The 72,089-nt window shown below is 44.4% G+C and overlaps 1 protein-coding gene across 2 annotated transcripts; it reads left to right on the forward strand.

Annotated features, from left to right (window-relative positions):
• Window positions 1-18,747: 18,747 nt before the first annotated feature.
• Window positions 18,748-50,282, forward strand: LOC138302086 (mannose-binding protein C-like). Of its 2 annotated transcripts, none has more exons than XM_069242468.1 (5): window positions 18,748-19,111; window positions 27,172-27,386; window positions 28,106-28,222; window positions 47,572-47,655; window positions 49,824-50,282. In XM_069242468.1, exons 2-5 carry the CDS (start codon window positions 27,188-27,190, stop codon window positions 50,201-50,203), a joined length of 780 nt encoding a protein of 259 aa, XP_069098569.1. In that variant the 5' UTR covers window positions 18,748-19,111; window positions 27,172-27,187; the 3' UTR covers window positions 50,204-50,282. The 2 variants fall into 2 exon arrangements, with proteins under 2 accessions (XP_069098569.1, XP_069098570.1); XM_069242469.1 differs by having other exon boundaries at window positions 27,219-27,386.
• The last annotated feature ends 21,807 nt before the right edge of the window (window positions 50,283-72,089 follow it).

Raw genomic sequence — 72,089 nt, forward strand, 5'->3', positions numbered from 1 at the left:
TGCGACGGGTGCAGTAGCACCCGTCGCGAATTTCAGTGTCTGCTAAGCAGACACTGAAATTCAAAGTGGGGCCCTCTTACGGGGGCCCCTGCAGTGCCCATGCCATTGGCCATTGGCATGGGCACTGCAGGGGCCCCCAGGGGCCCCATGACACCCCTCACCGCCATCCTGTTCCTGGCGGGGATTCCTCAGGGCAGCGGAAAACCGGCGGGACACCGCCGGTTTTCCGGTTCTGACCGCGGCCATACCGCCGCGGTCAGAATGCCCTCAGGAGCACCGCCAGCCTGTTGGCGGTGCTCCCGCCGACCCCGGCTACCGCCGGGGTCGGAATGACCCCCAAAGTCTCTTTCAAGCACAAAGTACCTGGTTGGGAGTGGAAAATCTCCGCAGAGGGCCGCAGAAGAAGAGATACGTGGAAAAATGGTGTGTGCGTCGATTTCTCCCCAGCACACAAGGACTTGCATCGTTATATTTCACGCGGGGGAGTCGTGCGTCGTTTTCCGGCGTGCGGACAGTCTCTTTTTGTGGATCGTGGTGATTACCAGATGTCCCAGGTCCCGGCGCAGCGTCGATTTCTCCTCTGGAGGTCTAGCGGCGTTGTCCATGCGAGGCCGTGCGTCAAAGTTCCGGTCATCCCAAAGGCATCGCGTCGATCAGCGTCAGTGTGCGGAGTTTTTCTCGCCTCAGAACAAGCTGTGAGTCGAAAACTTCGGCGCACGAAGCGTCCAAGAGAAAAAGAGAAGTCTTTTTGGTCCTGAGACTTCAGGGAACAGGAGGCAAGCTCTATCCAAGCCGTTGGAGAGCACTTTCACAGCTAGACAAGAGTTCAGCAAGGCAGCAAGCCAACAGCAAGGCAGCAGTCCTTTGTAGAAAGCAGACAGGTGAGTCCTTTTAGCAGCCAGGCAGTTCTTCTTGGCAGGATGCAGGTTCTGGTTCAGGTTTATACTAAAATGTGCCTTTGAAGTGGGGGAGACTTCAAAGAAGGGCCTAGAAGTGCACCAGGTCCCCTTTCAGTTCAATCCTGTCTACCAAGGTCCCAGTCGGGGGTGTGTCAGTCCTTTGTGTGAGGGCAGGCCCTCCACCCTCCCATCCCAGGAAGACCCATTCAAAAAGCAGTTGTATGCAAGTGAGGCTGAGTACCCTGTGTTTGGGGTGTGTCTGAGTGAATGCACAAGGAGCAGTCAACTAAACCTAGCCAGACGTGGATTGTAAGGCACAGAAAGATTTAAGTGCAGAGAAATGCTCACTTTCTAAAAGTGGCATTTCAAAAATAGTAATATTAAATCCAACTTCACCAGTCAGCAGGATTTTGTATTACTATTCTGGCAATACTAAATATGACCTTCCTACTCCTTTCAGATCAGCAGCTACCACTTCAACAATATAGGAGGGCAGCCCCAATGCTAGCCTATGAAGGGAGCAGGCCTCACAGTAGTGTAAAAACGAATTTAGGAGTTTTACACTACCAGGACATATAAACTGCACAGGTACATGTCCTGCCTTTTACCCACACAGCACCCTGCTCTAGGGGTTACCTAGGGCACACATTAGGGGTGACTTATATGTAGAAAAAGGTGGAGTTTCAGGCTTGGCAAGTACTTTTAAATGCCAAGTCGAGATGGCAGTGAAACTGCACACACAGGCCTTGCAATGGCAGGCCTGAGACAAGGTTAAGGGGCTACTTAAGTGAGTGGCACAACCAGTGCTGCAGGCCCACTAGTAGCATTTAATCTACAGGCCCTAGGCACAGATAGTGCACTCTACTAGGGTCTTACAAGTAAATCAAATAGCCAATCATGGATAAACCAATCAACAGTACAATTTACACGGAGAGCATATGCACTTTAGCACTGGTTAGCAGTGGTAACGTGCCCAGAGTTCAAAAGCCAACAACAACAGATCAGAAAAAATATGAGAAAGGAGGCACAAAGTTTGGGGATGACCCTGTAAAAAGGCCAGGTCCAACATGACCCCCCACCAGCCTAAAGCCAGGGGAGAACAATCACTATCCTGATGTACTTCCCTGTTTGAGGCGATAGAACAAGGACCCAGGCCCACAACAGCAGGGACATGTTCCAGTTCTTCGCCTTCCTGACTCCAATTGGATCCCTCTGTCCATACTCTCAGGGTCCACTAAGCCAACCCATGGGGAACCTTTCTCCGTACCTGCGGATACCATCTGTGCAGCACCTAACCTTACTTTGCTCACAGATGTATCCCAGGGGCCGGATAGTACCACCAGGACCAACACAGTGGTGTTGCCCACTCTACCCCCGGGGTGTGACTCTTGTCCCCTCCCCAGGGGTAACTCTGTCCACCTGGACAGCAAGCCACAGTGGTCACTGACAGCTGTCAGGGATGAGAGCCAGGCCCCAGGCCTCTCAAAGCTCCCTAACCACTGTCACTGTAGAGAGTGGGGGGCGGTAGCCCCAGGTGCTGGGCACCCTTTGACCACTCTCCCTTCCACCAGGTCAGGGATGACAGCCTGAACTTGGTCCTCCCCTCTGGGGCTCTGTACCCTCCCTCCTGGAGCGGCACCCCAGAGTCCAACATGGTCAGGGTGCTTATAAAAGCAGCCCTGCACCATTCTTACACCAGTGCAGGGCTGTTAACCTGCAACTGGTCCTCCAACCTGGGGTCTGTACCTTCAGGTTGGACTAGTGCCCGGGGTGAGGCTTCCTTCCCCCTGACCTCCATTCTGGGGTCCAGCACCCTCCAACTAGGAGTGGCCTCCTCAGAAGACAACATGGTAGGGGCACTGTTATCAGTAGCCCCTTCCTCCAGGTCAGGGGGGACACCCTGAACCTGGTCTTCCAGCCCAGGGTCTGTACCCTCAGACTGGATCACTGCCAAACCAGGACTTTCTGGGGAGCACGCTCACCCCCCACAAGGGACACACCGTCCCCAAGGGCCACACAAGAGTCTGGCTGGCGCAGGTCTCCTGACCTCTGCCCATCTGGCAGAGTCTGGATCTCCCCAAAACCAGTAACGGTTTCACCTGGGTCCTTCCTGGGGGGCTCAGCTCTCAGAGCTGACCCCTGACTCTCCAGGACCTCCACTGGGGTCAGCAGCCCCCTCTCAACCCTCTGCCTGGACTTCTGCACCCCCTCACTAGGAGTGGTACTGCCAGACACCAAAACTGGTGGGATGCTGGCTACAGTCACCCCCAAAGTTCTTTTGACACTGCTGGGTCTCCCTCAACAGGTGGCCCTATGGTACCGGCTAGGCTTCCCTCATGGCATTCCCTCATGGAACCCTCTAGGACCTTGGACCTACCTGGGACACTACAATCCTCTCCCACCTCACTTGGTTGGGAAACACCTAGACCACTCCCTTCAGGAGCACCCCCAAATGCCTCTTCAGACTTTCTGGTACTTAACATGGGAAACCCAACTTTTTTGATACCCCACCTTTTCCTTGGCCCCCTCTTGATGGAGCACCTCAAAACTTTCAGTGCGCAACAAGAATCACTGGGGACCTTTTTTTCGGAACATTTTGTGAAGATTTGTCAAAAGGTGCCAAAGATATAGGCAAGTCAAAAAATGCATTTTCTATGGAAACATGCTCTTAACCGTATCTACCTAGTGGTGACCACCATTAACATATATATATATATATATATATATATATATATATATATATATATATATATACTGGAAGATGCAGGATCACAAGAAAACAACAGCCAGCCAGGGCAAAAATCTGGATCCCAAAGGATACAAAGAGCCACAAGAAAATGTAATATCCAAGAAAGAAGTGACTCAAACAGATGATCTCATTAAAGAACAAAAATATATTTCTACTACAACGTTTCAGCTTCCGCCTTCCTCAGGTAGTACAAGATGGTTTGCTCAGTGGCTGCACAGCTGACCATGTTAGAACTCGCAAGTATGTAGTCCTCCAGTTTTCCCATGAAGATATTTGCATAGGAAGGAGCCATCCGAGTGCCCATTGATGTCCCTTGTATCTGCAAATAGTGTTTACCATTGAAGGTAAAATTGTTGGATTTAAGGATAACTCTTGCAAAGTTGGTAAGCACATTTGTTGATGGTTTTTTCACAGTTCTTTTATTAAGAGCTTCAGATAATGCCATAAGCCCATCATCATGTGGTATATTGGTGTATAATGATGTAACATCAAATGTAGCCAGAAGAGTTTCATCATCAAATGTATAGGTTTGGTTTAATTTTTCAATAATCTGAAGAAAGTGACTGGTGTCCTTAACAAATGATGGAAGTTGTTGGACAATGGGCTGGAGGTGCAGGTCAACAAATAAAGATAGTCTCTCAGTGGCCGTATCATTGCCAGAGATGATGGGGCGGCCAGGATTGTTCATTTTGTGAATTTTGGGAAGCATATAAAATCTTCCAGGTCTTGGTTTGGGGTGGACAAGTATATCTGCTGTATCATCAATGAGGTTTAAGCTCCTGTACTTTGCAACCATGTTCTTGATTTCTCTGTTCAAGTCTTCTGGGACACAGCAGGTAGTGGAAAAAGGTCTGAACAGTTGTTAAGAATCTGATGATACCTACCCACTACAAAATTAAGCCAACAAATGAGAATGGGTTCAGGCATATCCTCCAGGCTTTGGATTCCAATGGGCCTAAAGCAGGACATGTTCCCTTCCTCTTCGCCCTTGTTGTTTAACACCTGTGTTGTCACTGTGCTGGGGTTAGAATACCATCATAAGGATCTGAGCAATAATTTGCCGTCTGCTTTTCCCTTTTTTTAAATTATAAAGTATTTTGGAAATGGGTTATATGGTGCCTAGTAGCAAGTATAACAGATGGCCCAGTCCTCCTGGCATTTCATAGTATAGACAGGTGCAGGAAGATCTTTTTCATTTTATTTTACTTTATTTTTTTCTCTGTATGTTAACATAAAAGAAAGGCTGTAGTGTAAATTATATTTTCACATTCTAAAATAAGAAATAAGACCCAGGTACAATTTTCTTTAACAAGTTTTTGATTAAGGGCCTGATTACGATCTTGGCGGACGGGGTTACTCTATCACAAACGTGACAGATATCCTGTCTGCCGCATTACGATTCCTTATATCCTATGGAGATTTTAACGTGGACGGAATATTCTTCACAATTGTGACTCAGTATTCCATCCACCAAGATCATAATCGGATGTATGATGGAGCAACAAATGTGTTTACAACGCATACTTTTACAATGCGGTCTTTACAACGACCATGTCTTTACCACGCATGCCTTTACAACAAATTTAGTTATAAAAGCATGTTTGGTAAACTAACATGCATGGTAAATTCTCCCCTTCTTCCCCCTAAACCTGACATCATACTCTGCCTGCCCAAGCCCTTAAAACTGCCTCTTCCAACCCTGCCCAGAGCCCTAACCCCCGGCCTACCCTGCCCTGTCCTAAAACCTGTCACAAATTTTCCCTGACCGAGAAGTGCAGTTTAGAGGTGGGAGTGTTTCCGGGAAATATGGCGCCCAGCTAATGTGCGGTCGGAATGCCCGCTCGAGAAAGTCCACTGCACCACGTCACAGGCGAAGTAATGCACATCGCTAGCTTTCCTGGCAAGCGGCGTGCCGGATGAGGGTTTTTTCCCTCTTCTTACCTTCTGCTCCTGCTGCGCTGTCGTCGATGGTGGCCCCAGAGATCTTGGCCTGGAGCTCAGTGGTGAGCGCGCTCTGGAGGCAGCGTCTTGCTAGGTGAAGACCTTGTCGGGAGCAAGAGGGGCAGAGTCAGCACAAGAAGAAAGTGCCGATTTTCAGCAGAATTGAATGCTGTAACAAAGGAAAATGCTGAGGGCAGTGCGATGAGGCAGATGAATGGGGTAGGTGGTTAATGGAGAATGCTAGACAAAAATTAGGCAGTGAGTTGGCTCAATGGGCATAGAGAGACTGTGGGTCTCAATGTATAAAACTTATGAAGCAGGGCAGTGTGGCAAGCTATTCTTTGAGGTCAATTAGACCTCGTAATGAGCTGGAGGGCAGTAATAACTCTAACACTGATGCTGAACAGATGAAGACAAGTGTTTCGGCAAGGACAGATAAATCCTGCTTCAAGAACACTTTAATTAAGTCCCCCTACTCTAAAAACCCTTCTAAAACGAGAGCGGCAGCAGGAAAAATCTTGTTTGAGGACACAAGAGTGCTAGATAGGAACCCTAAGAGAATCACGCCCTCTTTAAAGTCCTACTTCAAAATTCAGTCTGATACAAGTGACGGCCTCATGGTGGAAAGAGGGAACATTTAGCCCCAATTGAACAAAGTCACAAAGTAAGAGGGATGGATACTGAAGGGGTGGTTTCCACTGAAAAATCTATTATTGACCCCCCTTCTATCTTAATAGAGTTGATTACTCATAAAAGCTAAGCAGGTTTGGGGAAGGTTGCTCTTGATATCATTGAGAGGAAGATGTGTGGTGGTGGAAGCGAAGAACAGCCAGGATCCCAAGAGGCCAGGGAATTAGAGAAATTGGGTATGCAGGAGTGTGAACCCAGGTGCTGGGAGGTGGTGCAGTCGACCCTGGCCAAACTGTCCAAAGAAATTAAAGAAGGTTTTGCAATTTCGGAGTCTAATCAGACTGGGATTTAGGCCACCTGTTCTAGCCTAGAAGATAAAGTTGAGAATTTAGCTCAATATACACAGGATTTAGAGGAGGGGTTTCAGGCGCTTCAAGTGGTGGTGCAGGAAAACTCCCAAGAGGTTTTGCTTCTTAAATTTAAACTTGAAAGACTTGAAAATAATGCTAGACGGAACAACATTAGGATGCTAGGGGTGAAAGAGGGCCTGGAAGGGTCGGATATTAAAACATTTGTGGTGAATCTTCTGAGAAATGCTTTTCCGCAGGACTGCTGGATGGACAAATTAGAGGGAGAAATTCAGTGTGTGCATAGAGACCCTGGGCGGAAGAGTCCCTGCATGATTTTGGTTAATTTCTCTCATACTCTGTGAAGGAGAAGCTGTTGGGTTTAGCCTCAAAATCTGGGACCATACAAGAATTAGGGTCCTCAATTAGGATTAGATCCGATATCTCTAAGGAGATTGCTGGCAGGCAGTGGTAGTTGGGGAAGAGGCTGGAGGAGTTAAGGATGCTGGGTGCTACTGCCCAACTGAGATGTCCCGCCATTATGAAGGTTATGTGGGGAAACAAGATGTATAACTTCATGGAACCAGCGGATTTGGATATTTTTATTTCTCGGATAACGAAGGCAGAGGACCCGGGCAGTAGTTAGTATAATGAAGCGGTGCAGGCTTTCCCATGGGAGCGGGTGGAATGGGCATCATTATATGCTTAGTTTTAGATAGGAGTGTTCCCAGGGGAGGGACACTTGTGGTAGGGAGCAGTGGGAAAAAAAGAAGAAAAAAATTAAGGTCCTCAATCATAGCCAAGTGGTCTGATAGAATAACCAGTAAGGTAACTAGGAGATGGAAGGAAACAATAACCACCCCAGTTGGGTTAGGGCGCAATAGAAATCCGTCCAGAATAGATGGCTCTGGGTGAGGGTGCGGGTGAGGAAAACACAGTGAAGTCTTTGTCGATCCTCTGCTGAAATGTAAATGGGCTTCGGGTTGTCAAAAGGGGACGTGTGGTCTTACAATATTTAAAGGATAGTAAAGCTCAGGTACTGATGCTGCAGGAGACTCACTCATTGAGACAGGAATGCAATGATATATTTTCTAGGCAAAGGTGGGTGGGAACTATGCTAGCAATGGATCAGCAATATTGCTCTAAAGGAGTGGCTCTGGTTCTGAAAACAAACCCAGGGGTTAGTTTAGTAAGATATAAGGCTGATACAGAAGGGTGCTGGATAATAGCAGAAATAAAGTTTTTTAACACTGTATCTACGTTGGTAAGCTATTATGGGCCAAATGAGGATGATATTTCCGCAAGATCTCAGCTCTTTCACAATTTGCTTGCTTTTAAAGCCCCAATTATTTTAGGAGGGGATTATAACATATTGGTGGATAATGTTTTGGATAGATCCTCTGAAAGAATACAAATTAAGTCCCCAAAAATAAGAGCTTACCTCCTAGATATGATGGATAATTTTGATTTATGTGATGTTTTGTGAAAATTGAGAGGGAATAGTAGGAAGTACTCCTTTTAAAGCAAGAAGAATGGCCACCATTCTAGGTGGGATTACTTCCTTATTGAGAAGAAACAGATGGAGAGTGTTATCGAACTAGAATACATGCCCATCCATTTATAGGACCATGCAGCTTAAATTATAAAAATTCTGCAGAAGCAGGCATGGGGAGAAAGGAGGTGGACAATGGATAGAAGAATGATGGGTCGCCCAGAGTTTGTTGACAGGATATTATAACAGTTGAAAGAATTTTTATTTCCAGAATCACGCATCTGCGCCAAAACATGTGATATGGGATGCATATAAGGCTTGGTTAAGGGGGAGATAACTAGCATAACGATTCACAGGGCAAGGCATGAAAAATTGCAATAGGTTGATTTGGAGGGGGAGTTGGCAGGGTAGAAGAGATGTTAAAAGCAAACACATTAAGTGAGGTAGGAAAGGGGTAGTGTTAGAACACCTACAAGAATTGCAGTTAAAATATCGGGTTATGATGGAGGGAAAGGTAGCACAGAAGTGGGGAGCCAGCAGGATGCTCAATATTATACGTGGTGAAAACTTTGGCACGCTAATGGCCTGGAAAGCCAGACTGAAAGGGCATCAGAATAAAATTAAGAAAATTATGGATGATACTACAGGTCTGGTGGTTGAAGACACCTCCAGGATGATAGCGGCGTTTAAATCCTTTTTTCAAGAATTGGATAAGGAAGATTTAAACCCGGATCAGGGGGCAATTGAAGTGTGGCGTGGACAGAAGTACTTGCCAAGACTAGCGAGTGAGCACAATCAGTTTCTTTGTCAAGAAATATCTGGTAGTGAGATTTTAGGCGCTATCAGGAAAGCAAAGAAAGGGAAATCTGCCTGCCCTGATGGGATCCTGAGTGAGCTGTATGCATTGTTGGAGGAGGTTATTATTCCAGTATGGGTGCATCTGTTCAATGCTATATTGCTGAAGGGCTCTCCTATTCCGAATTCTTGGAACAAAGCAGCGGTCTCCTTAATATTGAAGCCCGGTAAGAACCCTTTACACTGTCAATCCTATCGTCCAATATCATTACTTAATTGTGATTATAAGGTGTTTACTAGTATTATAACAGATCGATTGAATAAAGTTGCTGGACAGTTGATACATCTAGGTCAGCAGGGATTTCTAACGGGCAGGAAAATGAAAGGTCTTAATCAAGCCCTAATTGGTTCTAGTGATCTGGCCACAACATTAGATATTCCTCTGGCGGTTATAACGGTAGATGCCGCTCAAGCATTTGATCGTGTGAATTGGAAATACCTTATGAAGGTTTTGGCTCATTTCGGAGTGGGTAAACCCTTAACTGATGTGTTGGAAAACATTTATAGTGCACCTTCTGCAAGAATTCTTGTTAATGGTGTATTATCTTCAAAAGTTGAGATAGAAAGAGGAACTAAACAAGGCTGTCCCCTCTCCCCAATACTATTCAATTTATATATTGAGCCTCTCGCAGAAAGTCTGAGGTTAAATGACCGTATAAGATCATTTGTGGTTAGGACTTTTATAGGAAAATAGCTGTATATGCCGATGACTTGATGGTGTATACTTCTGATGTTTCATCTGCTATTACGAATCTTATAAAGGAAGCAACTATTTTTTCACATCTAGCCGCTACTAGGTGAATGAGGGAAAAACAGAGATTATGGCATGGAATCAAAATTGTGAAGACCCCAGAAAGGTTGCAGAACTGAGATATCTGGGTGTAAGGATTACACATAACTTGGGTAAGTTAGCCAGTAGGAACTTAGAAAAGGTAACCGCTAAGATTGCGACAATCTTTGAAAAATGGGGAAAACTGCCGCTAACTATATATGGGCGAGTTAACTTGGTTAAGATACCTATTCTACCAAAAATCACTTTCCTATTTGATAATATTTTGTTACATTTTGATAAAAGAGCTATTTTAAGCCTGCAGGTGAAGATCACCTCTTTTATCTGGGATAGTAAAGGTAATCGCTTATCATGGAAAAAATTGAGGAGGCTGGGGGTTGTCGGATTGGCCCTTCCTGATTTACAGATTTATTGTTGGTCTTACCAATTAAAAAACAACAGGATGTTGCTATTGACTCCAGATGATTCATTAATGAGTATTATGTTTAGGGTAATGCTAATTTTCTTATAAATTTGGGGCCCCGAAATCTTTCAAAAAAGTTAGGTTGAAGTACCTACAAGCAGTAGCTTCTAGTTGGTTCGAGATTAGATCTTTTCTAGGTATCGGCTATTATAGTAAATTAGCTCCTATTTGGGACTTGCCTGGGACTCCGGAGTGCTTATTGAATAGCCCAACCTTGCCAACAAAGTGGTGTGACTAGATGGGGGCCAGCTGGTTGACGAGGGACAAAGACTGTTGTGGAAGTTCTGGAACAACATGACAGGTGGGACTATATCCAGCTTTAAGGTCTTTCTGGTGAATGGGTGGCTCAAGAGTCAGGGGGCGGTCTGGACCCGGAATCAGCTCGAACGGAACTGGACCTACACTCAATCCGGGACACAAAGAAAGAAGTTTCTAGCTGGTATCATTACCTTCTAAAAAGAGAGGAGAAAGTAATGCAACCTCTACATAGGAATTGGAGTGGATACTTGCCGGAGGAGAAGCTGGTGCATTTATGGAAAGTATCCTTTGCTGTTTTATATTCTGTGGTTAAATCAACTACCATAAGAAAGAACCATCTTTTTACTCTTCAAAGAATATATTGGAACTCCCTCGAAATTGGCAAAGATAAGAAGCACTCCAACTTCTGAGTGGAAACGATGCAGCTGCCCAGAAGCGGATGATGTTCATATGTTTGCTACCTGCCCGAAAATTGAGAAATTCTTGTCGGCGGTGGATAAGACTATCTCTGACTCTTAGGGTTCCTCAGTGGAAGTGAGTCCCAACTTAATTATGTTTGGGATACTTCCCCTGGATTCTGTCTCTATCCCTCTTAATGTATATCAGAAAGGTTTGGTGTTTTACCTGGTGTTACTTGCAAGAAGGGAAATTTGTAGAAGTTAGACTCAAACCTCCCCTCCTAACTGGCAAGAAAGGAGGCAATCTGTTCTTTTATTCAGTGAAGTAGATAAAAGAGAAGCAGAGAAGATGGCTAATGGGATCTGGGACCTTTGAAAGTTGTGAGTTGCTCCTGTCTGATGATTACATGCCCTGGCCTGGCTAGGCAGGGTGCTGGTCACACCAGATTACCTATGACCTATGGGGGTCCTTCCATGAGCTCAGCTGGCTGGAGGCACCTCAATAAGAACTTATTGGTGAAAGTGTATGAGGACAAAATATAAAAAATAAACTACCCTGACCCCCACCCCGCCCTAAACTCTAAAACCTACACTGGCCTAAAAACGTCCCTATCTGTCCTAAAAACAACTCCGACCCCTGCCCTAAACCGTAAAACCTACCCTGGCATAAAAACGACTCCCACACTCGCCCCGCAACGTAAAACCTACCCCGCTCTGTCCTAAAAACTACCCCAACCCCTTCCCTAATCCCTAAAATCTTCCCTGTCTTAAAACCTACCCCACCCTGTCCTAAAAACTACCCGACTCCCTGCCCTAAACCCTAAAACCTAACCTTCCCTGTCCTGAAAACTACACCTCCCCCAAACCCTAAAAGCTACCCTGTCCTGAAATCTACCCTGCCCTGTCCTAAAAACTACCCGGCCCCCGCCTCTCCAGCCTAAGCCCTAAAACCTACCCTGTCCTAAAAACTACCCCACCCTTTCCTAAAAACTACCTGAGCCCCCATCCTGAACCCTAAACATACCCTGTCCTGTCCTAAAAACTACCCCAACACCTCTGCCTTCACCCTAAACCCCAAAAGCTAACTTGCCCTGTCCCAAAACCTACCCCCGACCTAAAAGCTTCCCGACCCCCCTGCCCTAAACCCTAAAACCTACACTGTCCTGTCCAAAAAACTATCCCAACTCCCCACCCCACCCCACCCCACCCTAAACCCTAAAACCTGCCCTGCCCTGTCCTAAAACCCACCCCTCTCTCCCCTGCAAACTACTTAACCCTGCTCTAAATCCTAAAACCTATCTGGTCCTAAAACTTACCCCACCTTGCCCTAAAAACTTCCCCGTCATGCTGTCCCACCCTGAATCCTAAAACATACCCTACCCTGTCCTAAAAACTACCCCAAACCCCGCCTTCACCCTAAAACCTACCCTTCCCCTGAACTAAAACCAACCCCGCTCTGTCCTAAAAACTACCCAACCCCCACTCTAAACCCCAAAACCTACCCTGTCCTAAAACCTACCCCACCCTGTCCTAAAAACTACTCGACCCCCACCTTCACCCTAAAACCTACCCTACTTCTGTCCTAAAACCTACCCTGTGCTGTCTTAAAAACTACCCTGACCCCCCGCCCTAAACCCTAAAACCTACCCTGTCCTAAGACCTACCCCGTCCTAAAAACTACCTGACCCCCTGCCCTAAACCCCTAAAACCCACACTGTCCTGTTCTAAAAACTACCCGACCCCCTGACCCACCCTAAACCCTAAAACCTACCCTGCACTGTCCTAAAACCTACGCCGCTCAGTCCTAAAAACTACTTGACCCACTCTAAACCCCAAAACCTACCCCACTCTGTCCCAAAAACTACCCCGTCACCCCACCCCACCCTGAATCCTAAAACCTACCCCACCCTGTCCTAAAACCTACCTCGACCCCTGCCTTCACCCTAAGCCCTAAAACCTACCCTTGCCCTGTCCTAAACCTACCCTGTTCTGTCCTAAAAACGATCCGATCCCTAATCCAATCCCTAAAACCTTCCCTGTCCTAAAACCTGCCCCATCCTGTCCTAAAAACTAGCCCATCCCACCGCTCAGCCCTAAAACCTATCCTGTCCTGTCCTAAAACCTACCCCGATCCCCCACTGTGTCCTAAAAACTACCACAACCCTCCCTCCCCAACCCAGGCCCCACTTACCTCTCTTCTCTGGTCGCTGCTCCTTCCAACTTGCTTCCTGCCTTCCGCCCTACTGCTCTCTCTACTGTTAACACGCATATGCGTGGTAAACGCATGCGCAGTAAATGCATATGTGTGGTAACAGCAGCGTGGTCAATGCATTTCGATGCATTAACTGTGTTATTAGTGCTGTATCCCTCATAAACAGATCCTTAGTCAAGAAATCAGTAAAGGTAGAAAAATCACCAAATGAGATTGAATACATGTCCATATTTCCTTTAGAAATACTGAGGGGCAGAACTAAACCAGATCCAGGGACGATAAGGGCTATTGTAGGGTGCTGTCTTATAGCAATACAGGAAATTACCACAAGAGCTCTTCATATTGAAATAATGGTCATCTATAAAGAACTTGTTGTTTGGGAAAATATAATTATTTCTCAGGCAAATAATTCCATCAGACTTGAACATGGGCAAGGCAGACATTAATAATTGGCAATAAAGTCGTTATCAATATTTCCTGAATTTCAAGACCTATCACATTTGTTTCTAAGGCACACCAAAGCTATAGTTTGTTCGGTCCCTCAGGATCAGGAGTCACTCAAACTGTTGCGGCAAATGGGAAAATGGAAGGTTTGGAACTGCTCCACATGTAGTACAGATTTTGAATTTCTCTATTGGCCACAAATAAGAACACAGATGATTGCGGATGCTGAAGTTTTAAATCTTGCCATCATTGTTCTTGGGTTCCTTTAAATTATGGTGAGGATCTTTCTATGATGATGCTCTCTGAAAATGCTATTAGGATGCCTCCAGTCCTGGAAAACAATATGACCAAGTAGGATTCTGGATTGGGGTAGTTCTTGAGATTTAACAAGCTGGCTTTAGAGAATCATCCTCTCTGTATCCCAGTCCGATTTCCCAACACAGGACACATTTAGCAAGGACATGTTTGCACAAGGGTGACACAAAACCTAGAATGACATTTAACAAGTCACACAAGGCCACCTTGTGTGGTCTTGCATGGGTTGGTAGATATCGAGTAATGCAGGGCAGAGAAAATCGATACCTTGTGTAACTCTGCCCCAGGGAGGTATTCCATGGATGCAGCATGGGAGTTCCCATGCATCCACCCATAGATTTTGGTACATTCAAAGATTTCCCATTAAGGGTAGACCTGAGAATATGTCAAAATGGTACACCTCCCTACAGGGGGTGTAACAAGTAGAAATATGCTTATTTGTCCTTATTTTACTTTTTTCTACATGTGCTGCATTCTGAAGGACACATAGAAACATAATAAAGCCTCAGACAATTGTTTTTGTGCAAAAAATGGTCTTTTCCTGCAAAAAAAACAATCCTACCTACAATGTAGTTGCGCTTGCACCATGGTGCAAGGGCGCCTGTATTGATGCTAGGCAGCAGTTTGTGTGCCGGAGCAGAAAGAGAGTAGGAATGTGCCGTCTAATGTTGTATACAACATATTCCTCTCTCCCTTTCATGCAGAGGAGCAAGCTGGCTTGCTCTGCTACATAGTGTTAACATTTGATAAACATTCTCCTCATTGTTCTTCACCATGAGTGTCAGCTAAGGGCTCTTATTTTCCATGACAGCAATGTATTTTTACAGACAAGATTGTTCTTTTTTTGCCAAGGCAGTGTCCTGGCAGTTCAAAACTTCCTATTGACCCAGTTACCCATTCAAAGAAACAAAGAGGCACATTCCTACTCTCTTCCTGCTCTGGCACACAGACTGCTGCCTAGCATCAATTCAGGTGCCCTTGCACCATGGTGCAAGCGCAACTGCATTGTAGGCAGGTTTGTTTTTTTTGCAGGAAAAGACAACTTTTTGCACAGTATCATTCCAGATGTTGTTACAAAATTATCTGAGAGTTTAACTGCTTTTAACTCCAGTGGCAGCTGGAAATTTTAAGTGGGAGGCATGTGGGGAGGTTACACATGCACACATACACCTCACTCACACCCATTCACTCATAAACGCACTCACACACCCATTCACAACACTCACTAATACTCATTAACAAATACACATACATTCATACACGCAAGCACCAAACATAAAAAAAAATAAACAAACTTACCTCAGCAGCTCTGACAGCGAAGCTTCAGAGGTTCCAAGAAGGTTGGGACTACTGCCTTCCGTCATTGGCTGAGCTAATGTTAGCCAATGAGGGAAGGCAGCAGTCCCAATCTCGTCACAGAGTGGGATGGGGTCAGTGAAACTGATGACCACCCCCCTCTCTGTGACGAGGTGTCACTGATTGACACTCGGCCCTAGGCACTTCAGGGCTTAAACCTGATGCGGCCAGGTCCAAAGCAATCGGTGACGTTCACCCTTGTCATGAGGGGAAGGGCCTTTAGTCACCTTTGCTAGGCTGAAGAGGTCACACCCACGGGGCTGTGACGTCTTCAGCCCAGCAAAGTTCAGCTCAGGCAGTCAGAAGTCTGTGCATTTAGCACATGTCCATCTCCTGGCTGTCTGACCTGAACCAGAAGAGTATTTGTCTGGCTGACCTATGTTCAGCCTGATAGACACTCTTCACATGAGTAAAAAGGTAGGGGGGAGTGCCCACTCAGCCCGTACGGACAGGCCACTGCTGTTTAAATCTCTGTGTGTATGTTTCGAAATAAAACTTATATGGCACTCAGTAGAAACTGAGACTTGGAATTTATTACTGCCCTTCAGAATCAATGCTATCAATCTTGAAATAACAAAAGCTTGAGATAAAACATGTAATATGTCAAAATGTTGTCTTGCATGTTACAAGGAGCTGTTTGAAATAGGCATATAACTGATGAGCTATTTTAGCAGACATGCAAATTGCAACCTATGGTTATTACGAGGATCTTTGCAATTAACATGAAATAAAATGCACATCTGTGGCCTACATTAATATGCTATTCTCAGCAGCAGAACATGTACCTCATAAGTTATCTTACTAGTAATGTACCTAGAAACTTTCTAAATAAAGATGTCTGCTGTATGTGCCTTAAACTTAAAAGCTAGCTTAAATGTAGCTTGTTCCAGACCCGTTAAGTAAACCAGAACAGCTTTCCTATACCATTTTTAACTCTCATCTACATACAGCTTTAGCTGTCTGTTGTCAAAAGACCTATTGTGGACAATGTCCATACTTACATGAGATTTTCCTCCGCCCACTACTTTGCACTGGTTAGCTTTCTTGTTAATAGCTTGATGTGGTTCTCTTTTCTCTGCTGCATAGCTTTTTTTTTTACAATTCTTTTAATTAAATGACTGATATAAGTTTACTTCTCAGATTCAGAAAACTACTTTCTTCTCTTGCTATTAGGGTTTCATGGCAGGTGAGAGAGCATATCTTGGTTGTGCCATTATGTGTTCCAGAGAAGGCGGTGAAGTGTATTCAATGACATATATAATGTGTGTTCAAATGTATTCGTGTAAATGAGGTGTATTGGAAATTGTGAACTGAAGTGCACTTATAAGTAGAAATGTAGAAGAATCATATATAAATCACATATATGCAGTATTATTCAAATGTATTTGTACTATGATATCTTATCGAGTGTGCATTGAGTTCTATAATAGGTTGGCTGGAGTTAAGATATGAAATGTTTTTCTCTGTTTAACCTTCAACGTGGACGTTTTCCTCTTCCTGCATATTTCTTTATTTGCAGGTGCATCTGCACAAGTCTCTATTTAATGAAGAGCTTATTGTTAGATGTAGATAAAGAGATATGGGAAGACAGGTTGCCAAGGACAGGGAGTCTTAATGAGGAGTTGTAAAGAAGACCTTCGCTCCCGATTCCTGGATATGAAAGTGATCCAATGTTGTCATGATGCTTGGAACGAGGGAAAAAAGTCTAATGAGAAATTATCATTCACAACTGTGCACAGACCATGGAAATTTACTGGCAGTGATGTCAGCTACCTAAGGTTCTGCAGAGATGTGTTTACTCAGCTAGCGAATCAGATTTCCTTTGCCCTTTGATTAGAGCCAACCCTTAGAGATTTAGGGCCTGATTTAGATCCTGCATAGGGGTTACTCTATCACAAACATGATGGCTATCCCCTCCGCCATAGTACGATCCCATAGGCTATAATGGGAACATAATACGGCGGAGGGATATCCATCACATTTGTAACAGAGTAACCTCCTCTGCAGGGTCTAAATCAGGCCCTTATAGATGTATACACCTCTGTTAACTTTGCTTTGGCTGATGTGACTTTATGCTAGGCACCTCTCTCTTTAAGAAACTTCAGCTGAGGTAAATGTAGTGCTGACACGTTTAACTACTTCCCTAATGTCTTAAATCCAAGAATTGTTGTGGTTTCCTATAGCTTATTAGTGTAATTCGATGTTTATAGTTTCAGTGGTTAGGCAGAGAAATAAAAGCTTGGACTCGGAGCGCCAAATACTCTTTCTCATCATTTGCATTGCTGCTATTGAGATTTTAGTATGTCTTATGTTAGTACGATTTAATTTGAACCGTCTTTTACTCACCTTTGGTAATTCTGAACTTATATAGTATGTTTTTAAGACTCATTTACATAAGTCTGACTGTGAACTTGTAATAAACCTTTTTGAACTTTGATTCTGCCTCCAAGATTCAATGTGTGACCATGTGGGTTACACTGTAAATTTATGAGATTTGTTTGATGTGTCTCTCCTTACCCCTTGGGTCTCAAAAGATTAATCGGGTCTAGAAAACAGATGAGTGGGCCAGACGCTGGATCACAGGCATAGATGCACCCCCTTTATGCTACTAACCCCAGTGCTAATTTATTTGAATACTTGTTTTTTCCAATTTCAGTTCAGGATATCACCACCTACGTTCCAGTAATTGTAATTGTTTTCTTTGGTAAATGAAAAAATCTTTGAAAAAATGACACTCAGCAAAGAGGGAAATCAGTCAAGAAGTGGCTCTGAAAGACAGACTGCCAAATCTATTACAGAATTGTATCGTCTCTGGAAAAATCAATCTACCCACCTTCATCTTGCCGGGTCACATGCTTAGCTTTTTCGTGAAAATTACACCCATGACGTGTGGAAAAATAAGTGTGATTTTGCCCGTGTTTTACTTAGATTCCGCAACAGTTTCAGCAATGCCACCGGAAACCCAGCCACCTCCAACACATACGTTAATTCCTGGTTACCGTGTCCTTATTACAGGGCCGGCTTTAGGGCGGTGTGAGAGGTGCAGCCGCACCCCGTGCTGACCTGAATTAGGGGCTCTGACCTAAGAGGGGCGCTGTGTTTAGCAATAACTTAGAAACTTGCGACTTAAAAGCACCTGCTGAAAGGTTCGTGTGCTCTAGCCTTCAGGAAGCAATTAACATGCCAAGATACCTCTTGTGATTAATGTTCCTGCTAGGGCGTGGGATTGGAATTTTGTCCAGTGGCAGGTTTGACTTGCCATAAAGTAGCCTAGAGGGTTAAGAAGCCTGCTGCAAAGAAAAGAACTATATTTTGTGGGAATACTTGGGTGGATTAGTAAAGCCAGCCTTTTCAAGCACTTTAAAAGAAATGAATGGGTGGGACGGGGGTGTTATGTAGCGATGAGGGCACATTTGCCACGTGGTAGTGAGGCAATCCGAAGAGATGGTCATCGGGTGGAGGGCGCCAAAAAAGATTGTTGCACAGGGCGCCACCAGTGTTCAAGCCGTCCCTGCCTCGTTCTACAAGGTTTCAAAATAACATTTTGTTTTAGATAATGCAATACAAATAGAGGGCATTTGACAGGAAACACGGTGTGCTCTGCACCTAGAAAGATCCAAAGTTCAATTGGGAAATGTCGACTGTACGCAGCCTCTAACAGGGGAGCAAATTGACAGGCACGGAAAGATTTCTAGACTGAAACATACGCTCAGCTACAAATCCTACACTACCAAGCCTTTTAGGATTGAAAACGTCATTGTGAAGGCCTTAATGTATTGCAAAATCAAACTCAAAATGAACTGCTGAGCAGCTATCCGGGTAGCGCCACCACTGCCTCGGGACACCTGGAGGCATTCTTGGATGTTATTTGGACTTGCACGAGATATTTCTTAACCTTCCTGCCTCCAGTTCAACTTTGCTCTGCTAATGAGGGCTTCTGCAATATCTTTCAGGAGCACGTGGTAAGTTCCATTTTATCACAGAGGGAGTGGTTCTCGTTTTACATTTAAAGCATTTGCTCGCCCATCCTAATTGGAAACAATTTATGACAAAGGGTTTGAGGAGGTGGGGAGTGTTCATGAGACATTGATGTTCTACTTTGGGAAAAATGCAGTTGCGGACGTATTCAGGATTTTACCCGATGTCTCTTGGGCTAGAGGACACCTCTACCCGCCTCCTGTATCTGAATGATGGTTTAAATGCGGTTGTGTGTCAGAACACAAAACAAGATCAGCCTTGCCAAGTATCAGGGGATAGCGTAATGCATTTTAATGTTGGTGTCCACGTCACCGCATTAAAATGCATTGGCCGTGCATATATTACTCCCTGATATGCTTTGGGAGGGGGCCGCTCCAAACAAATAGCGTGATGTGCAGCATTTAATCTCTGCACCGTTGCGGTGGCTGCATGTGGGCCTGAAAGTCTTGGTGTCACGGTGAGATGGCTCACAGGGATACATTGTCTCTTTCCTGTTTGCAAAAACAGATAGCGCACCCTCACCCACCCCGCCCAACCTTTCTGAGACACATGTGGCTGCTGGATCTTTCAGCAAAGGCTAATTGTGAGTTGGTGAGTTAAAAGGGTGTGCTTCCTGTAGTCTCTGGCTGGCAAGGGCAACCGCTCATTGAGGTAAGAGTAACTCGGCGTGTGTTATTCACACGAAGTATTTAAAGAATTAGGGCCCCTGCCGCTTGCCAGCTAAAGACATCAGAGGAGGAAGAGTTCTTCCTGAATTCAGCAGCGATTTCAATGATTAAGAGCTAGGATTATATTTAAGTAACTTTTTAAGTATCATAGGCAACACTTCATTTGTGATGTCAGGAGACATTCCCGAAAGTGTCAATCATAGCCATTGAAATATTATTCATAATTACACTGAAATTATGAAAATGTCACACAGAGCAATCTGGCACCTATCTGAAACCTTGGCAGCTATGCAAGATTTTGGACTATTCGATGGAGACAGTATCCATGAGCACATATGCTTGCCACAATCAGTCACGGTATTGGAATAACATGCCGTGGCTGCAAATTCATTTTGTACCTGTGGTCAGCTGCAGTCAATAAGTGACTCTCCTTACATAGAGTTATATGCAAAAACGCTTTTGAAACCTTACTTCAGGGCTGATGTTTCGGAACAAAGCTCCAAAATATCAGAAGCATAAACTCACAGTTCAAAAAGAATAAAGACTTCCTTCGTAAATGTGTATGGTACTTTCAAATGTATCAAACTAACCATAATCAGAAAGGAAGCACTGGTTAAAATATCCCCCTTGGATAGAATGTCAAGCACTAAAGATAAACTAAAACACAAGTTGTGTTACCAAAGATAGCAAGCATTTGCAAAACGAAGAGTTCTGACGTTTTTTTACTGAAAGTGTTAATGCAAAGACACGTTTGTGTGTATGTGTGTGTGACAGAGAGAGATAGTGAGAGATAGATATATAAAGAGAGGTGAGTGAATAAGTGAATAAATGTGGGCATGTGGGGAAATAGATGGCTGGATGTGAGGATTAATGCTCCATAGGACTGGTAATTGCGAGTCAGTGGTTGCAGGTGAATGTGCAAATGAGTGTAAAGAAGCCAGGTAGTGTACACGTCCAGTGGATAGGGGCTCAAGCCGTCTCTGAGAGCCTTGTGCGTGCGACATCTGGACAGTGAACAGGAGTGAACATGAGTTGCTTGAACCGAAAGTGGCTGAACAACTAAACAAGATTCAGGAATACCATACAGCACATTTTAACTCACTCCTGATCACACTCACTTGGTGCTCAGCCCTCTCACATCGCATAGGGAACCAGCACTTACTACATAGATTGCTACCACACTATGCACTCATATGGTTGGCACACCCCCAATGTGGATAGTGCAGCCATTTATCACACAATACGTCCTTAAACCCAGCACTTTCTTACCGCTCAGAATCCCTCTATGCTCAGCACTCTCACGTTCCCTTGGAACTTCACAGTGAAATTACCAACAATCACATTAATTCCCTACTGCACACCCACAAGTTAAACTCTCCCACTCAGAACTCCCAGACATACCACTTTTCACACCCAGCTCACATACACACCAAACATATCCTAACATCTATACCACTCACACCCACACCACTGTGAAAGATTATGGTTGTATCTCTGCATTGAAGAATGAGGCTCTCATGTGCAAAAGGACACAATTGACACTGGGGACTGTCACAATACTATGGGACCTAGTCACAAATTGCATTTTGTATTATGCTTAGTTATACTACATAGTAAAACTAAAGTACTACAAAATACTATTTACAAACTGTTAGAAATGGGGTTTTTGGTTGGCAGTCAGGTTACCCCCTGTCCAAGCAAAAGCCCTCACTCTAGTCAGGGTAAGTCACACACAATCCAAGATTATCCTGTGCCCACCCTCTGGTAGCTTGGCACGAGCAGTCAGGCTTAACTTAGAAGGCAATGTGTAAAGTATTTGTGCAATAAATCATACAATACCACCATATAGCACCACAAAAATACACCACACAGTGTTTAGAAAAATATATAATATTTATCAGGATAATTGTAGGTCAAAAAGAATAAAGTTGCAATGCGAAATTGTAGAGATATCACTGAAAAGTGATATAAAGTGTCTTAAGTCTTTAAAAGGTAAACAAAGTCTTTTTCAAGCACAAGTACCTGGTTTAGAGTGGAAAATCTCCTCAGAGGGCCACAAAAGAAGAGAGGTGTGGAAAAAGGGTGTGTGCGTCGATTTCTCCCCAGCACACACAGATTTGCGTCGTTATTTTTCACGCGGGGAGTCGGGCGTCGTTTTCCGGCGCGTGGACAGTCTCTTTCTGTGGATCGCGGGGATTACCAGATGTCCCGGGTCTGTGCGTGGATTTTCCTGCTTGTTTTCCGGCTGCGTGTCGTTCTGCGGGGCTGCGCGTCGAAATTACGATCTCACGGCAGGCGTCGCGTCGATTTCTCCTCTAGAGGTCGGGCGGCGTTGTCCTTGCGAAGCCGTGCATCGGATTTCCGGTCGTCCCGAAGGCGTCGCATCGATCAGCGTCGGTGTGCGGCGTTTTTCTCGCCACGGAACAAGCTGTGCGTCGAAATTTTCGGCGCACAGAGCGTCCAAGTGAAAAAGAGAAGTCTTTTTGGTCCTGAGACTTCAGGGAACAGGAGGCAAGCTCTATCCAAGCCCTTGGAGAGCACTTTCACAGCCATACAAGAGTTCAGCAAGGCAGCAGGCCAACAGCAAGGCAGCAGTCCTTTGTAGAAAGCAGACAGGTGAGTCCTTTGAGCAGCCAGGCAGTTCTTCTTGGCAGGATGTAGTTTCTGGTTCAGGTTTCTTCTCCAGCAAGTGTCTGATGAGGTAGGGCAGAGGCCCTGTTTTATACCCAAATGTGCCTTTGAAGTGGGGGAGACTTCAAAGAGTGGCTAAGAAGTGCACCAGGTCCCCTTTCAGTTCAATCCTGTTTGCCAGGGTCCCAGTAGGGGGTGTGGCAGTCCTTTGTGTGAGAGCAGGCCCTCCACCCTCCCAGCCCAGGAAGACCCATTCAAAATGCAGATGTATGCAAGTGAGGCTGAGTACCCTGTGTTTGGGGTGTGTCTGAGTGAATGCACAAGGAGCTGTCAACCAAGCCCAGCCAGACGTGGATTGTAAGGCACAGAAAGATTTAAGTGCAAAGAAATGCTCACTTTCTAAAAGTGGCATTTCTAGAATAGTAATATTAAATCCGACTTCACCAGGCAGCAGGATTTTGTATTACCATTCTGGCCATACTAAATATGACCTTCCTGCTCCTTTCAGAACAGCAGCTGCCACTTCAACCGTGTATGAGGGCAGCCCCAATGTTAGCCTACGAAGGGAGCAGGCCTCACAGTAGTGTAAAAACGATTTTAGGAGTTTTACACTACCAGGACTTATAACTACCCAGGTACATGTCCTGCCTTTTACCTACAAAGCACCCTGCTCTAGGGGTTACCTAGGGCACACATTAAGGGTGACTTATATGTAGAAAAAGGGGAGTTCTAGGCTTGGCAAGTACTTTTAAATGCCAAGTCGAGGTGGCAGTGAAACTGCACACACAGGCCTTGCAATGGCAGGCCTGAGACAAGGAAAAGGGGCTACTTAAGTGGGTGGCACAACCAGTGCTGCAGGCCCACTAGTAGCATTTAATTTACCAGCCCTATGCACATGAAGTGCACCTTACTAGGGACTTATAAGTAAATTATTAGTCCAATCAGGTATGATTCAAGGTTACCATGTTTTAAGGGAGAGAGCATATGCACTTTAGCACCGGTTAGCAGTGGTAAAGTGCGCAGAGTCTAAAAACCAGCAAAAACAATGTCCAAAAAGTGGAGGGAGGCAGGCAAAAAGTTAGGGGTGACTACCCTAAGGCTGTCAGGTCTAACACAAACCTACAAGTGTACATTTCCATATCCACCTCTCCTATCTTTTCTATTGTTAGATCATCATACATGTGAATTTACAACTTATTAAAAGATATGGGAGGGGATAGGAGAAGTGGCTAGATAAAGGGCAATACTTACTACTAAATGGGAGTGTTTAAAGAGATGTAAGAAGGGCTTTGGGGAGTGATAGAAATGGGTTTAGGGAGAAACACGAACCCACCCACAAAAGAGTAAACCCATTGCTGTTCACAAACTGCACTTTTGAAGTTACTGCAGCCAAAAAGGAATCCTAAACATTAGCAGATTACTCTAGCTCAGAGCTAAAGTAAGTCCAGTACCACATATAGCCAACCACTGGGAATGCAATACCCTTGCATAGAAGAAAATGGCGGTACAGAGGTAAATAATATGCAATAGAAAATAAGGTTAAATTTAATTAATTTGAATTATTTAAAAAATGCAAAAACCAATCTGGGGTTGCTTGTGTTTCATTTTGGAGGGGACTTCACCTGGAAGTTGCGAATCGGCTATACCAATTAAGAGCAGGCATCTGTCTAGAGTCATAAAGTGGGTGAAAAACAATGGTTTGAAATGCTGCGCACAGCGATTGTCAGTGGTTTAGACTATTTGCAAGCATCTCTCCCATCACCAATTGTATGTCTGATGTAACGCCTTAATGGCCAAGGGTAAGCTCAAGCATAGATCCAAGCTATGCCTCACAGATGAGGCCTATCAAGAAAGAAACTTGCCTGGTGTTGCTTGTGTTCCCTTCTGATGGGGGACTCTCTTGGAAATTTAGAATGGACTGTGTTCATTAGAAGAAGGGCCAGTGCTGATTTGCAGAAGGTTGGTCTCTCTCTCTCTCTCTCTCTCTCTCTCTCTCTCTCTCGAGTAGTGCACTAAGAGAAAAACAATCAGTTACTATGCCAAACTGGGCGATTGCCAGTGGTTTAGTCTGTTTGCAAGCATTCCTTCCATTGCCTTTTGTCTATCAGACATTTGTGGTTTACTAGCCTGGACGTGAAGAATGGCCTACGTTCTTTCATTGTAAATTGTGCATCTTGCAATGGTTGCTCCTCTGGCATACATTTTATGGTCATTTTCTATTAGAATACACAACACTCATTCTAAGGGTAGATCGAGGCATAGGGGAAATCCAGTGCTTTTCTCTGAAATGGTTCTGAAAATGGAGCAGTTGTTCCTAGCCATGCTGACCTACATTCTCTTTTAGCTCAATCTGCAGAACTTTTTTAAATTTTTTTATTGGAGAATTAGACGTTGACAGCCTGGACCCAGTCTTAATTCATCTGATAGATTGTCTCCACTGCAGAAAACTTTGTGCCAGTATGGTGTGCTCTTAGGGAGCGAGAACAACTATTTTTGGTGCCTTCGTGGTCTATGGTTTCTGCATGGTTCTGCACTCTCACATTTCAATTTGTGAATAACCCCGACTTAGCAAAGGCAAGGCCAGACTGGGGAACTAAAATCAGCTCTGGACAAATGCTCAAACCAGTCCACCTCCTTTCCTTTCCTCTCCTCACCCTCTCCACCCTCTCTGCCTTTCCACTCATCAATTCTCTCTCTCTCTCTCTCTCTCTCTCTCTCTCTCTCTCTCTCTCTCTCTCTCTCTCTCTCTCTCTCTCTTTCCCTCTCCCTCTGTGTCTCTCTCTCTCTCCTCCCTTTTTTACTTTTAGTGCTGAAAGGCTGAAAATACATTTTAGAGTGATCTTCTCAGTTAATTGCAAAAACAGCCATCGGAAACATGAAAACAGCATGAACTAGATGCATAAATATTTTCTGATAACAGCATGACCTAGCTGTACAAAGATGTTCTGGTAGTAGATGTGACTTTCTACTAATTTGCTACTGAATTCCTCCTACTTATCCTCCCACTCATTGAAAATGATTTGCAAAATCTACCGACTGAGTTAAATGCTAGTCCAACATATAGCCCTTAACATGAAAAGTGTTTAGAGGTTGTTGAATGATGTTAATGTTGGTTAAGTGTCTAGTAGCAGAAGAAGCAGATTTACTCTCATTGACCCTGAACCAGAGATTAGAATTCTCGAAAAACAGGACTTAGGGGGTCATTCCTACCCTGGCAGTCCGAGACCGCCAGGGTAGGGGACGGAGGAAGCACCGCCAACAGGCTGGCAGTGCTTCAGGGGCTATTCTGACCGCGGCGGTAAAGCCGCGGTCAGAAAAGGGAAGCCGGCGGTTTCCCGCCGGCTTCCCGCTGCCCCAGGGAATCCTCCACGGCGGCGCTGCAAGCAGCCCCGCCATGGGGATTCCGACCCCCTTCCCGCCAGCCTGGTTCTGGCGAACCTGGCTGGCGGGAACGGGTGTCGTGGGGTCCCTGCAGTGCCCATGCCACTGGCATGGGCACTGCAGGGGCCCCCTAACAGGGCCCCACATTGATTTTCAGTGTCTGCTTAGCAGACACTGAAAATCGCGACAGGTGCAACAGCACCCGTCGCACACCAGCAACTCCGCAGGCTCCATTCGGAGCCGGCATCCTCGTTCCTGGTGCTTTCCCGCTGGGCGGGCGGGCGGCCTTTTGGCGGTCGCCCGCCCGCCCAGCGGGAAAGTCAGAATTACCGCAGCGGTCATTTGACCGCGCTGCGGTATTCTGGCGGGGGAACTTTGGCGGGCGGCCTCCGCCGCCCGCCGAAGTTAGAATGACCCCCTTAATCTCCCAAAAAGCCAAGACCAATCGCAGCATGCATTGATTCACTGAGAAACCGACTACTGGGCTCAACATATCCCAATCATTCTGAAGATATGCTAGGGAGCATGCGTGAAAATCATCTATATGCAGAGTGAAGTATGCTGGTAATGGAAACAGATATTAGAAAGCACAGCATGTCTCCATTTGATGACTTCATTGAACTGAAGGCAGAGAATGTAATTTAATCTTTATTTCATCTTTACATGGGTAAAAAGATATACCTTCTTCTACAATGCTATATAAACACTTAAGTCGTTGTGTAATGTCACTTAAATGAAATATGCGTAACCTGGAAATGTAGTTAATTTTTATATTGGAGGGCATATTCTTCACTTTCTTTCTTCCCATTCCATGCCAGAGCCTTCAGCAGACAAGTAATATGAACTCAGGTCTGTGCTGAGGTAAGACACCTTGCTTTTATTGCACATAACAGCAACACTTCCTGGGGGAAGCAGTGCAGGTCACAAGTCATTATCTTACACAAATTCAACCAAATATATTTCTCCCTCTCATCAATGTGAGTATGTACCCCAGATCTTTGCTAAGTATCACTAATATATTTGTAGATTTTTGCCCATTCCAGTTTTCCAACCTTGAGAACATGTTAATGAACCTTGGAAAATGATCAACAGTGGAATAAACCGATTTCACACAGTATCAATAGCAGGTTAAACACGTTTTTATTTCGGAGGACACATGTTTTATGTATTGGAAGAAATCTAGTCAAACTGCTTTCTAAGGATCGCACTCGGGACAAACAAATATTTCACAGAAATACGGCTTTTCTCCAAATGCATGTATACACTTTTGTGTCTTGTGGAACTTGATTCCACAACTTTAAATATTTCTAAAAGTCCAGAGTCAGTAAACGGTTTCCTAATATTTATGATTTTTCCTTCTCCAGGACTAAAGCCTGAGTAATGTTTCTTCTTCAACCTTTCAACTTACTAGTGCTGGGTCTTTCCTGGATGCTGGTGTCAAGCACAGATACAGCAACATGTGAGGAGATTACCAATACATGTGCCGTCATTTCATGCCCTACACCCGCCATCAACGGGCTTCCTGGACGTGATGGACGAGACGGCAAAGAAGGGCCTAGGGGAGAAAAGGGAGAGATAGGTAAGGAACGCTAAATTTTTATTTTGCCAATAATTCTTGTACCACAAATGCTATTAATTATAGATGAAAGCTCCAAATGGTGTGCATGTAAAAATTACAAAATACCTTATTTGTGTTTTTATCAACAAAATAAGATAAGAACTTCCTACTTCGAATCTGGTGAAATGATAATACTTTATTGTACTTCGGAGTGGTAAATAGTAAACTCATACAAACGTCCATCAATCAATGCCCACTTATCGATCACTCACAGTCCATTTGACCGCCCACTTGTTCCTTCTTCTTTCTTTTACTTCTCTTTTAATCTACCACTGGTGCATTTTCTTTTCTCTCTTTTCCATTCATCACATCTTTCAACACTCTATCTGAGCTCTAGGCTTAAAGTTCTAGTTAAGCAGAAGTTTTGCTTGTCAGAAATAACAATTCAGGATTGTTTACTTCAAAATTTCAGACATTTGGACAGATAATGATGTTTTCGAAAAATTCTAACAAAAGGAGAAACGATTGTGCTAAAAATACAGATATGTTAATGCAATTCACATTTTGCATCTATACAGAAATACAGAACATGATTTTCTGTTGCATAGAGAGGTCTGGGGGAAAGCAAAAATGTGCAGTAACTGCATACACTATGTAAACTACCAACAAGTCAGGTTTATCAAGGATTACCTTTCTATAATATACTGTCTTTCTGTTTTTTTCTATAAATAAACTACTAGGCTTGCCTGGATCCCGAGGTACACAAGGCCCTCCAGGCAAATTAGGCCCCATCGGCCCTAAGGGCGAAAGAGGCCCTCCAGGAGAAAGAGGACTGGACGGCAGAAGTGGAATACAAGGTATGTCTTTTTATTCCTATACAGGGTCGTCCATAGTAGTATACAACACTTTTCATCCAACAGTGAGAAAGTCGCATTTTGACCATTTCAACCCAGCAAGGCTATGCTGGAATTGCTACAGGCATAATGATAATTGGAAGAAAGCCATCGATGTTAGTTTTCATATTTAAGAAACAAATGCCACAGTTTCATAATGTTTTAAAGAAAATTGAGCTTAGTTGGTAAAACATGAGACAAGTTATTATACATCAATCCGAGTTAGTTGGTGGCCAAGCTGCCGAAGATGGCGCACGCCTAAATCGTCTGCTCCGGAGGGGCCGGAACTTCATCCTTTATCCTGCGCCGCCCCCCGGAGCAAACTAAAAAAGAAAAGAACCGAAGACCCACGTGAGGGAGCTGGGCATCAGCGGAGCCCGGGGCGAGCCCTCCTGCGCGCATCGGTGGCGTGTGGCGCGTCCCCGGGCCTGGGGCCTGCCTCCGCACTGGTGCCGGGGGCTGGGCGGAGGAGAGAGCCAGTGCGCGGCCAGCCCTGCGGCCGCGCGCCTTTGTGGAGGCGCCGCCCGCGGATCAGGAGATCGAGGCGCCCCCCCCCCGGGGTCCGCAGGCGAAAGGAGGGGCCCCTGGGGGGGCTACTGAAAAAGTGGGCGGGGCCGCCGAACTGGAGGTCTGCATGCTCCCGCGGCCGTGGGGGAAGAGGTGACGGCGGCCCGAGCTGCGGGCGGGTCCTCTGCCTCCCCTTCCTTCAGAATCAGGGGAGGCGGACTGGAGGCGACTGGAGTGGAGACCTGTGCTGCCCTGGACCCCAGGGCAAAGCTGGGGGCCAGAATGGAATGAAGACCTGACGGGTCGCGTGGCCCCTGTTGTGGCGGACACGCGCCTAGACGGACAACACAGGTTAGAGGGCCAGACCTGGCATTTGGGGTGCCCCCCCTGGCGGAGGAGAGCATTGGGAACCCTGGCAACGTGAGGCGAGGAGCGGACGCGGGAAGCCTCTTGGCGGGCAACGGAGCCTGGGATGGCCCCCCGTGGGAGCGATGGAGTTTCCCTGGGGCTTGGGTCTTACCCGAGGGACCCCATGCGGAGAGACGTCTGAGTTCGCTCGGCGGCGTCTGGGCAGAGGAGGATCCTGGGGTGGCCCATGCGGGAGCGCGCCCCCCTTGAGGAACCGTGTATCAACAGACAGCAACCGGCCCAGAAGTGAGGTACAGCGACGCGGCACTTCGCGGTGCCTCATTGAGGGTGGATGGCCTGCCTGACGGGGCTCCCTGGCGCAGATAAGGAAACGGTCTGCAGTCCCTCGTGCGGTGACCCCCAGGATGGTGATCTGTAGTGGCGCCTTGGTTGTCTGGACCGGATTGGGCCCTGAGGCGGACACTGCCACGGTCAGGTCAGTGATGCTCCTTCAGACCAAACGAGGCACGCCCTGAGCCTATTGTGAACCAGAGCGAGGGAGCACCGGTCCCGGTGCTACTGGGATTGGGCCTGGGAACCTTCACGGGCCTTGAACTGTGCTGGAGACCGAGGCTCTGGGTGGAGGAACCCCTGGGCTGGCACACTGGACTCTGATTCGTCCCCTGGGGGAGTGATCACCTGCACACCCAATGTCCCCTAAGAACCGCCATAAATCTAGAGTCATGGACAGCGCAGAGGGGGGGACACACCGGACCCGCCGCAGATCAAAGTACAAGACACCCTGGACAAAATACTAGGCGCGATAGAAGACACTAAATTGACACTGCAACACAACATCAATCAGTTCGCGGTTGAGCTGGGCCTCCTGAGGGCTGACCACCACAAGTTATCAGACAGAGTCAAAGAGACAGAAACCACATTGGCTGACATCGCACCAAAACAAAAAGACCTGCAGTCCGAAATGACGCACCTCAGAGACAGAGTGACACGCCTAGCACAAAAAGCAGAGGATGCAGAGGGGAGAAGCTGTCGGAATAATGTGCGAGTGGTGGGTCTCCCGGAGGGGGCCGAGGGATCGAATATGGTGGAATTCCTTGAAAAATGGTTGAGCACAGTAGTGGCTCTGGGTCGGCTGACCCCCTTCTACACCCTGGAAAGAGCACATCGGGTGCCCTCGAGACCCCTTTTGCCGGGCAGGCCCCCCCGGGTGGTGATGGCTAGACTACTACACTACAGAGACAGGGACATATTACTGCAAAGGGCACGAGAAGAGGGCCCATTTAAAGTAGCAAATGGCGAAGTCACACTCTTCCCAGATTTCACAGTAGAGGTACAGAGCAAGCGTGCCTCATACATTGCAGTCAAAAAGGCCCTAAGGAACGAAGGTATTCAATATTCACTGCTGTACCCAGCTAGACTGAAAGTAATGCTAGACGGTAAAACAACATTTCTTCAGTCCCCTGAGGAGGCATGGGAGTGGCTGGAAGCCCGTGGGGTGCAGACGGAGTGGTTCTGGGGGGGGGGTCCGGCTAGAGGCGGACCGCGCCGACCTCCCAGGGGGCGATGTGCCCGGAGCCACCCCCATATGGCACCATCCCAGAACCAAAAAGAGAGTGGCAGAAGAGCAGCACTAGAGGCAGCGGTCCGTATGAGTGGAGAGGGGTCCCCCCTGGAGGGCTCTGGAGGGGAATCGGACGAGACCGTGATGTCGTCGGCGGGGGGCTTGGCCAGCTCAGTGCAAGCCCCAATAGTAACCCCTCGGACTGCAGACGATCTCTGATGACCAAAGGCTTATTGGACAACCCCGGGGCGGCGGAAACTGATGTACTAAAGGCCTCTCCGTTCAGGGCCACCCCCCCCCCACTGGAATCTCGCCCGTGCAAGCAGACTGGCGAGAACAGCAACTAAAAGTTGACACAAGCTGCACTGTTGCACAGGTTTTCTTTTGTTGGGCAGCCTACTGTTTGAGAGGCGCCCTGGGGAGGGGGAGTTGGGATAGGCAGTTACAAGTTAGGATGGCAAGGGATGGAGAATGGTCGGAAAACAGCAGAATTCCATCAACGAGCAGGGGAGAGCCGAAAGCAAAGATGGTAAAGTGCAGCCGTCATAAATCTGTAAAACACCAACATGACAGAATACAACTTCTTAACGTGGAACGTTAGGGGGATGGGGTCACCGAACAAACGACACAAAATACTGGCTTACTTAAAAAGGAGGAATATAGAGGTGGCAATGCTACAGGAGACCCACCTGGCAGCTGGTGAACCTGAGAAGCTGAGACGCAGATCGAGGGGGCGGGTGTTCACAACAGAGTACTCAGCATACACAAGGGGAGTGATGATCTGGGTCCGGGCAGGGGTCCCCCTAGAGATAGAGGCCTCCAACATAGACCGAGAGGGGAGGTTTGTGATTCTGGAGGGAAGGTTGCACGATATACCGATAGTCCTATGTTGCATGTATTCCCCCAATCAGGACCAGATCCCCTTTCTGACGAGATTGTTGAGTCACCTCACCCGCCAGAGGAGAGGGGAGCTCATGGTTGGGGGGGACTTCAATAGTATATTAGATATAGACTTGGATAGGTCAACTCCCCCGCTGCAGGGAGCAGTGACAAGCAAGATAGCCGCGAAACTTAGTGAATGGTTGGACTCGTGGGGTCTAATGGACATCTGGCGGGAACAACATTTGTACGACAAGGACTACTCATTCTACTCGGGCCTTCACCGACTCCATACCAGAATTGACAGGGTAGTGTGCACAGCAGACCTTATACGGGGATGGTTCACTAAGAATATCTGGGCCGTACACTATCCAACCATAACCCCCTACTGGTAACATGGAGGGCGACAGAGGTTAGGCCCCCCATCCCGGCCTGGAAACTGGCCCCTGCAGCGCTTAAGGATCCAGCATATAGAGACACCCTGAGACAGCATCTGACTGATCACATTCAAACTAACAGTGGATCCACCACTTCTAGATCAATGGAATGAGAAGCCCTTAAGGTGGTGACAAGGGGTTTTTGTCTGGGACAATCAGCCGGAGTTCGCCGCACACTTGAAAGGGAACTGACCAAGCTAGAGAAGATAATACATGAGAGGGAACTGGGACAGGGGGCGGACACACCAGAAAACGAGGAATACAATCAGGCAAGAAGGGACCACTCACAGATCGAAGAGCAACTCAGATGCCACAATACACAAAAATATTTCGCCTCCTTACAGTCTGAAGAGGGTAGGTCCGGGAAAATGCTAGCGTGGTTGGTAAGACCGGGTGGGGAGACCGAGCCCATAACAAATGTGCTGGATGAGGAAGGGATAGCCAGAAATAGACCAGGTACTGTAAATGACGCATTTAAAGAATATTATACCTATCTCTATGGGAAACCGTCTGAAATCAGCACAGAAGTCTTTGATAATTACTTACAACAGATACCCATACCAAGCTTGACGAACGAAGACAGGAATAGCCTGGGGGCCCAGTAAAGTTGGCGGAGGTCAGTGAAGCTATAGCGCAACTAGCCCCTGGGAAGACCCCGGGGACAGACGGCCTCCCGATGGACTTCTACAAAAAAATTGAGAAACAGCTGGCTCCCCAGCTGGTAGAGATGTATTCAGAAGCCCTACGAATCGGGATAATGCCGGGCACCATGAGAGAGGCACTGGTGATCCCACTCCCCAAGACAAAATCAAAGCAGCCGTCAGTGACCGACTTCCGCCCCTTGTCAATGCTAAATAGTGATTTTAAAATACTAAGCAAGATCGTGGCTAACCGTCTGCTTAACCAGGTACCAATTCTTGTACATGAAGATCAGAATGGTTTCATCCCGAATCGCAGCACCTCCTTGAATCTGAGGCGTCTCTTTGCAGTCCTGAATATGCCTAGCGATGCGAGACCCGCAGCGGGGGTATTGCTGGCGGTGGACTTTGAGAAGGCGTTCGACTCGATCAGGTGGGACTACTTAAGAGCAGTGATGCTCCGTATGGGAATGGGTGAGGGTTGGGTCAGATGGGTGGACCTACTATACATGTCACCGCTGGCAAGAGTGAGGACAGGCAAGACGGTATCCGACACCTATCCGATTTATAGGGGGACCAGACAGGGCTGCCCATTATCCCCACTTTTGTTCGCCCTGGCCATCGAGCCTCTGGCATCCCAGATGCGACAGGACGGCGTAGGTAGAGGAGTGGAATGGGGACACCAAGAGCATATCATCTCGCTGTATGCTGATGATATACTTGTCTATCTAAGGGACGGAGAGGGGGACCTCCCATGGGCGTTGGGAGTGCTAGAAAACTATGGGAATATCTCTGGATTACGCCTCAACCGTAGCAAAACATGTGTGTTCCCCCTGGTATTGTGTGGTGAGCGCCCAACAACATGCCCCTGGGATATGATTTGGGCCCCACGAACCTTCAAGTATTTGGGTATACAGGTATTTCACGAAAGGACAGACTTGCGCGAGGGTAACCTGGGTAGAGCACTACGATCCCTGAAGTCTTCAGTTGGGTTCTGGCGGTCGCTAAAATTAACGATAATGGCCAGAATAGCATTATCTAAAATGGTCATGTTGCCCCGCCTCCTATATTACTTCGCTAATTTGCCCCTTCTGATACCAGCAGCATGGTTCCGTGAACTTAACACTCTACTCAGGGAACTTATATGGGATGATGGGCGAAGACGCACCTCGCTCTCGATACTATGCAGACCAACTGGCCAAGGGGGTCTAGGAGCCCCAGATTTTGAAGCATACTACTTGGCATCCCAGTTGCAGTGGGTAGCCAGATGGCTTACAGGTAAGGGTCAGCTGGAGAGACGCACCGCCCCAGCGGTTGAGGATATAAACCGGTTCATCGTGCGAATGACGAATAGGAAGCTCCCTCCCCACACGCACAGCCTGATGACAAGAGTGGCACTGGCGTGTTGGAAGAGGTGTGCAAAAAAGGTGGGTGTGGGCCCCCCGTACTCCCCGGCCCTACCCCTAGCGGCACTTGCGATTGAAACAGGAGGGAAGAACCTGGGGGACTTGAGTATCGGACCTTGGAGGAGAGTGGGAATAGAAACCATGGGAGACCTGTTTAATGAGGGAGTACTGAGATCCTTCGCTAACCATGTCGATAATGGAATCTCCCCGGGGTAGTTTCTTCTGTTCCATAAATTGATGTACACATTGAAAACGCATTGGATCACGGTCAATGCAGAACCGCCCACCCACAGGGTGTTGCATCTCCTATTGACATCAGGGGAGGAGACCCATCTGGTCACTAAACTATATCAAGCTCAAATTGAGGATGCACTAGACTCCCTGCGGCCACTGAGAGAGAGATGGGGGAAGATACTCAGTAAGGATCCATCTGATGCGGAGTGGAACAGAGCCCTAGCTTATCCCCGGATTGTCGCTCGCAGCACACGACTGCGTTATATACAATACAATTACTTGCACAGAACGTACCTCACCCCACATTGATTAACAGTAATTTATGGGGGAGATCCTAGGACGTGTCCTAGATGTAAAAACGTAGACGCAAACTTTGACCACATGGTATGGATCTGCCTTGAGATCCAGCAGGGGTGGGGCGAGATGATGTCTGACCTATCAAGACTCCTTAACATAAGCCTGAATCCGACCCCCGACGTGTGCTTACTGGGCTATGGGTATGATCTAATGAGGGGAAAGGTGGAGATCCGCTTCCTGATCTGGCCCTGGTTCTGTACAGGAGACAAATCGCGAAGAACTGGAAAGCGCAGTTTCGCCCCCCCCCCCCCGGGCCAGTTACAACATGGGCAAGAGCGGAACTCCAGGTTCTGAAGAGCGAGGAGGGGAAGGGGCTGCGCCGCCACCCTATTGCACAGGAATGGGAAATAGCAGTGACAAGCTGGAGCAATATAGTGAGAGTAATGGACGCAGATACAGACGCATCAACAGTAGGGGAAATTGGGTAAACAATGGGGAGGAAGGGATATTACCACACCCACCAAGATATGGAGAGGTTGGACAATGATGAGACCGAAACTGAATAAGAGGCGGATCATTAATGGATAGAACCCAGGACATTGAGTAACAGACAGATTGGATACGGTAGAACCCCACCCACCTGAAATTAGATAAAGTTTAGGAGCACTGACACCATATAAAATAAATTTTAAAAAAGGGGGGGCAAAAGGAAAAAAAAAAAAAAGACAAAACAAGAATGTGGCACACCCCTGCGTAAGCAATCACCACCCCCTACAATGCCATCAGGTTCAAGTTTAAGTTAATCATGGTTTGATACGAGTTAAATATGTTGTATAGTAACTAGAGTATCACGGCACTACAGCGTCCAGCCAATAGGACACCACACAAAGAAGATGCACTACTAATGCTATGCTCCTACATAAGTTAAAAAATATAAAGGTTATCGAATAATGAAGCAGAGCAACTAAGCAATGTAGACAATGGTGATGTTAACACTGTTACGCATAAGTATAATGCAAACGAGATGGTACTGTAACCAATATACTGTTTATTGAACAACAAAATGTTAATAAAATATATTTAAAAAAATATATATATATCAATCCGAGTTAGTTAACCAGTTATACAAAACATTTTTAGCTTCATAAAAACGTTTCATAAGATAATGGTAATAAAAGGTATGCTTATCTTTTAACAAAGAAGACCAATTTTTCTAAAACCACTGTGAAATTTGTGGTCACCATTTAAGACGGCACTACTTTCTTAAAACTCTTCCAATTTGTATTACTTTTAAAAAGTTTGCCATGTTTGGTACAAATTTAGTGCCATGAAATCATGAGCATTACTACAAAATGGGAAAAACTGTCAGCCATTTTAAGAGTCTGGGCATGTTTTATAAAAAAGATATTAAGATAATCATTGTTGTTATCATTAATAATGCCAAAGTTATAAAACCTTATACCATGAATACTATGAGCTTTTTATTTGGCATAACTCGCTAAAATGGCAAGGAGTGGGTGCTTGAAGTGGAATTTTGGGGGTAGGATGACACAGAGAGAGAATCTGCCCCATATGACCTAAAGGTGATTTTATGGATATTGTCAAAGAGATGGAAGGGACTCCTTACTGATTAGTTTCAAAAGATCTCTGTTTAAAGTAGATTTTGGAGAGTTATCTGCAATTTAGTTGAATGTTGTTGCAGATCTTTCTGATTTCATCAATGCAATGGTTGAATTTGTTTAGCGGAATTGTTAAGATTAATTTGATATTGGATTTAGAGAAGTGGGTTTTTTAACCTTAGGTGTGATTTGGAATTATCATTGGTAGTAGTTTTCTCCACTGAGAGAATTAAAATGAAATGGCATTTTGCAGAGAAAATGGTTTTGCAATACTCTGTGAAGATAGCCTTAACATGTTTGGGATTGGACATTATTGGTGACCATCTCCAGACTGTTGTATAGTTTTCGAATTACTGAGTAAAGGAACATGAGTTAACTTTTGAATCAGCCACTCTTTCGTATTTCTTATTGTGGTTTGTTTTATGGAGAGGGGAGGTCTGTTTCCTGATCTAACCCTACTGTGATATAATTTAAGTTATGTCTTCTGCTGATAAAAAAGATGAAGGCTTAGTCTGTAAAAGGACAACAACTTGAACACCTGCTGACTACTAATGCTGAAAAACAACTAGGATGGTTGACCACTTAAAACAATGCTCCTGGCTGCTACATTCTAGAACGGTCAGATGAGGCATGTGAAACTATGCAAGTGTGGTTTCTGTTTAATAGTTGATATTACTCACATGTGAACAATATAACACATGTAAGGATGAGGAAATTAAAGTACTTCCAGACTGCTACATCTTTTTTGAATGTTTGTTTCCATAGCTTCTTTGTTGTTTGAGGTGGTTTGTATCATGTATAAAATAGGGGCACCAGTAGAAGTAATAAAACATGACTACTATATCAATCGGTGAATGACATTGTAATTTTGCTTTCATGGCCTCCTTTACTAATGTAATACTGACCTCCTCCCTACAACAATTAACTGTATTTCTAAAACAATTTTCTACAATTTACAGAAGAACATTTATTCACATTTACCTGCAATTGCTTTTCGAAACCAGCATCATTTATGTAAGTCATGAGGTTTAATTAAACAGTAGAAGACCATACCTTGTAAAGTTATGGATACATATGTTATTTTCATCTGTTTTCTTACGGTACATTTAAAATGGCATTTTTCAGTGCTCCTCAATTATCATATGTTGCTGTATAGGTTGATGCACTTTTCTCATACAACATCTTCCCATTTGTTGACTTATATCATGAATTCTGTGCATGAATTCTTATCATTGCATCTCAATTTTGGCTGTCTCTTAATCCTCACGACTTACCCCATGATGAAAACTGTAGCACATATTTGGGCACGTAGACCCTGAAATCAACACTGTTCCTTTGGCAGCATAATGTAAAGGACTCATGTGACTCCCATTTTGTGACGAAAACATCTTGCCCAGTGGAGTGTGAATCATACTAGATGTTGTTTATGAAAGTTAGGACCGAGAGTAAATCCTTCTACATGGTTTTGATTGCCACATTATAATAAACATGTTCTTTAAAATAAATTTTAGTGCAAAAAATACCTTGAGTATTTTCAGAACACAAGTTATCCAGTTACATGCATTTGTATTGTATAAAAAGTGATTCTATATTGCCCTGCACTACTTACTTGCATGATGAGTTGAGAATAATATGCCAAATTATCATATTTAAAGATTAATTCTAATCTGTTTCAGAGTTTTTATTTTGTAATAACGGATTACATAGGTACGTTGTGCACCACATGGGTCTGTTGTCCAAACTTGAATGTAATTATTCCTATTCCGTCTTTCCAACGACCAACATGAGATTCATCATTTTATATTCTGATATACTTGGAAATCTTTATGCATAAAAAGTGATAACAAGGTTACTTTGTTCACTCAAGGGATATATTGTCCCAACACTACATTTAATGATTTATAAACAATGTGTACTGCTCTGTTCCATCACTGAGACCACCTACATGAGATTAAAGGCACTGGACATATGTTTTTTTATTGTTTTTCTCTAACAATATCGGAAGGTAAGTTAACTTTGTTTATTAATCATCCATTGTTTGTCTGCTGGTGGCAGCTGTAGTGTCCTATGAAGGAGGTGCTAAAATGACCTACCCTTTTGCTCAATTTATGTGTCAAAAAAGTCAATATGTGACCTTATTCTGTCTTAAACATTAGAATTAGAGAATGTTAAAAAAAAATCATAGTTGTAATTTCTATTCTTTTTCTTCATCTCAAAACAAGTTAGACATATCTCAAATTATTGAGGAAACTCATGAGCCTAAGGGACAGTATCTTAATCCTATTTGGGTGTTATTCAATTACATAATAATAAAGATGATGGCATGGTATCATATAATCATATATGATATTTCTATATTGAAAACAATGAAACTCATTTTGCCTCCTCTACCTGCGCAATAAATGCCATTTTAATTCCTGTAGTCTTGCTATCTCATATTCCCCCATGAAATGGTCCCTAGACCCTCTGAAATGTTTCATTTAGGCCCATCCTTATTTACACACTGTTCCCTGTCCACAATCTACTTCATTTTACTATCCATTTTCAACTTTAGAAATCTCATCTGACATCCAAAACTGGGATATGATAGATCATGTACTAGGGATCATAAAAAAACTAAATACTGTGCATTTTTGGCAGGACTAGTGGTAAGTCCACTATGTCATGGACAAGACCTATCCTTTTCCCATGATCAAGTCTGGCCCCATAGAATGTGGTGAGCTGCCAATAAACTAACTTCCAGAAATCCTGTATACAAGGGCATCTGCATACATATGCCCCAAGACCCAGAGCAGGAATCACATCTTGTTCAGTCTGAGAAGTCTTTGATGCCCGTTGTACTAAATTTCTCTGGGGTTTACTGGAGATGGAATAGCAAGGAGTACTGTTTTTGACTTCCATTGTCTACTATAGGGATGTCCCAGAGCCATCAAGCCATTCCTCTTCTGTAACTCCAGCTTTCTACTCCCATTTATTATGTCTCTATAGTCTTCATTAAAATATGAGCATTTCAGCACTTACAATTTTTAGAGATGCTGCCTTTCCTAAAATCTGATGGAAATATAGACCTAAAATCTTAACATTGTGCCCAAATCTCATTATTCAAATTTAAGTTACTTCTTAATTGTAAATATTTAAAAATAACATTGTGCTGGGAAGTGGTAACACTCTTGAATAGTCAATGAATCTTCTGTGTTTTTTAATCCAATGCTTGAATTAAATTTCAAAACTAGACCCAGTTATCTCTACAGGGGGAGTCACATTTTTCTACAAGAGAAGTAGGCAAACTGTGTTCTTAAACTTAAGCTTTCTACTTAATCTGGTCTAACTCTGATAGAGACCAGCTAGTACTCAACATTTGATCTTTTTGATCTTATGGTTCGACATCTTAAAATTATAGGGCTAGATTTTTCATTTTAAATGAATATCCGTATAGGTTGATTTAATTAAAAATAACTAAAAGCAATTTAAGATGTTCACTAAGTGCTTGAAAAAGACAGAGGCACCCAGGGAGTTTAATAGATTGATTAGAGTCACTAATACATTTTCTTATTTTCCAAAATTGTTGTATAGTTTAATTGATAAAGACCTTATATTGGATGATTGAAAAAACTCCTAGATACCTCACTGGTTTTGAGTATTATGTCCCTTAGAGATACTCTGGCATCATTTAACTTCTGTGTTTGAGGAATTTATGCTATAGCCAGACCCCCTGATTATTCTTCTATAGTACTGAGCACCTAGCTCACATTTCCCGTCTCTGGGTTTAGATACATGATCAGTAAAGTACTGAATCTAAGAAACCTCAAACATTTGATGAGCACCTCGAACCAAGTAGTCTTGCCCAATCTTCACGTCATGGGGCTCTATAAAAAGAGTGAGTAGTAAAGAGGATAGAGGTGAGCCCTGTCTTGTGCCCACCTCTATACTAATATTGACCAAGGTCCTGTCTTCAAAAATTGGACTACAAGTATCCTTTCACACAGATATTGTAGCAATGACTTATGCTCACCTGATCAAAAGCCTTCTGTGCCTCCAGCAATAAAAAAAGTTTCAGATGGCATACGATTGTTTCGGCATAATCAATAGCTTAATCAATAGCCTTGCGCACAGTGAGCATTATTCAGTTAAACTTTCTGGAAAACTGGTGAGCCTGACAGTCTCCCAAACCAGCTATATCAGACCTCCAGGAAAAGCATTTTATCCCAACTTGCAATTCTTTTTAACAACATTCTCAAGAAACTCACTGTCCCTTCCCCAATTAAGACAAGAAATCTGGTTACATTTCCCAAAACAAATTAAAACAAGACCAGGTGCAAAAACCTATTGGCCAGTTAGTCAGTTTGAATACATCCTTGCTAAATTGCTGTCACAACCGGTCCATTTTCTGGTTGAAGAAGAAAAGGGCATGTTACATTTTATTCCACCGGGTGACTTAGCCGATGTAAAAAGCCTTAGTACGCGTCTTATATTTATTCTCTCACCTGAGTAGCCTTCCTTGTGGCTGATAGGTATGGACAGGCATTGTCTTTCCCTCAGATTTGATCAAGAAAGAGGAAGATCTCAGTGATGATTCACCACATTCAATATCATCCAAAGTTTAAGAATGTGTTTCTTGAACTATATTGTATAGAATGTGTCAGGACAAACGTAATTTGCCTTTGGCTCCATTAGATGTGGTGTGTGCAATTTGTTCTCTTAGATTTCCTTTCTCTTGCAGTTTACAGCTAACATTTTCAACATATAACTTATATTTCTCTGTATGGACCAATAGCAGATCTTCCAAGAATTTGGCCATAGTGTGTATTTTCTGCCACAACTCTTGGATGAAAGTTCTGGGCTGGGAGTAATTTCCTCTTTGGAGATTTGTATGTCATCCATTTAACTGTGTCTTCACCATCTAGCTACAAATCAAAAAAGTATTTTGTGTCTATTCTATTTAAAAGTTGGTTCCAAATGGTTGTCTTATGAATTCAATCATTTTTAAAAACCACATACATCTCATTTGTCCCTGAGATATGACGAGATCTATATAGTCTTCCACAGCTAAATGTTTTTGGCATGAGAATGAGCCATTACATGGATATAAATGTGTTGATGTACTGGTTTGCCAGATTGTTAACAGCCATAGCCTCTTTTGAATTTGCTTAGATTTGCCAATAATATTGGTTTTCATCAGAAAGATAATGCTTCAAAAATGCCAACTCAATACAATATGATGATCGTAGGAACACCCAGGTGCTCCTGGCACAATAAGTAGGATGTCTTCCTTGCTAGGGATCTTTAGTACCCTAGATAATGCTCATTCTGGGACCATTGCTACTGAGGCCATAGACGACATATCAATCTTAGAGCCTGATTTATATTTTTTTAGCGCCGCATTTGCGTCATTTTCTGATGCAGAAGTGGCACAAACTTAAAAAATAAAATTATATTTTGTAACTTTGCGCCACTTTTGCATCGAAAAATGACACAAATGCGGCGCTAAAAAGAATAAAATCAGTCCCTAAGTTCTATAAGCGTGCCCCATCTTTTTGACATTTAATATTCGATTAATGATTCAATGTTGAATGTAATTGGTCTATTAGGATAGTTGTTGTTTCTTCTTGATCTTTATAACGACATAATATATACAGTAGCTGTTCAGGAATTATTATAAAGAAATATTCTAGCTTCCATATTTAAAATTCTCAAATTATCATTCACCGTCTGCACTAATTAATGAATTAATCTTTGTAGATAATGCAGTTGATCATAAGCAATCTTCCTTCAGGTGGTATATCTAGGAGACTTTTTGAAGCCTCCTCAGTGGACATCTATGTATCCTTTACTGAAGTGGCTTCCCTTTTATATATGTCTGATTAGAATCCTGCTTAGATTATAGACTTTGAAAGTGGAGCATAGGTGTGTGTTTTCCAGATCTTGCAAGTCTAATTAGCTTAATTATAGAGGAATGGAATGTTAAAATTCCTTGAAAAGTGGATTATTGGTAAAAGCAGGTACGTATCTACACTTAGCAATCGGTCACAAACACCCACTAGGTCCAGTCAAGGTCTCAGTATATTAATCATTGTTCAACCCTTGGTGGCTTGTCCCACGAGCAGTTAGGCTTACTTAGGAGGCATTTGTGTAAAGCATTTAATATCAACAAAACAGTAAATAAGTAAAACACAACACACAATAAAACTCCAACACCAATTTATAAAAAGGAAATATTTTTTTATTTTTAAAATTACACCAAAATGACAGAAATCCAATGTAGGGAATCAGAGCTATGCATTTTTAAAGATTAAAAGTAAAACTAGCTCTTAGAAGCAAATAGCGCTCAAAGAGTTAAAAAAAAAGGTCACACTAGACAGCAACAAAGTCCAGAGTTCAGGCCACTTAATGGTGTAACAATGTTACACTTACTTTGAGAAGTGTTTTTTCTTTCAGGAAAGTATTCTAAAGGGTTTGCACGCCCTGGTTTGCCTCTTGGGTTCTGGGACTACAACTCCCACAATGCAGCTCTTCAACTTATAGAGCTTTTTGCAACAGTGCTCCAAACTTCTCCAAACTTCTGGTCTACTTCCAGAGGTCCTTTCGGGTCCTTGAAGTGTCCACAAACTTGATCCAAGGTTCCAGAAGCTCTGAGTTGATCCTTGAGAGTTGGGACTGCAATTCCCAGAATTGACCTGATCAGACTCCTGAAATGGCCACTGGACAATGGTCAGCAGGACTGTTCTTGCAGGACTTGATGCAGGGGACTCTGGTCAGCTGCTTTGTATCTGTAGCTTACAGGGAGACCACTCCTGGAGTTGCAGAAGCAAGGCAAAGTCCTTTTCTTGAGGAAGCCCAAAGTGTGCAGCTGGTGCAGTCCTTCTGAGTGCAGTTCTACAGGTGTAGGCAAGGGGTTCAACAGGTCAGTCCTTCTCCAGTGTCTTCTTCCAGCAGGGATCTGAATTGTGGGGCAGCTCTTCCATATTTATCTTTGCTCCAGGATTGAACAGCAGGGGGTGCTCCTGTCCAATGGGGTGCAGGCGGACATTTTCTAAAAACCCAATATGGAGAAAACTCCTCTTTAGAGGTTAGATTTGGTTGAGTCCACCCACTGGCGTGGCTTGGTCTCCCTAACACACCCTTTTTTAAACCCTTCTCTTAATCTAAACACTGGGGCTCCCATCTGTATGGGGGAGAAGGAAATGGGGGAGGTACAGTTTCTGTCCCAAGTGACTTTCCCTCCATTGAAGACCAGTTTGGCTACTCTTTACACATCCTGATCTGCCATTTGCTGCAGCAGTTCTCCTCCCAACAGATGCTTCCTTTGTCTCAGCCCAGGCCACTTAACACCTCATTAAGGTAGCCTGGCTCAGGCTGCCAGAGGCTGACCAACCAGGATAGGTCACTACAGGGCTGAATTTGTAAACTTTCAGAAAGAGTTCTAAAACTCTTTCCCTGTGCTAGTTATATTAAATTCAACACTGGCAAGTTGTTGGATTTATTGTAACATTCCATTTGGTACTAAACATTAAATATTCATCTCTATTGGAAATAAGAATTTATTATTTTAAAATAAAGTCTCTCAGTGTTAGCCTTTGGAGCCCATTGACTACAATGGGGAAAAACTAATTTGTCTGTTTTTCCCTCACAGGGGCATGTCAAATATCTATTATAAAGTCTCTGCTTATATATACACTGTACTCAACCATGGGGACACCTAGGGCAGACCTTAGGGGTGACCTGTATGCATAAGTAAGGTAGCTTGACACTTAGGAAGTACATTTAATTCCTACGTCGAATTTGGGGTTAATTCTAACTTAAAAGCAGCCAGCAAGGGAGGCCTGCTTTTACAATGACACTGCATACCACTGCAGTGCACCTATGGGTGGACTAACTATACTGGGTTCCCTAAACCTACATGCCCTACCATGTACTAGGGACTTATAGGTAGGTTGTCAGAGCCAATTATATTTAGGCCTAATTTGCATATATGATTTTAAACAGAGCACTGGCCCTGGAAATTGTTAGCAGTGCCCAGGGCACAGTCGGAGTCAGAAAACACTAGTATCAGCTAAAAGTAGGTGCAAAAAATGAGGAGGCTTCTGCAATCAGCCCAAATTTCCCACAACATTCAGTGTGAAAATTAAAAGTGTTAGAAATGGGGACTTTGGTTGGCAGTCAGGTTACCCCCTGTCCAAGCAAGGACCCTCACTCTAGTCAGGGTAAGTCACACACAATCCAACTTATCCTGTGCCCACCCTCAGGTAGCTTGGTACTGAGCAGTCAGGCTTAACTTAGAAGGCAGTGTGTAAAGTATTTGTGCAATAAATCATACAATACCACCATATAGCACCACAAAAATACACCACACAGTGTTTAGAAAAATATATAATATTTATCCAGTTAAATGCAGGTCAAAACGATCAAAGATGCAATAAGTAAATGTAGAGATATCACTGAAAAGTGATATAAAGTGTCTTAAGTCTTTTAAAAGTAACCAAAGTCTCTTTCAAGCACAAAGTAACTGGTTCGCGTGAAAAATCACCACCTAGGGCCACAGAGGAGGATAAGCATGGAAACAAAGGGGTGTGTGTCGATTTCTCGGGCTGCACGCGGCGGTGCGTCATTTAGTTTCCACACAGGGACAGCTGTGCGTCGATTCCAGGTGCTCAGTCGTGGATCCTCTTCGGGTTGCAGGGTTTTCAGACGCCCTGGGGATGGTGCGTCAATTTCCTGCGCTGGCAGGACGAAGTCACAGGAGCTGCGTTGATCCGGTGGGCGTTGAGTCAAATTTTCTACTGCACGGCAGGCGCTGCATCGATTCCTGTCTGGAAGTCGAGCTGCGTCATTCCGGCTCAGCTATGTGTTGATCCAGTGGGTCATTTGTCGAATTTCCGGTGGCTACACTGGTGCTGCGTCGATCTTCTCGTTGCGAAGTCGGGCTGCGTCATTCCTGTTCGGTGTGCAGTGAAATTTTCACCGCAGTGCAGACTGTGCGTCGTTTCTGGCAGGCTGTGCGTCTAATTTCGCCGCACAAAGAGTCCTTCTTGAAGAGGTGAAGTCTTTTTGGTCCTGAGACTTCAGGAAACAGGAGGCAACCTCTATCCAAGCCCTTGGAGAGCACTTCTTCACCTCAGTCAGAGAGCAGCAAGGCAGCAGGGCAATAGCATGGCAGCAGTCCTTCACAGAAAGCAGTCAGGTGAGTCGTTTGGGCAGCCAGGCAGTTCTTCTTGGCAGGATGCAGGTTCTGGTTGCATGTTTCTTATCCAGGAAGTGTCTGAGTTGGTAGGGGCAGAGGCCCTGTTTATATACCCAAATGTGCCTTTGAAGTGGGGGAGACTTCAAAGAGTGGCTTAGAAGTGCACCAGGTCCCCTTTCAGTTCAATCCTGTCTTCCAGGGTCCCAGTAGGGGGGGTGGCAGTCCTTTGTGGGAGAGCAGGCCCTCCACCCTCCCAGCCCAGGAAGACCCATTCAAAATGCAGATGTATGCAAGTGAGGCTGAGTATCCTGTGTTTGGGGTGTGTCTGAGTGAAAGCACAAGGAGCTGTCGACTAAACCCAGCCAGACGTGGATTTTAAGGCACAGAAAGATTAAAGTGCAGAGAAATGCTCACTTTCTAAAAGTGGCATTTCTAAAATAGAAATATTAAATCCAACTTCGCCAGTCAGCAGGATTTAATGTCACCATTCTGGCCATACTAAATATGACCTTCCTACTCCTTTCAGATCAGCAGCTACCACTCAAACAATGTATGAGGGCAGCCCCAATGTTAGCCTATGAAGGAGCAGGCCTCACAGCAGTGTAAAAACGAATTTAGGAGTTTTACACAACCAGGACATGTAAACTACATAGGTACATGTCCTGCCTTTTGCCTACACAGCACCCTGCCTTTTGAGTTACCTAGGGCATACCTTAGGGGTGTCTTACATGTAGAAAAGGGGGAGTTTTAGACTTGGCAAGTACTTTTAAATGCCAAGTCGAATTGGCAGTGAAACTGCACACACAGGCCTTGCAATGGCAGGCCTGAGATCAGGTTAAGGGGCTACGTAAGTGTGTGGCACAATCAGTGCTGCAGGCCCACCAGTAGCATTTAATCTACAGTCTCTGGGCACACATAATGCACTCTACTAGGGACTTTTAAGTAAATTAAATAGTCCAATTTGGTATGATACAATGTTACCATGTTTAAAGGGAGAGAGCATATGCACTTTAGCACTGGTTAGCAGTGGTAAAGTGTGCAGAGTCTTAAAACCTGCAAAAACAGTATCTAAAAAGTGGAGGGAGGCAGGCAAAAAGTTGGGAGTGACCACCCTAAGGCGGCCAGGTCTAACAAAAAGTATATAGGAAGTAGGTTTTTTTGCCTGATTATTGACTGAAGTGTGATTTTTAGAGGATTACCAGAACCCCACCTCTATGGAAGAATGGGTGCTTAGTCAGGATGGAAAAGTTATCTGGTGCTAAGTCAGCGAAGATAGACTACTTTTTGTACCGGTGCCATATATCTGAAATAAAGATGCAGGCAAATTTATCGATGGAGTTGAAGGTATGTCTTTATCCGGATTGTAGACTTGGTGCTGAGAAGGGTTCCTGATACCTTTGTGTTTGTCTGGGGGAAGTACCCAGCTTGAGTGTGTTGTGTTTTTCTAAATGTTTTGATTGATATTGGTACAGTGTTATGGGACCTTTCAAGTCAAAATAAGCTGGCTGCTAAGTGTGCAATGTGGCAAAAATATTTTGTTTATGTGGCTGTGGATGAGTTTCTGTTATTGTGCGTTGGCTGCCATTATGGAGTTAGGCCAGGAAGTGCTGCTGTGAATTGGCAAAAATAAATCATAGTTGGAGTGGTAGTGAGTTTAGTATGTGAGTGAATATTTTAACTAACCTTTTATGACCTATACCTTCTTGCTGATAGAAGAGTGACCTTTGTCTATTGGACAGAATTTTCCTCAGCATTTCCTTATGCTGGAAGGATGGATATTTGAATGTTCGCCCTTTGACACGTGCCATGCTTTGGTGCATCTTTAATGATCATTGTTATCATTCTATTCCCTGCTGTAATTAGGTCACTAGTGATATCAAGGCTGAATTCAAGGGTGGGGTAGAGGTCTTAGAGAACATGGGGACTGAACAGTGTTGTAGAATTTGTATTGCAGCAATGTTTGATATCTAAAGCTTTAAGGTCAAGTGGGGACCGATTAACGGATTGTTCAAACACCAGAAATTCTGAAGGAATTTGAGAAAGACATATTTGAAATCTTCAGCTTCATCTCAATTACTGAGGGTGAGGGAAATGTAGCGCAGAGAAACAGAATAAGATGTGGTGGATTAAATTATGCAAATAACTCTGTAATCTTATCAGCATTCTCAACCAAAATGTCTTCCTGCAGACTTGGACATTCTGAAAGGACAAATCCGAGCCTTAGACGGACAGTTTCGGGATATACAAGCTACCTTCTCTAAACTCAAGAAAAGTAAGTCCCTCTCTTATTTGTTTAGGTTCTATGACATTTATGTGTGTTTTATAGGCGTTTGAGCCTTTTGTTGTGATATTTGTTAAGGTAAGTGTAATGGCTGGAATGATATAAAACCACATTAAATTTAAGTGTGTTATATCCAGTCAAGAAACAGTGTTTACCTGAGACCAAAATAATTTATTAGACCGGAATAAACTTTAATGCAATGCAACTGCCATGAAAGCTAAGCCCTCAAGTGGGTTTTAGGCCCAAGGTAAATGGGAAAATTACATGGTCCTCAATGGCTGCTAATAGAAGTACAGAGTTTGGGTGATTGGAGAATGGTAATCTAAGGAATTAAGCTTGTCAAATTCTACAGTTTGTAAGAGATGGATTCAGAAATAAAATTCAGATTGGCCAATGGACATTCTGTATAGCTAATTGAATTGTCGGATGCCCAGTTGCAGGATTTAGGATGATCACATTGGCTTCAGGTAAACTGTTCTTTGCATTACAGTGTGAGTAAATAGGACACCATTCGGACTATTCAGAGCTCCCTATTTGGATATGTGTCTTTTTCACAATATATATTGTAACTTTGCCTTAAGACATTGTGGGCCTCGTTTCCGCGGCCCTAGCGGGACACTGCACCATTGGAGCATCATTTTTTTTACACTCCGGTGGCACAGTATGCCAGCCTATATTTAAAAGGCCATAAAAAGCACCTTGCGTGGCTTTTCCTGGCCTTGTAAATATAGACCCCTTTCAGGCATAACACTGCGTGAAAGGGGCATTCCATGGGTGTTGCTTTAGATGTTCCCACACAAGCAACACCCATGGAACCGGAAGGAATCTGATGCATTCCCAGATTTACAAGTCTGGGAATGCATCAGATTCCTACGCCATCTCAGGTGGTGTAAGAGTGACGCAACGGGGAGAAATATATTTATTTCTCCCTTTTTTTCCTCTTTCTATGTTTGCTGCATTCTGAAGCACAAATAGAAAAACAAAACACCTATTATGATTGTTTTTGTGCAGGAATGTTTCGCTTCCTGCACAAAAACAATCATCCCCACAATGCAGGCCCCCTTGCACCATGGTGCAAGGGTTTCTGCATTAGCTCATGGAAGCAATTTGTACACAAAGTCAATCCTGTAGATACAGCTCATTTCTGCTCTTTCCTGGTGGCACAGGGCAGTGCAGCAAGGCACTTGCTGTGCCGTCCTGTGCTACAGGCCTTGTAAATGAGGCCCTGTATTCTTCTAAGAGGTGCTGGTTTGAGCTAGGATTTTCTCAGGTTAAGAAACGCTGAAACTGAGCTTACATGTTCATGGTGAAAGTAATGGTTTGTCACTACAAGAAGAAAGGGGATATATATCAATGGTAGGTGAGTGCCCAAGCATGGGCTGGGGTTTAAGAACATGATTTCTACAGTCTTCTGCTCGGAAAGTAGTTCTAAAGGCTCACACCTAGGGTAAGCCGCAAGCATAATTTACCCTATGACTGATAGTAGAGACAAGGATGGTAACTGGCCCTAGAACAAGGAGTGGGATTAGTTAACATGGCAGAATGCTCTGGTGAGGTGTTGATTCCCAAATGGACATGGTGACAATAATCTAGTGCTTGGATCAGAAAGCGTAAATGCAGCAAATAATTTGCAAATGCTTTAGTTGCAGAGATGGGTAATTATCCAACAAGTCTTTCCATGTGAAATAACTGCCAGGCTAGAGTTGACTCAAAGGACTTCTGGAAAACATGTGGCTTACTTTACCTCAAGCCTAGCCACTCCTTAAAGGCTCCCTGCACTCTTATTTGCAATGAAGCAGGTCATATGGATTGCCCCCGTTCTGTTGTTTATAATTCTGAGTTGCTGCATTTGTAACTAGGATTTCAAAAGCTTGGTTAAGTTTCATGATACCCAGTAGTCTGAATTACATTTAAAACCAAAAAATAGCTATTGAATAGAAATTACAATTGCTCCTAAGCACATTCAAAATGAAGCATTTCTGTTTTCTGAGTCTGATCTGTCCTTGATGTCACTCCACTACCCACAACCCCTTGATCACATTGTTACCACATAATTTCCTCCCTCCAGCTACAGATGTATTATCATTGAAGCATCCCAGGGACCATACTGTATATAGACTGCACATGATTCACAAAACAGATTTCTTATTTTCTTCCAGTTCTTCTTTTCCATGGAGGAAAGAGAGTGGGTGAAAAGGTGTTTGTAACCAACGGGCTGGAGGAAACCTTTGACATTTCCCAAATCACGTGTACAGAAGCTGGGGGACTGCTGGCTGCCCCAAGGAATGAAGCAGAAAATGCCGCTATCCAGGACATACTGGGGCTGAAAGATGCCAGAAAGGCATTCCTGGGCATCAGTGACCAGCATGTAGAAGGGATCTTCAAGTACCTGAATGGAGAAAAAATTATGTACTCCAACTGGAATTTGGGAGAGCCCAATAACAGCAAAGACAACGAGGACTGTGTAGAAATTCTTGATAATGGAAGATGGAATGACATACCATGCACTATGCCCCGGCTGGTCATCTGTGAATTTTAACATTTGGTAGATAATTTGTGCATTATCTGTTCTGCTATGGAGAGGTTGATACCCATGGGAATTAGTCAATAAATTTGAAAAGGCCATATTTGATGTTGCTTTGATGGTTTGCTTTGATGACACACTTGATGGTGCAATTGACAGCAACTACCCGTGTGCAATGAAACATTTAGCAGAAGTGTGCATTACTCGACAGAATCTTTGGGTTATATGCTGGAAACTTGAATCAATCGCAAAGTCACCCAAAGATTCTTACAATCAGTCAGGGAAATGTGAAATACCCAAAAAGCGTCTTTCATCTTTGTGTGCGTGATACGAAGGCGCCAATCAAGGATTCTTGGAGAAGTCAGCATCATGCCCATTCCATGATGGCCACCACCTTTCTGATCCAATTTTGTAATGGTCGTGAGTCTGTGCCATGTCTGAGGGTGATGAGCATCGGAGCCTGCCTTCACATCCTCTAAGCCATGGATGTAGAACACTTTAACATGTGATTTTTTCTAACTACCATTTCACTGAGTGTGTGTTGTATATAGCAAACAAATAATGGCTTAAGGTTGCATGAGATTCTCTTGATAATTACTGATATAATCTACTTAGAGGTCACCTCTGGCTGCACGTTGTGTGAGCAAATTCATCATATTACAGTTCATTTTTCTTGCCTTCCACTGCTGTCCTGTCTTTGGGCATCTGGCTGTGCATCTAAGAGATATAGGGCCTCATTCTGACCCTGGCGGTCTATGACCGCCAGGGTGGAGGCCGGCTGAAGGACCGCCAACAGGCTGGCGGTGCTTCATTTTGTATTAGCCGCGGTCGCCCAGCCGGGACCGGCGGTTTTCCGCCGGATTTCCCCCGGCTGGGGGAATCCTCCATGCGCCGCCATGGGGATTCCGACCCCCTTCCCGCCATCCTGTTCCTGGCGGTTTTTACCACCAGGAACAGGATGGCGGGAACGGGTGTCGTGGGGCACCTGGGGGCCCCTGCACTGCCCATGCCACTTGCATGGGCAGTGCAGGGGCCCCCTAACAGGGCCCCATAAAGATTTTCACTGTCTGCATTGCAGACAGTGAAAATCGCGACGGGTGCAACTGCACCCGTCGCACCCCTGCAACTCCGCCGGCTCCATTCGGAGCCGGCTTCATTGTTGCAGGGCCTTTCCCGCTGGGCCGGCGGGTGCTCCTTTGGCGGGCGCCCGCCGGCCCAGCTGGAAAGCCAGAATGGCCTCCGCGGTCTTTTGACCGTGGAGCGGCCAATTGGCAGATTCCGGGCGCCACCCGCCAATGTCGGAATGAGGGCCATAATTTTTCTCATGGACATAGTAGGCAAAATGTTTGGTCACAAGTTCAAACTTTTTCATTCCTACAGAATACTGTATTCAATGTATAGGCAACAAAAACAGGAGTGGACAAGGCTTCGCTACATTTACAACCCCCATCCATGTGTACTTCTTTCCATGCTCACCACAATACAAAATTGACAAATGTAATACAGAATGTATTGCTACATCGAATAGAGTCTATTACGTACATAATATGCTTTGTGGGGTCTTCCATTAAGAGCAATGTCATAATTAAATGTGACAAGCACAGAATCAATCAACTTTGAGTTCCACCTGCCACAATCTTAATCTATTTAATCAGTTTGATAAATTACAACCTCATAATCTTAGTACCTGGAAAAAAACAGACACCCTGGCTGGCTGCCTATCAAACTCCAGCCCTCCACTTATTTTGTAAAAAACATTTCTGTCAACATCTGCAGCAATCCAAGTCAGCCTCTTAAACAGAGGAATTGGAGAAAGCATTCATTCCCCCAGTTCTAAAGAAGAGCAGCTTGGGCACACAAGACCCTAAGAGCTACAGACTAATCTCCAATAGTCCTTTGCTTTTCATTGAAAACCTACAGCCAGAACGTGTTTTCTCTAAATCTCAGAATTTATAAAAAGGCTACTCTCTGGATTTCACCCAGGAAGAGGAACCAAATCAGCTCTAATCACAATGTGGATTGACCTAAAAACACAGTTGATAAAAATGGTGCAGCTGCATTACTTTTCCTGGAAATTTCAGCAGCTTTTAACACAGTACACCATGATGCCTTAATTCTAAGACTCAAAGGAGTCAGCATAGATTGTATTAGTCTTACTTGGATTTCTTCTTAGCCAATCAACAGGTCCTACCGGATTCATACACCACCTTTTTCATCAAATGCATACAGCATTAAAACAGGCCTATTATCTCACCCCTATACTTTTGAACACATTCATGGAACTTATACAAGAACTTATCTATAGTTTTGAACGTACCTGCTATAAATAAATGTGTAACATAGAGATCATGGAAAATGGATCAACTGGAAAATCCTAAGCGATAGTAAAACAAAAAATCAACCGGTGTCTTGTAGCCAAAGATTGATGTATGACATGAAATTGCCTCAAGTTATATGCTTCAAAAACTGAAATACTGACCTACAGTGAATGTATCTTTCTCTTCCAAATATAGCTAGAGAGATCCCAAGTCTTGAAACTGTTTTTGTTTCAACACACGCCATGAATACTCAACTAAGCAAGCTGTCTAAATCAACTTTCCACACAATCAAAACATGTAGACATCTCTTTCCACATCTTGAATTTTCTCAAAAGATACAAGGAACAACATCAGGCATCCACTCTAATCAGGATTATGATAATAGAATATACAATATGTTTCCATTCTTAACCATGAGAAGGCGGCAGAAAATGTGAAAAGCAGCAGGACCTCTTCCAAATGTAAAAATACAAATGAGCATCTTTCCTGTCCTGAATGCTCCTAATCACAGGAATATCATCTTTCAAGTTATTACAAATCACCTGCAGAGCAATAAATGGCAAAGGGCTAACATTCCTTCAGGTAAACATCATTAAATACTTATAAGTGGGGATCTTATCTTCCTGGCTGGCTCCACATATATTAGTTACTGGATGGAAACCATTCTTTTGCTGCTCAAGCTGCTAAATTATGGAGTTTTCTTACCTGCAAAGATGGGAGCCACTGAGAATCACTTGAAATTCAGAAGAAAGGTTAAAAGTGCTGTAGAAATCACGCAGAGAGACTGGAACATAAGATGTTTATTCAATGACTCCTCACAATCATCTGCCTCTACAAACACACTGAACATTCTAAACCAAACTCCAGGGTGATCCAAGCTCAACATTCTAAGGTGAGTGGAACGTACTATTTAAACTATAAAGACATTAAATATGTACATTTAAGGGGTTCAATATATCTCACTAATATGTATAAATATTTATATTTACATATTTACAACATTAAAATATGTAGTCCTTTTACATTTATGCTTACAACATATCTCCTTCCCTACGGATAGAGTACATAGTCTCTCTGCCACACAGGAAATCTTCGGTCACGGGAACTTGTTCTTCTCTGAGAGGTATTCGAAACTTGTCTTTCCTTGTCAACAATCAAAGCCTCTTTTCTTGGCCTGTTTATCCATCCATTGCTTGGTACAATGCGATCCATGCTCCATACTTTACCATCTTGTAATTTAACTACGTTACGATGTACTTCTTTGATTTTAATGGGGTTAGAAAATTTGCTTTTACAATCTTGATCACATCTAGGAAGTCGAACTTTCACCCATTGACCCACATACCATTGCTTGTTTTTGGTTCCAAATTTTCAATTGTACCACTCCGTATACTTATTTTGTTTATGTTTAAAACACTCGGCAGATACCTCTCTTTGTTCACACACATGTTCACCACCTCTTAACCAATTAGGGTTCAATTTTGTTCCAGGTTGCCTTCCCTTCAATGATTGAATAGGTGACAAACCCGTGACTGAGTTCGGGGTATTATGATATGACCACAGCATCTCATTCAGTGCTATTTCCCCTTGCATACCTGATACTTTGGCTCTTTGGATACACTCTTTAATCACTCTGTTCATTCTTTCGACTAAACCGTTAGCCTTAGGATTGTACAATGCTGTTCTAAAATGATGCACCCCCCACTTCTTCAAGAACTCTTTCATGTGGTCCGAGGTGAATTGTACTCCGTTATCTGTCACCAATGTGCTTGGGATACCTTCCCTCATGAATGCTTCTGTCAGAAATTTGATGACTTCAATTGTAGTTATTTGGTTAACTATCTTGAACATGGTCCAGTGTGAATGATAATCAACAAGGACAAACATGTACTGACCTTTATTTCCTAAATAACTCATTGGGCCTAATATATCCAGGCCAAGCTTATCCCATGGTTTCACCGGAATGTTCACAGGAGACAGTGGAGCCTTACGTGTCGAGTGAGATTTATCACTCACGGCACATGCCCAACAATCCTGCACTATCCTCTCTACCTCACTGTCCATTTGGGGGAACCAGTACGTGGCACGTAGTTTGTTTTTCGTGAGACTACGACCTAAGTGTCCCTCATGAGCCAGTTCTACGAGTTTGGTCCACAAGTTACAAGGAGGTACGATTCTTTCACCTCTCATTACAAGGTCATTTGAGATGTGAAGTTCAAATCTGACGTTCCAATAACCTTTTAAAGGTTCTTCTACATCTTTAACCTTATCAGGCCACCCATTAACAATTTTATTCTTAATTAATTGCAATGTTTGATCCTTTTCTGTTTCTTCTATCCATTCTTTTTTTGTGAGGCTAGCAAGATCTATCCACAATATGGATTCATTTTCTTGCAAATCCTCCTCTTGTTCCGCTACTTCCTCATTTACTCTGTTGCCTCCCGTAGATCTGGACAGAAAATCAGCGATGTTATTTTTGTCACCTGGCACGTATTCTACATTAAAATTGTACCCCTCCAGACCTAATAACCATTTGGCTATCCGTGGAGTAGCACGTTCCCTGCCTTGAGTAGTGAAAACATTGATTAATGGTTTGTGGTCCGTTTTGATTGCAAATGGTAAACCCCATAGGAAGAATTTAAAATGAGTTATGGCCCAAAAACAAGCCAACATTTCTCTTTCAATGGTTGAGTATCTTCTTTCTGCTTCATTTAAAGCTCTAGAAGCAAATGCCACGATTTTCTCCTGCCCATTTGATTTCTGGCCTAACATTGCTCCTAAACCTTGGGTACTGGCATCAGTTGTTACATATGTTTTTAATTTAGGATCAAATTTTCCTAAATGTGGTGACTGCATTATAGCTTCCTTAATGTCACAAAACGCTTGTTGGCATTCACTGCTCCATAGAAATGGATTATTTTTTTTCAAAAGTGTTCTTAGAGGAGCTGTAATTATAGCAAAATTCCGTACAAATTTCGCCATGTATTCGGCTAGGCCCAGAAAAGATCTAAGTTCTTGTTTGTTTGAGGGAGCTAAAGCCTCTTTTACTGCTTTAACCAGATCATTTTGGGGTTTAACCCCTTCCTCTGAAATTTTGTGACCTAAATACTCTACTGATGATACCCCAAATTGACATTTTTCTTTTCTAATTGTCATTCCAGCTTTGTGTAAAGCTCCAAGAACGCTCCTTAGAGTGTCATCATGCTCAGGTCTACTGTTACCATAGATCAGTACATCATCTTGGAAACACAACACGTGTTCCATACCTTCCAATAATTTCTGCATGATACGCTCGAACACCGCCGCAGCTGAGGCCAGTCCAAAGGGCATCCTGCAGTACCTATAGGCTCCGAAAGGTGTGATAAATGAGGTGAGAGAGCGTGAGGAGGGATGAAGCTCCACTTGGTGATATGCTGAGGAGAGATCCAAAACACTAAAGATTTTGGCTGGTCCCATTGTACTTAACATCTCATTGATTTTTGGTAAGGGGAACCTCTCGACCCAAATATTAGCGTTCAAATCCCTCAGATCTACACAGACCCGTATCCCATTACTTCCAGCTTTCTTTGTAATCACCACCGGAGCGACCCATAACGCACTATCAATTGGTTCGATGATTCCCAACTGCTCTAACCGACACAATTCTTGTTTCAGAGGTTCTTGCATCAATAATGGTACCGGCCTTGTTCTATGTGCAATAGGAATTGCCCCTTCTTTAACTACGATTTTGTGTTGATAATCTACCAAACAACCCAGTTTATCTTCAAAAAGGCTTGGGAACTCTTTACACACGGTGTAATCATTGTCTGTATTCCCTACCAGCAATACCGGTTCCTCCTTGTTAGGGTCCAAACGTATACCTAAATCACGTTGATGCTCCCATCCTAAAAGATTTGAGCCTTTACTGGTAAAATACACTTTACCCTTAGTGGATCTACCCTTGAAGGTTATGTGCATGGACAACATTCCCTTCAGGGGTATGGGATCACTGTTGTAGCCACCGGGACAGATATCTACTGGTTGTAACTCATATTCCTTGCTCTTGAATTTACTCTCAAATGTGTCAAAGTTTATAAAGGTAAATGGAGAACAGGAATCAGCATAAACCCATATACGTTCTCCATTAAGGTCTATTTCGCACGAAGGGTAGGTGGTCTTCCGGCCTGTGTTATCAATGCCCTCCTTCACTTGTAGTACAAATTTGCTATAACTGTCTTGGGTATCTTCCACTTTATGTACAATTTTTCTACTTAGATTCTCAACTTTTTCTCTCCTACATGCTCTCGCATAATGCCCCTTGTTCCCACACTTCCTGCATATGCAATTACGAGCTGGACATTCCGGGCTGTTAGCCAAATGTTTAGTATTACCACACCTGTAACACTTGTTCCTCAAATTCCCCATGAAATTTTTTTTTTTAGTGATTTCCTGGATTTTGAGTTCCTCACTACCTCTAGGTTCCTTGTCCTCTTGGTTAGATATAGTTCTAACTTCCTTTATTCCATCTACTATGCTGGAATTTTTGAAAGCTCTTATACATTCTGCTGTTTGCTCAATGCTTTTAGCCACCTCAATTGCTTCTTTCAAAGAGGGACTTATAATTAACAGTTTCTCCTGAACTTTGCTATTATTAGTACATCTCACCAATTGATCTCTAATGAGAGAGTCTTCCAGGTTACCAAAATCTCAAGTTGAAGCCAAACCCCTAAGACTGGCTATATAACTCGAAACTCTCTCATCCCTCCCTTGGACTCTACTGAAAAATTTGTTTCTTTCAAACACCACATTTATTTTTACCCCAAAATGTCCTTCCAATTTTCTAAGAGTCTCTTCATGCACATCCAGTTCCTCTGCCTCGTTCTCCACTTCTTCTCCAAAATCTGTCAAGTTGTCATATACTTTACGTCCCTGTACCCCTAGATTGTGTAGTAGGATATGCTGTTTCCTTAGTGGTGAAAATTTCTCTCCTCCTATCGCTATGAGATAAGATTCAAACAAACGTCTCCAATCTTTCCATAGTAAACTGGGTTCCCCTGTATCATTTAGGAAAGGAGGGGGTTGAGACATACTAGCTGCAGCCATGACCACTTTACTACCTGTTGTTTTTTTTTTTGTTTACTGTTAATATCTACTTACGAGTATTGATAACATTTTATGTACAATAATTAAGTTCCTAAAGCCTTAATCATATACTTATCAATACATCCCCAACCAGATTTGATTTACATATTAAAAAACTTCACAGTCTTATATTCTGTACTAGAGATTCAAGAGTTATTTTGTTCTGGAAAGTCAGGGGTTAATCCTCGATCTCTTGAGGAGCGTCACAGGCTCGTAGTACGAGACGCTGCCAAATGAAAAGCAGGAGATTTGTTCGGTTTCTTTTTTTTTTTTTTTTCCTCACCGCAATTGCGTAGTCCGATGCAGTCTCTCAAAGAGACTCGGAACGCCGCTAGGAACGCCGCTTTCCGTGTACAATGTGCACCCGCTAACAAAGTCGGCTGGAGGAACGGAGAACGCCTCCACTGTCACGCGATGAGCGCACCTCACCTTCGAATTGGATGCAGTCTCCCCACGAGACCGGGAACGCCGCTTCCAGCGCACAATGTATACACGATACAAACTTCGGTTGGAGGGACGGAGAACGCTGCCACCGTCACGCGATGAGTGCACTTCACTTTCGGATCGGCTAGTCGGAACACTTCCTCTGAAGAGGCAGAACGATGTAGGTGAGCCACACAGCGCCCTGTTGGCCCCGTCGAGCTGTCAGTCAAACTACCTCACGATGAGGTTAGGAGAGGTTTGGGGAGTTTTGTGCCAACGCACAGCCATGCACCACGTCGAGAATCTTAACAACAAGGTTCCAGCCTGCCCCCAGGTACTCACGCTCGATGTGGTGCTCCTACTCCATTCCAGGGACCGCCATACGTCCTGGTTCGCAAATCAGCACTTCAGTGACAGCTCCTATCCGCACCAGCTTCCGTCTCAGTAGTTTGAAAATGTCAGTTTCCACCTTGACAACGATGCTCCTCTCAGTTGTACCCGATGAGATAACGCCGTAACTTTTACCACCCTACACAGGCGAATTCCCTGGTTCAGGAGTGGTTCAGGGGTGAGGAGTCACACTGCCCCTGCGCAGTTCCTCAATAGATGGATCTCAACAGACGATGCATCCCATCCTCTTCGCCAAAAATTGTATTTCTGTAGTAATCACGCAGAGAGACTGGAACGTAAGATGTTTATTCAATGACTCCTCACAATCAACTGCCTCTACAAACACACTGAACATTCTAAACCAAACTCCAGGGTGATCCAAGCTCAACATTCTAAGGTGAGTGGAACGTACTATTTAAACTATAAAGACATTAAATATGTACATTGAAGGGGTTCAATATACCTCACTAATATGTATAAATATTTATATTTACATATTTACAACATTAAAATATGTAGTCCTTTTACATTTATGCTTACAACAGTCAGCTTGTCTTGCAGTGATCTGAAATATAGTGGGAGGAGAACTTCTGGGTTAGAATGCATCAGAGGAGATAAAAAAGTATTGATGACTGACATATTCAGGCAGATAATATATTCTGTAGCGCCTTTGATATTCTGTTTGGCTGTGGAATTTGTTGAAAATAGATCCTTAAATAGATACATTAATAGTGAAGATTATTTCTGTTCTATTTTACTTTGTACTTTCTGATGTGTGGTTCTGTGTTATATGTGAGTCTGGAAGAGTAGTCCTTTGAATTTGACAGTGAAAATTTGGAGGGGTGAACTACCTATGTGATTTACAGTCACATTTCCCACTTGATCTTAGCATGGGGATGTTTGTGAGGGGGTTGCATTGAGTAGGTCCTTAATCTTAATGGGTACTTCAGGAACATCTGTCTGTAGTCAGACAGGCCAGACTTTTATTTGGGTCTTATCTTTGGGAACAAGATCTTATCACTTCTCTGCTTGATCACTTTCGGAATAGGCACTTGTTGTAAGCATAAATGTAAAAGGACTACATATTTTAATGTTGTAAATATGTAAATATAAATATTTATACATATTAGTGAGATATATTGAACCCCTTAAATGTACATATTTAATGTCTTTATAGTTTAAATAGTACGTTCCACTCACCTTAGAATGTTGAGCTTGGATCACCCTGGAGTTTGGTTTAGAATGTTCAGTGTGTTTGTAGAGGCAGTTGATTGTGAGGAGTCATTGATTAAACATCTTACGTTCCAGTCTCTCTGCGTGATTACTACAGAAATACAATTTTTGGCGACGAGGGTGGGATGCATCGTCTGTTGAGATCCATCTATTGAGGAACTGCGCAGGGGCAGTGTGACTCCTCACCCCTGAACCACTCCTGAACCAGGGAATTCGCCTGTGTAGGGTGGTAAAAGTTACGGCGTTATCTCATCGGGTACAACTGAGAGGAGCATCGTTGTCAAGGTGGAAACTGACATTTTCAAACTACTGAGACGGAAGCTGGTGCGGATAGGAGCTGTCACTGAAGTGCTGATTTGCGAACCAGGACGTATGGCAGTCCCTGGAATGGAGTAGGAGCACCACATCGAGCGTGAGTACCTGGGGGCAGGCTGGAACCTTGTTGTTAAGATTCTCGACGTGGTGCATGGCTGTGCATTGGCACAAAACTCCCCAAACCTCTCCTAACCTCATCGTGAGGTAGTTTGACTGACAGCTCGACGGGGCCAACAGGGCGCTGTGTGGCTCACCTACATCGTTCTGCCTCTTCAGAGGAAGTGTTCCGACTAGCCGACCCGAAAGTGAAGTGCGCTCATCGCGTGACGGTGGCAGCGTTCTCCGTCCCTCCAACCGAAGTTTGTATCGTGTATACATTGTGCGCTGGAAGCGGCGTTCCCGGTCTCGTGGGGAGACTGCATCCAATTTGAAGGTGAGGTGCGCTCATCGCGTGACAGTGGAGGCGTTCTCCGTTCCTCCAGCCGACTTTGTTAGCGGGTGCACATTGTACATGGAAAGCGGCGTTCCTAGCGGCGTTCCGAGTCTCTTTGAGAGACTGCATCGGACTACGCAATTGCGGTGAGGAAAAAAAAAAAAAAAAAGAAACCGAACAAATCTCCTGCTTTTCATTTGCCAGCGTCTCGTACTACGAGCCGGTGACGCTCCTCAATAGATCGAGGATTAACCCCTGACTTTCCAGAACAAAATAACTCTTGAATCTCCAGTACAGAATATAAGACTGTGAAGTTTTTTAATATGTAAATCAAATCTGGTTGGGGATGTATTGATAAGTATATGATTAAGGCTTTAGGAACTTAATTATTGTACATAAAATGTTATCAATACTCGTAAGTAGATATTAACAGTAAACAAAAAAAAAAACAACAGGTAGTAAAGTGGTCATGGCTGCAGCTAGTATGTCTCAACCCCCTCCTTTCCTAAATGATACAGGGGAACCCAGTTTACTATGGAAAGATTGGAGACGTTTGTTTGAATCTTATCTCATAGCGATAGGAGGAGAGAAATTTTCACCACTAAGGAAACAGCATATCCTACTACACAATCTAGGGGTACAGGGACTTAAAGTATATGACAACTTGCCAGATTTTGGAGAAGAAGTGGAGAACGAGGAAGAGGAACTGGACGTGTATGAAGAGACTCTTAGAAAATTGGAAGGACATTTTGGGGTAAAAATAAATGTGGTGTTTGAAAGACACAAATTTTTCAGTAGAGTCCAAGGGAGGGATGAGAGAGTTTCGAGTTATATAGCCAGTCTTAGAGGTTTGGCTTCAACTTGCGAGTTTGGTAACCTGGAAGACTCTCTCATTAGAGATCAATTGGTGAGATGTACTAATAATAGCAAAGTTCAGGAGAAACTGTTAATTATAAGTCCCTCTTTGAAAGAAGCTATTGAGGTGGCTAAAAGCATTGAGCAAACAGCAGAATGTATAAGAGCTTTCAAAAATTCCAGCATAGTAGATGGAATAAAGGAAGTTAGAACTATATCTAACCAAGAGGACAAGGAACCTAGAGGTAGTGAGGAACTCAAAATCCAGGAAATCACTAATAAAAAAAAATTCATGGGGAATTGGAGGAACAAGTGTTACAGGTGTGGTAATACTAAACATTTGGCTAACAGCCCGGAATGTCCAGCTCGTAATTGCATATGCAGGAAGTGTGGGAACAAGGGGCATTATGCGAGAGCATGTAGGAGAGAAAAAGATGAGAATCTAAGTAGAAAAATTGTACATAAAGTGGAAGATACCCAAGACAGTTATAGCAAATTTGTACTACAAGTGAAGGAGGGCATTGATAACACAGGCCGGAAGATCACCTACCCTTCGTGCGAAATAGACTTTAATGGAGAACGTATATGGGTTTATGCTGATTCCTGTTCTCCATTTACCTTTATAAACTTTGACACATTTGAGAGTAAATTCAAGAGCAAGGGATATGAGTTACAACCAGCAGATATCTGTCCCGGTGGCTACAACAGTGATCCCATACCTCTGAAGGGAATGTTGTCCATGCACATAACCTTCAAGGGTAGATCCACTAAGGGTAAAGTGTATTTTACCAGTAAAGGCTCAAATCTTTTAGGATGGGAGCATCAACGTGATTTAGGTATTCGTTTGGACCCTAACAAGGAGGAACCGGTATTGCTGGTAGGGAATACAGACAATGATTACACCGTGTGTAAAGAGATCCCAAGCCTTTTTGAAGATAAACTGGGTCGTTTGGTAGATTATCAACACAAAATCATAGTTAAAGAAGGGGCAATTCCTATTGCACATAGAACAAGGCCGGTACCATTATTGATGCAAGAACCTCTGAAACAAGAATTGTGTCAGTTAGAGCAGTTGGGAATCATCGAACCAATTGATAGTGCGTTATGGGTCGCTCCGGTGGTGATTACAAAGAAAGCTGGAAGTAATGGGATACGGGTCTGTGTAGATCTGAGGGATTTGAACGCTAATATTTGGGTCGAGAGGTTCCCCTTACCAAAAATCAATGAGATGTTAAGTACAATGGGACCAGCCAAAATCTTTAGTGTTTTGGATCTCTCCTCAGCATATCACCAAGTGGAGCTTCATCCCTCCTCACGCTCTCTCACCTCATTTATCACACCTTTCGGAGCCTATAGGTACTGCAGGATGCCCTTTGGACTGGCCTCAGCTGCGGCGGTGTTCGAACGTATCATGCAGAAATTATTGGAAGGTATGGAACACGTGTTGTGTTTCCAAGATGATGTACTGATCTATGGTAACAGTAGACCTGAGCATGATGACACTCTAAGGAGCGTTCTTGGAGCTTTACACAAAGCTGGAATGACAATTAGAAAAGAAAAATGTCAATTTGTGGTATCATCAGTAGAGTATTTAGGTCACAAAATTTCAGAGGAAGGGGTTAACCCCAAAAATGATCTGGTTAAAGCAGTAAAAGAGGCTTTAGCTCCCTCAAACAAACAAGAACTTAGATCTTTTCTGGGCCTAGCCGAATACATGGCGAAATTTGTACGGAATTTTGCTATAATTACAGCTCCTCTAAGAACACTTTTGAAAAAAAATAATCCATTTCTATGGAGCAGTGAATGCCAACAAGCGTTTTGTGACATTAAGGAAGCTATAATGCAGTCACCACATTTAGGAAAATTTGATCCTAAATTAAAAACATATGTAACAACTGATGCCAGTAGCCAAGGTTTAGGAGCAATGTTAGGCCAGAAATCAAATGAGCAGGAGAAAATCGTGGCATTTGCTTCTAGAGCTTTAAATGAAGCAGAAAGAAGATACTCAACCATTGAAAGAGAAATGTTGGCTTGTTTTTGGGCCATAACTCATTTTAAATTCTTCCTATGGGGTTTACCATTTGCAATCAAAACGGACCACAAACCATTAATCAATGTATTCACTACTCAAGGCAGGGAACGTGCTACTTCACGGATAGCCAAATGGTTATTAGGTCTGGAGGGGTACAATTTTAATGTAGAATACGTGCCAGGTGACAAAAATAACATCGCTGATTTTCTGTCCAGATCTACGGGAGGCAACAGAGTAAATGAGGAAGTAGCGGAACAAGAGGAGGATTTGCAAGAAAATGAATCCATATTGTGGATAGATCTTGCTAGCCTCACAAAAAAAGAATGGATAGAAGAAACAGAAAAGGATCAAACATTGCAATTAATTAAGAATAAAATTGTTAATGGGTGGCCTGATAAGGTTAAAGATGTAGAAGAACCTTTAAAAGGTTATTGGAACAACAGATTTGAACTTCACATCTCAAATGACCTTGTAATGAGAGGTGAAAGAATCGCACCTCCTTGTAACTTGTGGACCAAACTCGTAGAACTGGCTCATGAGGGACACTTAGGTCGTAGTCTCACGAAAAACAAACTACGTGCCACGTACTGGTTCCCCCAAATGGACAGTGAGGTAGAGAGGATAGTGCAGGATTGTTGGCCATGTGCCGCGAGTGATAAATCTCACTCGACACGTAAGGCTCCACTGTCTCCTGTGAACATTCCAGTGAAACCATGGGATAAGCTTGGCCTGGATATATTAGGCCCAATGAGTTATTTAGGAAATAAAGGTCAGTACATGTTTGTCCTTGTTGATTATCATTCACACTGGACCATGTTCAAGATAGTTAACCAAATAACTACAATTGAAGTCATCAAATTTCTGACAGAAGCATTCATGTGGGAAGGTATCCCAAGCACATTGGTGACAGATAACGGAGTACAATTCACCTCGGACCACATGAAAGAGTTCTTGAAGAAGTGGGGGGTGCATCATTTTAGAACAGCATTGTACAATCCTAAGGCTAACGCTTTAGTCGAAAGAATGAACAGAGCGATTAAAGAGTGTATCCAAAGAGCCAAAGTATCAGGTATGCAAGGGGAAATAGCACTGAATGAGATGCTGTGGTCATATCATAATACCCCGAACTCAGTCACGGGTTTGTCACCTTTTCATTCATTGAAGGGAAGGCAACCTGGAACAAAATTGAACCCTAATTGGTTAAGAGGTGGTGAACATGTGTGTGAACAAAGAAAGGTATCTGCCGAGTGTTTTAAACATAAACAAAATAAGTATACGGAGTGGTACAATAGAAAATTTGGAACCAAAAACAAGCAATGGTATGTGGGTCAATGGGTGAAAGTTCGACTTCCTAGATGTGATCAAGATTGTAAAAGCAAATTTTCTAACCCCATTAAAATCAAAGAAGTAAATCGTAACGTAGTTAAATTACAAGATGGTAAAGTATGGAGCATCGATCGCATTGTACCAAGCAATGGATGGATAAACAGGCCAAGAAAAGAGGCTGTGATTGTTGACAAGGAAAGACAAGTTTCGAATACCTCTCAGAGAAGAACAAGTTCCCGTGACCGAAGATTTCCTGTGTGGCAGAGAGACTATGGCCCTCATTCTGACCTTGGTGGTCTTTTCGCGAGACCGCCGAGTTACCGCCGCAGTGAAGACCGCCGACCGCGGCGGTATGCCGCTGTGCGCATTCCAACCGCTGGGAGCGTTCCGCCGGGAAACCGCCAGCAGCCACACTGGCGGTCGGCGGAAAAGTGGAGACTGGTCAACCTCCACCGCCACGCCAGCAGAACACCGCCCACAGAATTACGACCCACATATCTGTGTGGCGGTCTTCTGTTGGCGGTGTTCTGTTGGCGGTCACCTCCCCATGGCTCCCGTCGCCTCCCGGAGGACCAACGCACAAGGTAAGTTGACCGTCCGTGAGGGGAGGGGGAGGGGGGGTGTTGTGTGATGTGGGCGTGCATGGGGGTGTGCGTGTGAGTGTGTAGAGGGGGTGTGTGAGTGCGTGTATGCGGGCGGGGGGTGCTGCTGTGTCTATGGGTAATGTGTGCTGTTCGGCAGGTGCGCATGTCTGCATGTATGTGTGCGGGTATGTGTCCCCGTTGTGTATGTGTGTGTAGGGGGTGTGTATATGTGCATGTTGGGGGTGTGTGCATGTCGGGGTGCATGTATGTGCATGTCGGGGTGGGGGTGGGGAGGGGGTTCGTACCACCTCTGGGGGGTGGCAGGGGGGTGGAGGATGTGGGGGGAGGACTCGGGTGGGTAGTGGGGGGTGGGGGAGACCCCTATCAGTGCCAGGGAAGGAATTCCCTGGCCCCGATAGTGCTTACCGCCATGGTTCGCATGGCGGTTCCCGACCGCCAGAAACCGCGGCGGTAGGCAGGGTCATGATACCGTTGGCGGTCTTGGGACGACCGCCGGGCCGGAGTGCGCAAACTCCAGCCCGGCGGTCATGACCGCCGTGGCGGTCGGAGTGGGGAAGTGGCGGTCGATCGCGGCGGTGACCGCCGCGGTCAGAATGCCATTTTTCTGACCGCCGGTCTGTTCGCGGTCCGACCGCCGCCTCTCCGCCGACCGCCAAGGTCAGAATGAGGGCCTATGTTCTCTATCCGTAGGGAAGGAGATATGTTGTAAGCATAAATGTAAAAGGACTACATATTTTAATGTTGTAAATATGTAAATATAAATATTTATACATATTAGTGAGATATATTGAACCCCTTAAATGTATATATTTAATGTCTTTATAGTTTAAATAGTACGTTCCACTCACCTTAGAATGTTGAGCTTGGATCATCCTGGAGTTTGGTTTAGAATGTTCAGTGTGTTTGTATAGGCAGTTGATTGTGAGGAGTCATTAAATAAACATCTTACGTTCCAGTCTCTCTTCGTGATTACTACACTGACATTGACTTAAAACAATTGATTGTTCTTTCTACCCTTTTCTATTGAATGGCACTATCCTTACCTATCATATAACCTCTACATGCCTTAATCTGTGTGTGTGTGTGTGTGTGTGTGTGTGGCCTACTTTATTGCATGCCTGTTTGCATTTACTCTCTAATATTGTGTTTCTGCAAACCACCCACACCTCACCTGTTAGACCAGGCATCCTTGGAATGGTTTCCCCTGATGTTTTGCTTTCAGACTTCCTGTTTTGATGACCTCATTTTGCTGGCCTTAGGACTCAGGGCACTTTACCACTGCTAACCAGTGCTAAAGTGCATGGCATATTTAATTTACTTATAAGACCCTAGTGAAGTACACTACACTACCTGTACCCAGGGCCTATAAAACAAATGCTACTAGTTGGCTTGCAGCACTGTTTGTACCACTCACTTAAATAGTTCTTCAACATGTCTCAGGCCTGCAATTGCAGAGCTTGCATGTGCAGTTTTAAACTGCCATGCTGACCCGGCAAGTTAACCTTCTTGCCAGGCCCAATCCTTTCTTTTTAATACATATAGGCCATCCCTAAGGTAGGCACTGGGCAGCCCAAGGGCAGGGTGCAGTCTATTTAAAAATCAGGACATGTATTTTAAAGTTGTATATGTCCTAATAGTGAAAAACTCTTACATGCTTTGTTCACTACTGTTAGGCCTGTCTCTTCCATTCGATAACATGGGATTACCTTATTACATTCAATAGTGTAATTTCCAACAGGGAAGGGATGGGATACCCACGTTTGGTGTCTCTGGAATTCCAGTTCAAAATCACAACTTGTGGTGATGTTAGTTTTTAAATTGCAATTCTGAAAATGCCACTTTTAGAAAGTTGGCATTTTATTACTTTAGCCATCTGGTGCCTGTCTCTGAATACACATCTGGGGTGGATGACATCTGGGCTTTGTGCATTCCCTCTAAACAGCAACACACAAAGGGAGCTTAGGTGTGACTCATAGGCCACCCACAGCCTAATGGGCCATTCTGGGCAGGATGGAAGGGAGGAGCTAAAACACCTGCACAGTTTGAGTTGTGTCTCCACGCAAAGGGCTGCATACCCCTTGTAGTGATTCTGGAACAAGGGCAGGATGGACAGGAAGGACAGGGGCTCTGTGTCCTTCAAAGGCCTCTCTTTGAAGTTTCTCCAACCAAAGGCACAACTGGGCATAAGCACTGAACCTCAGACAAGACAAAATCAGTGCAGGTTTTGACCTGTGGATACTCTGCCAGGATGAGGTACTGCTGTGCTGGTAGGACTGCCATTCTGCTGAACTCCTGCTCTGCTGACCTGCTTCCCTCCTTGCCTGGGACTGAGACAGACTGGTTCTGCAACTCTCCAACCCAGAACCAAAGGGCATCCAAGGGCTTTTTGGCTTGCCTCCTGATTTAAATCTCAGGGACATAAAAGACTTCCAACTCATCTGCCACAGCACCTGGACTCTGCCAAATGAGAGTCTTGCCCTGTCAACTGGTGCCAATCCAGTCCTGGGCCCTTGGAAGTGGGTATAAAGTGCTTCTCCAGTCAAAATCAATGCATCCCCACAGTTGTGTGGATCAGAACCGGTGCATCGCCCCTGTTGTGTGGATCAGAACTGGTACATCAGCCACCATTGCATGGATCAGACTGAACACATCGCCTCTCCAGCTCAGATCCTGCTCGGAACATTGTCTTCGAACCACTGCATCTCAGACCCAATGCTGGAGAAAATCAACGCACCTTTGCTAATCCTTGGGAAGGACTGACACATCATCTCCACTGTGGGAATTAACACCGAAGCATCGCTTCAGCCTGGTCCTCGCATTGATGACGCCACCAGGAATAATGTACTTTTGTTCAGCGGGCCCAACAAGGTCCCTGTAGCAGGCCTGCCCTCCATTGCCGTGGGCCTGAACTTTTGACTTTGTCCTGGTCCGGCACGACCAGGTATCTCCGTTTGGTGCTTCTCTTTTCTAAATGCCTTTTCACTATTTATTCTTTAAAAATACATATTTCAAGTTCTGCTTATTGGATTGTTGTTGTTTTGGTCTTGTTTTATTTATTAAATTAAGCTCTATTTGTCTAAGCAGGTGTGACATCTTTTTCTGTGGTGTTTCTACTGTTCTACTGTTTGAAGTGTTGCACAAATACTTAATATGTTACCTCTTAAGTTAAGCCTGAGTGCTCTGTGCCAAGCTACCAAGGAGAGAGCACAAGTTACTTTAGGGTGTGTTTGTGACTTACCCTGACTGGGACTGTGGTTCATGCTTGGATGAGGTGCATACCTCTTGCAACCAAAAACCCAATTTCTAACATTGGTGATCAGCAGTGAGGATAGAACTTGTGTTTGTGTATTGCCACAGAGTAACTTAGTGTACACTACCAAGCCACATAAGACCAATCGGAGTTTACATTCTCCCTGATTGACCTTTTTGATTTTATCAAAATCATGCCGCCTGACTGTTTCTGCAAATCGAGCTGACTGGTATGGAGGGTTAGACTGTGACTGAGCTTAAGGAGCTTTGTCTGGAGAGTGGTTTAACCTCTAAGAAAGGAATCGAGAAAGTGGAGCTCAAAAAACCTTTTGAGAGCATGGGCAGAGGCCCATCAATTGCCAGCTACAACAAATGACCAGGAGGTGGAATCAGAGCCAGGCCGACAGGAGAGTTTAGTACCGCAACCTGTGGAGGTAAAAGTAAACTACTGCCAAGGATGGAAGTATCCCATCAGGCAGGCAGCAATGTGTCCTCCTGCAATCTATACCCAGAGGAGCTGGTGTAGAGGAAGGTGGGGAGGAAGCACAAGCTGGAGATGTCTAAGCTTAAATTGGAAGAGAAGGCACTAGCCATGGAAAGAGAAAAGAAGAAATTGGGCATAGAGGAGAAAAAAGCAATTTTGACCCATGAACTGAGTTTGAGAGATCTGGGCCTCAAAACCAGATGGGCTTAGTCCAGCAGGGATGGTGGCAGCTTTGTCCCAGTGCCTTCTGGAGACAAGAGGGTCAACATTCCCAAGGATCTGGTGCCTGACTTTGTGGTAAGATATGACATAGCTGGTTTGAGGCTTATGAGATTACCCTGCAGATGCAAAATGTCCCTGAGGAAATTGGGGGGGGGATTGTCTGTGGAAGCATAGCCATAGTCAGAGGAGGAACACCCTACTGGCCCTAGATGCAGGATAATGTATCCCCTATTAAAGAATCCCTGATCAGAAAATATGGTTTAACCCCTGAGAAGTACAGAGTATAGGCAGAAGTTCAGGGACAGTCGGAAGCTATCCCAACAGACCTGGGTGGATTGTGTTGATTCTTTTTTCAAGGCACTGGATGGTTGGGTGAAGAGTAGGGAGGTCAGACAATATCAGGGGCTGTATAACTTAATTGCAAGAGAACACTTATTCAGTCTTTGTTTTCCAGATCTGTGCCAACTCTTGATTGACAGGAAGCTCTCAGGCCCCAGGGACCTTGCTAAGGAAGTAGACCACTGGGACAGCTCCAGGGTCCTTAGGAAGGTGTCAGGGGAATCACCACAGGGGTGAGAAGGGCCCTCACCAAATGAGGGGGTTGGGGGACAAAAATAAAAGCACAAAGGTCTCTAAAGGGCTCCAAAACTGTTCTTTGGGCCAGGAATCCCACCCCCTACAGAGAAGACAAAGAGATGGTTCCCTCATAGTAGGCATGCAGGGAAGGCACCTCCTAAGTGCTTTGGGGGCCAACAGGAAGGGCACTTCAAGGGAAATGGCAAGTGTCCCAAGCGGGCACAGCACCCCACCGGTGGGCTGTCAATGAGATTGGCTAGTGTAGTTCTTGGGAGGGTGATGGGGGGGGGACTGACCTAGATAATATGGGAGATGGAGGAGAAGTCAAGCTAGTGTCCCTGGGGGACAGAGAAATGGTGCAGAGAACTCACATGCCTAGTAATACTAGGATGTAGAGGCAGTGGGTCACCATTAATGGGCAGAGGGTGGAGGCTCTTAGAAACACTGGCGCCAGCATGATAATTATTAGGTATAATACGGCGTCCTCTGAACAGATAGTCCCTTATGTGTTCCACCAAATTGTTGCAGCTGACAACCGTGAGAACCACTAACCAGTGGCTCTGGTTTCCTTTGAATTGGGGGGGGCTCAGGTTCCTTGACGGTAACCGTGAGTCCATTCATGCCTGTGGATTGTCTGCTTGGCAGTGACCTGGAGCATACCGCCTAGAAGGGGTCAGGTCCCACTTGGAGATGTTAAGGTTGACTGAGTGGGTTTGCTTGACCCCATGTCCAAGGTAGCGCAAGAGGGTAGTCAAGAAGATCTGGAGTCTGGATGAAATGACCCAGGTGCCTCCCAAAAAGAGGAGAGGCAAGGGGCCTGGGAAACCTGTTCCTGAAACTCTCACAGCCTAGGAGAAGGCTGACCCTGAGAGGAACATCCAGGAACCTACAGAGAGGTTGTAGCTGAACAGGGGAACCTGCCTGAGATGTCCAACTGGCAGCAGGAAAGGGATCCCACTAGTGAGGAGCTCTGTAAGGCACAGAGAGAATGCTCTATTTTTGTGGATCTTTGGCCACTGACTGATACACAGGCCTCTGATGATGTCTCTGGCAAACATCTGAGCCACTGGGAGAAAAGTCTCCTCTATAGTGAGCCTAAGGCTTCTGTGCCTGGGGCCACCCATGTGTTGGCAGTCCCCCAGTGCTACAGGGCCTTACTACTGTAGCTAGAAAGTCATTTTAGTCAGGGCAAGACCATTGACAGGCTTGTAATCCACTTTTACTGGCCTCAATGAGAAAAGTCCCAGATGCGTTCTGCAGGTCATGTCCTACCTATCAGTCAAGTAGCAAGTCAGGGGGATGTGCAAGGGCCCCCTGCACCTTTTTACTGTCATTGGCACCGTTTTGAAAGGGTGGGCATCAACATAATTGGGCTGCTTGACTCCAAGAATGCCATAGGCAACGGATTCATTCAGGTCTTGGTGGACCAGCCACTGATACCCGGAGGCTATCCCTAATAAGGACTGTGACTGTGGCCACAATGGCCAGGACACTGATGGGGATCTTTACCCATGTGGGTATCCCCAAGGAGCTGGAACATGAACAGGGACAAAATTCATGTCAGAGTACATATGGCCATGTGGACGGAGTGTTGGGTGAGCTACAAGTTCTCCATTCCTTACCATCCATAAACCAATGGGCTTTTCTAAAGGTTCACCAGCACCCTAAAGGGCTTGGTTGTGGACCTACCAGAACCCATGAGGTGGAAGTGGGACATCCTCCTGCCATGCCATTGCCTACTAGGAAGTACCGTTGAAGGGGGTTGACTTTAGCCCTTTTGAGCTTCTATATCAACACCCTTTGAGGGGCCCCCTCATTTTGGTAATGGATGGATGGGAGCAAGGTCCCAGGAGAGCACCCCAGGATCTGGTCCTGTACATGCTGGCACTCAGTACTCAGACTGCACACTTCCAGAGGCTCACCTAGGTGAATCAGGAGGCAAGCCAGGAGGTCATATAATGCTGGTATGACCAGAATGCCACTCTGGTTGTGTTTTACTCAGACAAAAAGTGTGGGTGATAGTGCCCGTGAAGCCCAGGGCCCTACAAGACCTCTAGTCTGGACCCTATTAATGAAGACGCACAAGACCACTTGGTGAACCTCAAGGCTCCTCTGAACCCTTTCAGGGTCTTCCATGTCAATCAGCTCAAGTCCGACTTTGAGAGGTCTGAGCTTACCAAGTTCCTGGTTACTGATGATGGGGTGGAAGAAAAGAGTGAACCTCTCCCTGATCTCCTGTTTTCCAAGGAGCAGGATGGGTCAGTAGAGGATGTCAGTCTTTCCCCTACACTGACCCTAGATCAACAGAGAGATCGCTGC

The sequence above is a fragment of the Pleurodeles waltl genome, chromosome 6 (genome assembly GCF_031143425.1).
Source record: "Pleurodeles waltl isolate 20211129_DDA chromosome 6, aPleWal1.hap1.20221129, whole genome shotgun sequence".
In the NCBI taxonomy this organism is placed as follows: domain Eukaryota; kingdom Metazoa; phylum Chordata; class Amphibia; order Caudata; family Salamandridae; genus Pleurodeles; species Pleurodeles waltl.

What these genes read in the sequence shown, in the direction of transcription:
- LOC138302086 (XM_069242468.1), top strand. Translation starts at nt 27,188, where the DNA reads ATGTTTCTTCTTCAACCTTTCAACTTACTAGTGCTGGGTCTTTCCTGG. An exon ending in GGGAGAAAAGGGAGAGATAG is followed by an intron (nt 27,387 to 28,105) that starts GTAAGGAACGCT and finishes ATAAACTACTAG; the next exon opens with GCTTGCCTGGATCCCGAGGT. An exon ending in CGGCAGAAGTGGAATACAAG is followed by an intron (nt 28,223 to 47,571) that starts GTATGTCTTTTT and finishes GTCTTCCTGCAG; the next exon opens with ACTTGGACATTCTGAAAGGA.